Source organism: Medicago truncatula, chromosome 2 (genome assembly GCF_003473485.1).
Source record: "Medicago truncatula cultivar Jemalong A17 chromosome 2, MtrunA17r5.0-ANR, whole genome shotgun sequence".
NCBI classification, from domain to species: domain Eukaryota; kingdom Viridiplantae; phylum Streptophyta; class Magnoliopsida; order Fabales; family Fabaceae; genus Medicago; species Medicago truncatula.
Genome location: NC_053043.1, coordinates 51,724,289 through 51,796,377, shown reverse-complemented (window position 1 = coordinate 51,796,377; position 72,089 = coordinate 51,724,289). Strand labels below are relative to the sequence as shown.

Sequence of the window (72,089 nt, the reverse complement as noted above, 5' to 3'; positions counted from 1 at the left end):
GTTTCTTTTCCAATTTTCATTTCAGTCCAGTTTCTTTTCCAATTTTCATTTCAGTCCTTTTTGTCAACTGCAGTTTAGTCCTCAAGTTCTTATTTTTGCAGAAAGGTCCAAAGTTCATTTTTTAAGTCCAAAGCCGTGCCTCTTTCATACAAATTCAGATGCCACATGTCAGTTTTCTATTGGTTCCAATGCACACATGTCAGCTATAAAAGCATTAAGTCAGATTTCAGAAGCAATAATCACACGCCAACTCATAAACACAAACTCAATTTTCTCTTTCTCAGCTATTGAATCAAAACAGAAAATCTCTCAAAATTTCTCAAGAACACCAAGAACATTCAAACCCTAACCGTTTCTGAACCAACCCCAAATCAACTCAAATCAACCAGAACCATTACAAATCAACAAAAAGAACCACAAATCAGTGCAGAATCATCAAAATTCCTCACAATTCTCAGAGATTCTGTATCAAATCTTCATCACCGAATTGATTTCCTTCGCAATTCAAAGTGAGAATTCGCCATTGGCGAACTCCAGCACTGATCACGAAGGATTTGAGAGTTTGAAAAGAAGAAGGAAAGAAGCAGAATCTGCAGAATCTGGACCGGTGAAGCAAGCAGAAGAATCAAGAATCATCAAGAACAGAATCAAAGTTTTCCAAAGATTTCCTCCATTAAAGGTTTCAACCAAAACCTTAGGTAAAACTCATAATCTCTTTTCAAAAGTGTTAATCATAGTTTAAACCTGTAAACAATCACGCAAGCAAAGCATATCAAGAAATTTCCAGAATTCAAAGAAAACCGTAACCGTAAACATCAAAACCTAGATCCGTAAGGATCAAAGCTTTGAAAGCAAGAACGAGTACCAGAAGAGCAGCGAACAACGAAACGATGTAGATCTTCAAGGATCTAAACGTTTTATTTCAAAAAGATCAAAATCAATTTCAAAGTCGTACGACAAATTTCCAGATCTACATCGTTTCAAACTGTATTTGAAAAAATAACTGCTGGATTCGTGTTTAGGGTTAAAGGACGAATCAAAATATGCAAGAATCTTTGAAATCTGGAAAATTAGGTCACCGGAAACTGCATGAACTCGCCGGAGAAGATGAAGTTTCCGGCGGACCTTCAAGGTCTCCGCCGTAGCTTCATCCTCGCCGGCGGCGAGGTTAGAGAGAGGTGAGAGATGAGAGAAGAGAGAAGGACTTAGAGAGAGAAAGGAAAGTGGAAAATGGAAAAAAACCGGAGCTCCTTCCCTTATGTAGCCAGTGAACCGGACCGGTCCAATCCGGTCCATTCCCCTTTGATTCCTGGCCGTTTGATCTAGGGTTTCAGGACCCTGGATCAATCGTGTGGCTCATGTGCATCCAGACCTTGTAGGATTGGGCTTTGGTTTGGGCTTATTTTTTCCTTTACGTTTTTTTGTTTTTTTTGCTATTTGCACTGCCTTTCTTGCTATCTGAACCTGCTACTTGCCTACTCTTTTTTATAAAAATTCCTAAAAATCCTAGTTGTTTCTTGGTATATTTTTGGCATTTTTATGGTGTTTTCTTGCATGTAAAAAAATGTTAAAATGGCATGAACTAATTTCCATGTGTCTTTACACTTTTGGTATACTTTTTGCTATGTTTTTGCTCTTGATACTTTGATATGTGTTATGAATAAACGATACCATATCTTGTGATGAATATGCCTCTGGACATGTGCTTCTTTTGCTGATTTGAATATGATTTTTTATGGATTTCTTGTTTTACAAGCAACAAGTGTTTGTTTTAAAGAATAAAGTGTCAAATTTCTCTATGAATTTGGTGTGATACTTTGCTTGCATGTGTCTCCATTAATTTCATGTCATGGCTTGAAACAAAATCTCTTTCAAAATTGCTATGATGTGATGATTATGGGTTACAAGTACTTTTAAGTATCATATCAAATTCTTAGGTTTATTACCACTTTATAACTTTCTTTTGTTTTTTCCTATGCAATTTCTTTCTTGTTTATTTCCTACTATTTTGTGCTTTGTGATTACTAACCATTTCATCTCATGTGACATACATTTCATAGCATTTCACTATCTCCTCCACTTTCTTTAGCTTAGCGTTTATTCTTTGCAAGTTTTAATTCATTTAGTGGTGTAATTTGTTATCATTGGTTTGTAGCTTGGCAAAGGGGCCATAGAATGTATTTAGGCAATTTTTGTAATATGGACTATGGACACTATGACGCACCGGCACGCACACACTCACCCTAGATGTATGCTTAGGATTGTATGCATAGATGTATGGCTAGGATTGCATGATTAGATGAACGCTTAGTTTCGGACACTTAGAGAAAATCCAATTTTTTCCAAAAATATGCAAATAAATTCACTTCAAATATTTTTATAAAAAATGGAGTCAAAACTCCAATAACTTTTCCCTTTTATTTTCTTAAGTAAAACCTTTAATGAACCTTGACCATATTTAGACTTCATTTAGCAAAATGACTAATTCCACCTCACATTTTCCAAATCTTATGCCCTTGAGGCCTCTCATCTCTATTCTTCCAAAATCTCTTTTCAAACTTAAAATCAACCAACAAAAACAAAAATCTTTTTGAGAATGAACTACGAACGGTTTTGATCCCTTAAAAGGGTACGTAGGCAATGAGTCAAAACTCATCCAAGCCGAAATAAAAATCAAATTCTACTTCTTCTCACCCCCATTCTTTACTAATCATACCTTCTTTTTACAAATAAGCAATAAAACTAAAGCGTAGAAATAAACTTAGGAGAGCGGTTCTTATGGAATACCATAATCGCTCCGGGTGCCTAACACCTTCCCGTAGCGAAAACGACCCCCGAATCTAGAACTTTTTAAGGGTTTTTCTCCTTTTACCCTTCCCAAGAAAAAAGAGAGATATCAACGGTCAAAAGGTTCAAGTCCAATTAATGGCTTGGCACCCAAAAACCATGATAACAGAAATGGCGACTTCACTGGGGAGTTCTTTTTAGCGGGTCGCGCCTAGTTTTCCTTAGTTTATATTTACGTTTTGTTTTATTGCTTACATATGTGAATACTTGTTTATTTTCATTTGACGTGTGGGGTGAGAATATCAAAAGTCCTATACCCGGGCTGAGTGAACTTATGTTTAGGTAGAGATATAATCGACAATTCGATCCGGGGGTTGCCTCGTGTATTGGATTATGCGATCAATCTCACATAGCTGAGGCATTTTGAAGGTGATATTGTCGGCGTGTGTTGTCATGCTTAGGCACTTCACTTTCAATTGTTCGACGAAGCTATGAACCGTAGTTACCAAACCCATCCTAGCCTTTTTAGGACGTAGTGCGGTGGCTAAATTGAGTGTTGTCTCAAACTTTAGTCGTCACGCGATACTACACTCAAACTAGACCTTCTCACAAATAATCATGGAACGGGTGTCGTCCTGTACTACCATGATATATGTGAGAGAGGTTGCAGTTTGGGAACTGTGTTAGAACCTTGGTTACTACTATCCAAAGCCTTAGTTCACCGGACGCCGTGTCCATCCATGGCCCCGTTACTTCGAAACTCAACCCACTTTGTTATTTAAACAAACACAGTCATGCATACATACATTCATGCATAAACATTTTTCATGCATTCATCGAAGGGTTTAAACAAATGGAAATTTTTTGTAAATAATCACAGGTATGAAGAGGACTAAGTGCTACAAGTTCAAGGAAGTGGATTTGGTTAGTTTGAGAGAGTTGGCACTCAAGGTCAAGAGTCAAACGGGATTCCGACTCAGGTATGGGGGATTGCTTACTTTGCTCCGAACCGATGTGGACGAGAAGCTAGTGCACACTCTAGTGCAATTTTATGATCCGAGCTTCCGTTGCTTCACTTTCCCAGACTTCCAGTTGGTTCCTACCCTCGAGGCTTACTCCGATCTAGTGGGTTTACCTATAGTCGAGAAGACGCCTTTCACCGGTCCCGGGACTTCTCTTACTCCTCTGGTTATTGCTAAGGATCTCTACCTCAAGACTTCCGACGTCTCTAACCATCTTATTACCAAGTCCCACATCCGGGGGTTCACTTCAAAGTATCTTCTTGAGCAGGCTAGTCTCAGTACTACTCGTCAGGATACACTCGAGGCTATTCTTGCTTTGCTTATCTACGGGCTCATTCTCTTTCCGAACCTCGACAACTTCGTGGACATGAATGCTATCGAGGTCTTCCATTCCAAGAACCCGGTTCCTACTTTGCTAGCGGATACCTACCACGCCATCCATGACAGGACTCTCAAGGGCCGTGGGTATATTCTTTGCTGCATATCTCTTTTGTATAGGTGGTTTATTTCGCACCTTCCGAGTTCCTTCCATGATAACTCGGAAAATTGGTCCTACTCTCAGCGGATTATGGCTCTCACTCCTAACGAGGTCGTCTGGCTCACTCCGGCCGCTCAAGCCAAGGAAATTATCATGGGTTGTGGAGACTTTCTCAACGTACCTCTTCTTGGTACTCGTGGAGGAATTAACTACAACCCCGAGCTTGCTATGAGACAGTTTGGTTTTCCTATGAAGTCGAAGCCCATCAATCTTGCTACATCTCCAGAGTTCTTCTTCTACACGAATGCTCCTACTGGACAAAGGAAAGCTTTCATGGATGCTTGGTCCAAGGTTCGAAGGAAGAGTGTGAGGCATCTAGGTGTGAGATCTGGTGTTGCTCATGAGGCTTATACTCAGTGGGTGATAGACCGAGCTGAGGAGATTGGTATGCCTTATCCAGCTATGAGATACGTGTCTTCATCCACTCCATCTATGCCTCTACCTCTACTCCCCACAACTCAGGATATGTATCAGGAGCATCTAGCTATGGAGAGTCGTGAGAAGCAAGTGTGGAAAGCTCGGTACAATCAAGCCGAGAATCTAATCATGACTTTGGATGGTAGAGATGAGCAGAAGACTCATGAGAACCTGATGTTGAAGAAAGAACTAGCTAAGGCCCGGAGGGAATTGGAAGAGAAAGACGAGCTGCTTATGAGGGATTCCAAGAGAGCCAGAGGACGGCGAGACTTCTTTGCCAGATACTGTGATTCAGATTCCGAGTCCGATGATGCTCCGACTACTCCCTATGCTTGAGGGTTTCATTTGTTTATCTTGTTGAAATTTCAAAGTCTTCCTTTTGAAAATGCTATGTAGTTTTGATTATTTGCAAGATTTCTAATTTGTTTAAAAATCCTTCGATGAAAAAAATAAGTCTTTCGCATTTGCATTTGCATATCATGCATCATATGCATCATGCATTGGTCACAAAGGCTTCCAAGTGCTCACTATCTCCTGGTTTCTCTGCCTCAGTGTGAAAAGTGGCTCGTGCTCAGAGGATTTACGAACCTGATAGAACCGATCGAACCAGAGAATACAGAAGGAAGAAAAGGGCTATGGAAGAAGAGAACACACAACTCCGTACCGAATTGGCATCTTTAAAGGAGGAATTGGCCAAAGCTCATGATGCTATGACTGCTCTGTTGGCTGCTCAGGAACAACCAGTTCCCGTAGTTTCTACAGCTGCAAATGTGACTCCTACAGTAACAACTGATCCCCGCTTTATCATGCCATCCGGGTATCCTTACGGACTTCCGCTGTACTATACTGCTAATACGGGGGCAGGGACCTCTGGTACTACCAACAGTGGCCCAATCTCAGGGGCAAACTTAACTCCTGTTAGTACCGCCTTGACTCAAGCTGCAACAACTGTTACCGAGCCCATTGTGAATGCAGTGCCTCTATTTGTCCATGCTAATGCGCACCACGGGAGTATTGCCACAACCGGAACTATGGAAGAGAGAATGGCAGAACTTGCCGAAGAGCTCCGACGGGAAATTAAGGCCAACAGGGGAAATGGAGACTCCATTAAAACCCAGGATCTCTGCTTAGTATCGAAAGTGGATGTTCCTAAAAAGTTCAAAGTCCCGGAGTTCGACAAGTATAACGGGCTGACTTGTCCTCAAAATCATATTGTCAAATATGTCCGGAAGATGGGCAACTACAAGGACAATGATTCCCTTATGATCCATTACTTCCAAGACAGTCTGATGGAAGACGCTGCGGAGTGGTATACTAGTCTGAGCAAAGATGATGTCCATACTTTTGATGAGCTAGCCACTGCTTTCAAGAGCCACTACGGGTTTAACACTCGATTGAAGCCGAATAGGGAGTTTCTCAGGTCCCTATCTCAGAAAAAGGAGGAAAGTTTCCGGGAATATGCGCAAAGGTGGAGAGGGGCAGCTGCCCGTATCACTCCTGCCTTAGATGAAGAAGAAATGACCCAGACATTCTTAAAGACCTTGAAGAAAGATTATGTTGAGAGGATGATCATCGCTGCCCCGAACAACTTTTCGGAGATGGTCACTATGGGAACCCGTCTTGAGGAAGCCGTCAGGGATGGAATCATTGTGTTTGAAAAAGCTGAATCCTCTGGGAATGCGTCGAAGAGATATGGTAATGGACACCACAAGAAGAAAGAAACGGAAGTGGGAATGGTGTCAGCTGGAGCCGGTCAATCAATGGCTACCGTTGCTCCTATCAATGCAGCTCAAATGCCTCCGTCATACCCATATATGCCGTACTCTCAGCATCCGTTCTTCCCACCGTTTTATCATCAGTACCCTCTGCCACCGGGTCAACCTCAAGTGCCCGTCAATGCAATTGCCCAACAGATGAAACAACAGTTGCCGGTTCAACAACAACAACAACAACAACAACAACAGCAGCAATATACCAGACCAACTTTTCCCCCTATACCAATGTTATATGCTGAGTTGCTTCCAACTTTACTCCAAAGAGGGCATTGTACAACTAGACAGGGTAAGCCCCCACCTGATCCGTTGCCTCCAAGGTTCAGGTCTGATCTCAAATGTGATTTTCATCAAGGTGCCCTAGGTCACGATGTCGAGGGGTGTTATGCTTTGAAGTATATCGTGAAGAAGCTCATTGATCAAGGGAAGCTGACTTTTGAGAATAATGTTCCACATGTCCTCGACAATCCGCTACCAAATCATGCCGCCGTGAATATGATCGAAGTGTGTGAGGAAGCTCCTAGACTTGATGTCCGCAACGTCGCAACTCCTCTGGTGCCTCTGCACATCAAGCTGTGCAAAGCTTCTCTGTTCAGCCATGATCATGCCAAGTGTCTAGGATGCCTTCGTAATCCTTTGGGTTGCCATGCCGTTCAAGACGACATCCAAGGCTTGATGAATGATAATCTTCTGACTGTCAGTGATGTTTGCGTGATTGTGCCAGTTTTTCACGATCCGCCTGTCAAGAGTGTACCTTTGAAGAAGAATGCTGAGCCTTTGGTGATAAGGTTGCCAGGACCAATTCCTTATGTTTCGGACAAGGCAGTTCCATACAAATACAATGCTACTATGATAGAAAATGGAGTAGAGGTGCCTCTAGCCCCCTTTGCCACAGTAAGCAATATTGCCGAAGGGACTTCTGCAGCGCTAAGAAGCGGGAAGGTTCGTCCGCCATTATTTCAGAAGAAGGTAGCTACACCGACCATCCCACCAATTGAAGAAGCAACTCCAACCGTTGTTTCACCCATTGCTACAGATGTGAGCCAGCCAGGCAAATCTATAGAGGATTCGAATTTAGATGAGATTCTGAGGATAATAAAGAGGAGCGACTACAAGATCGTTGATCAATTGCTGCAGACTCCTTCGAAGATATCTGTCTTGTCATTACTCTTAAGCTCTGAGGCTCACAGGAATACCTTGTTGAAAGTGCTGGAGCAGGCTTATGTTGACCACGAAGTTACGGTAGATCGTTTCGGTGGCATAGTGGGAAATATTACTGCTTGCAACAACCTCTGGTTCAGTGAAGAAGAGTTGCCGGAAGCGGAAAAGAGTCACAATCTGGCTTTGCACATCTCGGTGAATTGTAAATCAGACTTGATATCAAATGTGTTGGTGGATACCGGTTCCTCTCTCAATGTAATGCCCAAGACAACTCTAGATCAGTTGAGCTACCGTGGGACCCCTTTGAGGAGAAGTACTTTCTTAGTCAAAGCTTTTGATGGATCTCGGAAGAATGTGTTGGGGGAGATAGACTTGCCGATAACCATTGGCCCTGAGAATTTCTTGGTTACTTTCCAAGTGATGGACATTAATGCATCCTACAGTTGTCTGCTGGGAAGACCGTGGATACACGATGCGGGTGCGGTTACTTCCACCTTACATCAGAAGTTGAAGTTTGTGAAGAATGGAAAACTCGTCACAATCCATGGTGAAGAAGCATACTTAGTCAGCCAGCTGTCTTCCTTTTCTTGTATTGAAGCAGGGTCTGCTGAAGGGACTGCTTTCCAAGGTTTGACCATTGAAGATGCAGAGCCTAAGAAAGCTGGGGCTGCTATGGCTTCATTGAAAGATGCACAGAAAGCCGTCCAAGAGGGTCAAGCTGCCGGTTGGGGCAGGGTGATACAGCTCTGTGAGAACAAGCGTAAAGAAGGTCTCGGGTTCTCCCCGTCATCAAGGGTTTCCTCGGGAGTCTTCCACAGTGCTGGGTTTGTTAATGCTATCACTGAAGAAGCCACTGGATCAGGCCCTAGGCCCGTGTTTGTTATGCCAGGAGGCATTGCGAGAAGTTGGGATGCCATTGACATTCCTACAATCATGCATGTTTCCGAGTAATGTGTCTTGTTGCTCATAAATTTGTGTTTTCAAAAATAACAATCCTTTCGCTCTGCCCAAGGCGAAAGTGACATTTTCTGTAAGGGCATGTTTGTTTCGGCATTGCCGTTGATTAATAAAATTTTGTCGTTTCTTCCACGACTACTTTTTTTTAGTGCTTTTTCCCTTGGAAACAATGGTAATGCCAGAAAAAACCAAAACGTCTGTATTTTCTTATTAATTTCAAAAATCTGCATGAAAAAAAAAAAAAAAAACTCTTTCTAAAATCATCCAATCATTATATGCAGGTTGAACCATAATAAACCCGTTGAACACAGTAATCCTACGGTTCCTCCAAATTTTGAATTCCCTGTGTATGAAGCCGAAGATGAGGAAGTTGATGACATACCATATGAGATCACTCGGTTACTTGAGCAAGAAAAGAAAGCCATTCAGCCCCACCAGGAAGAGATTGAGCTTATCAACATAGGTACCGAGGAAAACAAGCGAGAAATCAAGATCGGTGCTGCTCTAGAGGAAGGGGTTAAAAAGAGGATCATCCAACTCCTCCGGGAATATCCGGATATTTTTGCATGGTCGTATGAAGATATGCCAGGTCTAGACCCTATGATTGTGGAGCATCGGATCCCTACCAAGCCTGAATGTCCTCCCGTCAGGCAGAAATTGAGAAGGACTCATCCAGATATGGCTCTCAAGATTAAGAGCGAGGTTCAAAAACAGATTGATGCGGGTTTCCTCGTGACAGTTGAGTACCCTGAATGGGTTGCCAATATTGTACCTGTGCCAAAGAAGGATGGTAAAGTCCGGATGTGTGTTGACTTCAGAGACCTGAACAAAGCCAGTCCAAAAGACAACTTTCCATTACCTCATATTGATGTGCTTGTTGATAATACTGCTCAGTCTAAGGTGTTCTCCTTCATGGACGGTTTCTCCGGTTACAATCAGATCAAAATGTCTCCTGAAGATAGAGAAAAGACATCTTTTATCACTCCATGGGGTACTTTCTGCTACAAAGTGATGCCAATCGGTCTAATTAATGCTGGTGCTACCTACCAAAGGGGAATGACTACTCTGTTTCATGACATGATTCACAAAGAAGTCGAGGTATATGTGGATGATATGATTGTGAAGTCAACAGACGAGGAGCAACATGTTGAATATTTGACGAAGATGTTTGAAAGATTGAGAAAATACAAGCTTCGATTGAATCCCAACAAGTGTACATTCGGCGTCAGATCCGGGAAGTTATTAGGCTTCGTTGTCAGCCAAAAGGGCATTGAAGTCGATCCTGATAAAGTCCGGGCCATCCGAGAAATGCCAGCTCCACAGACAGAGAAACAAGTCAGAGGTTTCCTCGGGCGTTTGAATTACATCTCCCGATTCATATCTCACATGACCGCAACCTGCGGGCCGATCTTCAAGCTACTCAGAAAGAATCAGCCTATTGTATGGAACGATGAATGCCAAGAAGCTTTTGATAGCATCAAGAATTACCTGCTGGAACCACCTATCCTTGTCCCACCCGTGGAAGGAAGGCCTTTGATCATGTATTTGGCAGTATTTGATGAATCCATGGGATGCGTACTTGGTCAACAAGATGAAACTGGAAAGAAAGAGCATGCTATCTACTATCTAAGCAAGAAGTTCACCGACTGTGAAACTCGGTATACAATGCTTGAGAAGACTTGTTGTGCTCTAGCTTGGGCTGCTAAACGCCTGCGCCATTATTTGGTGAATCATACAACTTGGTTGATATCCAGAATGGATCCGATAAAGTATATCTTTGAGAAAGCTGCTGTTACTGGAAAGATTGCACGCTGGCAGATGCTTTTGTCTGAATATGATATTGTGTTCAAAACTCAAAAGGCAATCAAAGGTAGCATTCTTGCCGATCATCTTGCTTACCAACCTCTTGATGATTATCAACCAATTGAGTTCGATTTCCCCGATGAAGAGATCATGTATTTGAAATCAAAAGACTGCGAAGAACCGTTGATTGATGAAGGTCCAGATCCCAATAGCAAGTGGGGTTTGGTCTTTGACGGTGCTGTCAATGCTTATGGTAAAGGAATCGGGGCAGTCATTGTATCCCCGCAGGGGCATCACATTCCTTTTACCGCCAGAATTCTGTTCGAATGTACCAACAATATGGCTGAGTATGAAGCATGTATCTTTGGGATCGAGGAAGCAATTGACATGAGAATCAAACACCTCGACATCTATGGAGATTCTGCGCTCGTCATCAATCAGATAAAGGGTGAATGGGAGACCCACCATGCTAAGTTGATTCCTTATCGTGATTATGCGAGACGTTTGCTGACATATTTTACAAAGGTTGAGCTGCACCATATTCCTCGTGATGAGAACCAAATGGCTGATGCTCTTGCTACGCTATCCTCCATGTTTCGAGTAAACCATTGGAATGATGTGCCAGTAATCAAAGTGCAACGCCTTGAAAGACCTTCACATGTGTTTGCTATTGGGGATGTAATCGATCAGGCTGGTGAAAATGTGGTTGACTATAGACCCTGGTACTATGACATCAAGCAGTTCTTGCTGAGCCGTGAGTATCCGCCGGGTGCTTCCAAACAAGATAAGAAGACCCTGAGAAGATTGGCCGGTAGATTCCTGTTAGATGGAGATATTCTGTACAAGAGAAACTATGACATAGTATTGTTAAGATGTGTTGATGAACATGAAGCGGAGCAGTTAATGCATGATGTACATGACGGTACCTTCGGGACCCATGCTACAGGGCATACTATGTCAAGGAAGTTGTTACGAGCAGGTTACTACTGGATGGCCATGGAGCATGATTGCTACCAGTACGCCAGAAAATGCCACAAATGTCAAATCTATGCTGATAAGATTCATGTGCCTCCGCACGCTCTCAATGTTATGTCATCCCCATGGCCGTTCTCAATGTGGGGCATCGATATGATTGGAAGAATTGAACCGAAGGCTTCAAATGGTCATCGTTTCATCTTAGTGGCAATTGACTACTTCACCAAGTGGGTTGAAGCAGCATCTTATACCAATGTGACCAAGCAAGTGGTAGCTAAGTTCATCAAGAATAACATCATCTGTCGATATGGTGTTCCCAGCAAGATTATTACTGACAATGGTACCAACCTGAACAACAATGTGGTGCAAGCTCTTTGTGAAGAATTCAAAATTGAGCATCATAACTCTTCTCCTTATAGACCTCAGATGAATGGTGCAGTTGAGGCCGCCAACAAGAATATCAAGAGAATTGTCCAGAAGATGGTAACCACTTACAAGGACTGGCATGAGATGTTACCCTATGCTCTGCATGGCTACCGTACTACCGTGCGCAGTTCAACCGGGGCAACCCCTTTCTCTCTTGTATATGGTATGGAAGCAGTTCTTCCTTTGGAAGTGGAGATCCCGTCTCTCCGTGTGATCATGGAAGCAAAGTTATCCGAGGCTGAATGGTGCCAAAGCCGGTATGATCAGTTGAATTTGATTGAGGAAAAACGTATGGATGCCATGGCTCGTGGACAGTCATATCAAGCAAGAATGAAGACTGCCTTTGACAAGAAAGTCCATCCTCGAGAATTCAAGGTAGGGGAACTTGTATTGAAAAGGAGGATAAGCCAGCAACCCGACCCAAGGGGCAAGTGGACGCCTAACTATGAAGGTCCTTACGTTGTCAAGAAGGCCTTCTCCGGTGGTGCTTTAATCCTTACACACATGGATGGTGTGGAACTTCCAAATCCAGTGAATGCCGATATAGTCAAGAAATACTTTGCCTAGAAATATGAAAAGAACAGCGCGGTAGGTCGAAAACCCGAAAGGGCGGCCTAGGCAAAAATGCGCTTCCCGGTGGATCGAAAACCCGAAAGGGCGGTCCAGGCAAAAATAAGGGACAAAAAAACAAATATGAAAAGCTCGCTGAGATTGCAAACAACTCAGGCAAGAATGAGCGTCTCGATGAGCCGAAAACCCGGAAGGGCGGTTCATGCAAAAATGAGATTGAAACAAAAGGCAAGTAACTATATCTAGCTAACCACCGTCCCCCTTGGGGCATCTGCAGCTGTTAATGACCATCTTCATCAAAAGCTCTTATGCTTGCGAATTCAAAGTTTTCCGAAAATGTAATGATTGCTGTGTTCAATGTACCACCAACCAATAAAATTACCATTTTCCAAGCTTTGTGAATCCGTGGAGTCACGCCTTCGGCTGGCCACCACTCTCATACATCAATTTGAGCCTTTGCTTTTGTTTGAAAACTCTATTTTCTTCTACTTTCAAAGTTATATACAAAAATATTTTCTTTCTATTTTGATAATGACAATGCTTGAAACAAACATTTTGAAAATTGAAAACTTTTTGTCTATTTTGAAAAGCAAACCTGAGCAACAGGGTACATTCAAACGAAACATGCATGAGTGAGAGTATGTTGATGTCTATTTCAATATGTGTTACAAGCAGGTTCTCCTCCAGGATAGTCTGTGGTCAATGGCAAGAATGAAAAAACAGAATGAAAATGCGTGAAATTGAATAGGCTCGCTAAGTTGAAAACCCGAAAGGGCGGCTTAGGCAAAAATGAGCACCCCGCTGGATTGACAACCCGAAAGGGCAGTTCAGGCAAAAATGGGGCATTGAAAAGAATTTATTTCCCCGGTGGATCGAAAACCCGAAAGGGCGATCCAGGCAAAAATGGGATGCAAAAATGAATGAAAAATGAGAATATAACATGCAAAAAAGCATTGACCACAGATGCAATGTCTACAACATACCCAGCATTGAAATGCCCAGCACAACGGCGTTTTCCCCGGTGGAGTCTCTCAAGACTCTATCCCCAGCAAGTTACGTACCTACCGGCCCTCGGCCATGATTCCGATACGTCTCCCAACGACGTCATCTCCATAGAGGATCTCCGAGAATGTGTAATATAGCACGAGCCACTATGTGCCCAATACTCTGATGTCTTGTCTTCCCCGTGAAGTCGTGCCTACAAAATGCCAACAGTCATGCATTACAAGCATTCATACATGCATAATCATGCATATTACGTACCCATGCATTTAATGAAACTGTTATATCATCCGTGCATATTGCATTTCCAATGTCAACATCAGTCTCAATTCGATACTCATATCGGGTTCTCTGTCAAAACCTTGTGAGCCAATAATATCGGTCAATTTCTGCCTTTCAATTCAAATCGACGTTAAGTCAATCTCAATCTATATTTTGTCAAACAAACCAATCCCCAGTGAATATGTTTCTGTTTGGTCAAGTGGCTAGTTCAAGGCCAAGAACAGCTTGTACCTATCATTTTGCTTATGTTATCGGTCGAGTGCCCAGCTCAATCCAAGAGCAGCTTGTACCTGTCAATATGTTTCCGTTTGGTCAAGTGGCTAGCTCAATCCAAGAGCAGCTTGTACCTGTCTATCTGTTTCTGTCCGGTGGAGTAACCAGTTCGCATCCAAGAACAAGCTCGCACCTGTCTATTTGCCTTGCTTTCAGTCGAGTAACCAGTTCGAATCCTTAAGAACAACTCGTACCTGCCAATTTTACATGATTTCAGTCGAGTCACCAGTTCGAATCCATAAGAACAACTCGTACTTGCCAATTTTCTCTTTTTCCCAGTCGGGTCACCAGTTCGAATCCATAAGAACAACTCGCACTTTCCAATATCCTCAAGTGAGTTACCAGTTCGAATCCATAAGAACAACTCATGTTTGTCCAAGTAACCTCTATCCCCTGTGAAGTGACCAGTTCGAATCCATAAGAACAACTCGCAGTTGTCTGTTTGTTTCATTCCCGGTCAAGTGGCTAGTTCGAATCCAAGAGCAGCTTGTACCTGTCCAACTTGTTTCCAGTTTCCCGTTACTCTGCTATTCACTATCTTTGTCAATGTCTACCAATCCCGCAATGAATACGACATATTTTGTTAATTCCAATCCCCATGAGGTCTTGCATTCATAATCCAAATGATGCATGGAATGCATATTATTTGAAAATGGGTAGGCGTATTTTTACGTCCAAACACAGTGCAAATGCTAAATATTTAAGTATCTTCGTCCTGTCAAGCCAAAGACTCCGTCTCTTGACTCTCCAGACAAAGAAACTTAAATAGGGGCAGCTGTTATACCCCGTTTTTGGACCTAAAAATACTGGGCCCAATTTCATTTCAAACTTTGACAATTATCAAATTTCAACTGCACAGTTCAAATTGTCTCTGCCTCGCAGTATTTCCAATCACAATTTTACTTATGTTTTCCTTGCATAAAACTTTTCAAAATGTCTTTACTTGTCTTGTAAGTCATTCAAAAGTGTCTCTGAATCATTACATTGCTTTTTCTACAGTTTATTTCAAAATTTGCAAAAAGTCGTACAGAGGGGTATTTTGGTCATTTCCTGCAGTGGGACCCATTTTCATCCTTGAGACTGTTTCTGAGTCTTTTTCAGATTGTTTTTTAGCATTTCATCAGTAAGCCTTGTTAAATTCATTTCAAACCTGCATCTGAGTCAGTGTCAAGTCAATTTGAGTCTGTTTAGGTCAATTTTAGCCCTAGGGGCATTTTGGTCATTTCACATAAAATTTTGGCATAGAGAGGTTACTTTGAAGTACCTCATTTAGGCCATTGGTTCGTTTTAGTCCGTTTTGTCAATTTTATTTGTGTTTCGCTTTACGTTTGGTCAAATTACCAATTTTATTTTTATTTTTATTGTTTTTATTATTTTTGCATTTTTTGGTCCTCGAAGAGGTCCAAAATTGCATTTCAGTCCAGTTTCTTTTCCAATTTTCATTTCAGTCCAGTTTCTTTTCCAATTTTCATTTCAGTCCAGTTTCTTTTCCAATTTTCATTTCAGTCCTTTTTGTCAACTGCAGTTTAGTCCTCAAGTTCTTATTTTTGCAGAAAGGTCCAAAGTTCATTTTTTAAGTCCAAAGCCGTGCCTCTTTCATACAAATTCAGATGCCACATGTCAGTTTTCTATTGGTTCCAATGCACACATGTCAGCTATAAAAGCATTAAGTCAGATTTCAGAAGCAATAATCACACGCCAACTCATAAACACAAACTCAATTTTCTCTTTCTCAGCTATTGAATCAAAACAGAAAATCTCTCAAAATTTCTCAAGAACACCAAGAACATTCAAACCCTAACCGTTTCTGAACCAACCCCAAATCAACTCAAATCAACCAGAACCATTACAAATCAACAAAAAGAACCACAAATCAGTGCAGAATCATCAAAATTCCTCACAATTCTCAGAGATTCTGTATCAAATCTTCATCACCGAATTGATTTCCTTCGCAATTCAAAGTGAGAATTCGCCATTGGCGAACTCCAGCACTGATCACAAAGGATTTGAGAGTTTGAAAAGAAGAAGGAAAGAAGCAGAATCTGTAGAATCTGGACCGGTGAAGCAAGCAGAAGAATCAAGAATCATCAAGAACATAATCAAAGTTTTCCAAAGATTTCCTCCATTAAAGGTTTCAACCAAAACCTTAGGTAAAACTCATAATCTCTTTTCAAAAGTGTTAATCATAGTTTAAACCTGTAAACAATCACGCAAGCAAAGCATATCAAGAAATTTCCAGAATTCAAAGAAAACCGTAACCGTAAACATCAAAACCTAGATCCGTAAGGATCAAAGCTTTGAAAGCAAGAACGAGTACCAGAAGAGCAGCGAACAACGAAACGATGTAGATCTTCAAGGATCTAAACGTTTTATTTCAAAAAGATCAAAATCAATTTCAAAGTCGTACGACAAATTTCCAGATCTACATCGTTTCAAACTGTATTTGAAAAAATAACTGCTGGATTCGTGTTTAGGGTTAAAGGACGAATCAAAATATGCAAGAATCTTTGAAATCTGGAAAATTAGGTCACCGGAAACTGCATGAACTCGCCGGAGAAGATGAAGTTTCCGGCGGACCTTCAAGGTCTCCGCCGTAGCTTCATCCTCGCCGGCGGCGAGGTTAGAGAGAGGTGAGAGATGAGAGAAGAGAGAAGGACTTAGAGAGAGAAAGGAAAGTGGAAAATGGAAAAAAAACCGGAGCTCCTTCCCTTATGTAGCCAGTGAACCGGACCGGTCCAATCCGGTCCATTCCCCTTTGATTCCTGGCCGTTTGATCTAGGGTTTCAGGACCCTGGATCAATCGTGTGGCTCATGTGCATCCAGACCTTGTAGGATTGGGCTTTGGTTTGGGCTTATTTTTTCCTTTACGTTTTTTTGTTTTTTTTTGCTATTTGCACTGCCTTTCTTGCTATCTGAACCTGCTACTTGCCTACTCTTTTTTATAAAAATTCCTAAAAATCCTAGTTGTTTCTTGGTATATTTTTGGCATTTTTATGGTGTTTTCTTGCATGTAAAAAAATGTTAAAATGGCATGAACTAATTTCCATGTGTCTTTACACTTTTGGTATACTTTTTGCTATGTTTTTGCTCTTGATACTTTGATATGTGTTATGAATAAACGATACCATATCTTGTGATGAATATGCCTCTGGACATGTGCTTCTTTTGCTGATTTGAATATGATTTTTTATGGATTTCTTGTTTTACAAGCAACAAGTGTTTGTTTTAAAGAATAAAGTGTCAAATTTCTCTATGAATTTGGTGTGATACTTTGCTTGCATGTGTCTCCATTAATTTCATGTCATGGCTTGAAACAAAATCTCTTTCAAAATTGCTATGATGTGATGATTATGGGTTACAAGTACTTTTAAGTATCATATCAAATTCTTAGGTTTATTACCACTTTATAACTTTCTTTTGTTTTTTCCTATGCAATTTCTTTCTTGTTTATTTCCTACTATTTTGTGCTTTGTGATTACTAACCATTTCATCTCATGTGACATACATTTCATAGCATTTCACTATCTCCTCCACTTTCTTTAGCTTAGCGTTTATTCTTTGCAAGTTTTAATTCATTTAGTGGTGTAATTTGTTATCATTGGTTTGTAGCTTGGCAAAGGGGCCATAGAATGTATTTAGGCAATTTTTGTAATATGGACTATGGACACTATGACGCACCGGCACGCACACACTCACCCTAGATGTATGCTTAGGATTGTATGCATAGATGTATGGCTAGGATTGCATGATTAGATGAACGCTTAGTTTCGGACACTTAGAGAAAATCCAATTTTTTCCAAAAATATGCAAATAAATTCACTTCAAATATTTTTATAAAAAATGGAGTCAAAACTCCAATAACTTTTCCCTTTTATTTTCTTAAGTAAAACCTTTAATGAACCTTGACCATATTTAGACTTCATTTAGCAAAATGACTAATTCCACCTCACATTTTCCAAATCTTATGCCCTTGAGGCCTCTCATCTCTATTCTTCCAAAATCTCTTTTCAAACTTAAAATCAACCAACAAAAACAAAAATCTTTTTGAGAATGAACTACGAACGGTTTTGATCCCTTAAAAGGGTACGTAGGCAATGAGTCAAAACTCATCCAAGCCGAAATAAAAATCAAATTCTACTTCTTCTCACCCCCATTCTTTACTAATCATACCTTCTTTTTACAAATAAGCAATAAAACTAAAGCGTAGAAATAAACTTAGGAGAGCGGTTCTTATGGAATACCATAATCGCTCCGGGTGCCTAACACCTTCCCGTAGCGAAAACGACCCCCAAATCTAGAACTTTTTAAGGGTTTTTCTCCTTTTACCCTTCCCAAGAAAAAAGAGAGATATCAACGGTCAAAAGGTTCAAGTCCAATTAATGGCTTGGCACCCAAAAACCATGATAACACTACCAAAATCCGATGAACCATTTGTTGTATAGTAAGATATGTCTAAGTTGGGTTTAGGTGGTGTGCTTATGCAGAATAATATGGTGGTAGCTTATGCATCGAGGCAGTTGAGGATTCATGAACGTAATTATCCTACTCATGATCTTGAGTTAGCTGCAGTGGTTTTTGTACTTAAAATTTGGAGACATTATTTGTATGGTTCTAGATTTGAAGTGTTCAGCGATCATAAAAGTTTGAAGTATTTATTTGACAAGAAAGAATTAAATATGAGGCAGCGAAGGTGGTTTGAATTGCTAAAGGATTATGATTTCGGGTTGAATTACCATCCGGGTAAGGCTAATGTTGTTGCAGATGCTTTAAGTAGGAAAACATTAAATATGTCTGCTATGATGGTTAGAGAGTTGGAGTTGCTTGAATAGTTCAGAGACTTGAGTTTGGTTTGTGAAGTGTCGCCACAGAGTGTGAAATTGGGGATGTTGAAGATCAACAACGAATTTTTTGGATAGTATCAAAGAGGCTCAAAAGGTGGATGTGAAGTTGGTAGATTTAATGGTTGGGAATAATCAGACTGAAGATAGTAATTTTAAAGTTGATGACCAAGGAGTGTTGCGGTCACTAGTGCAGAAAACACTTTTTAAATCAGGTGAATTTGACTTTTTAAATCGGGTGACCATCCGACTTATAGGTGGCCGATGTAAAAAACTGTCTTTGTTTTTAAGTCTGCCCCCTTTACCTGATTTAAAATCGTTTAATTTAAATCGGTTGAACCGATCTAAAACCTTTTAAACAAGGGCATAAAAAATCTAGATTTTAAATCTGTTCAACCCATTTAAAATCTCTCTATTTTTTTTTTTAAACATGATTATGGTGCAGAATTTAATATAATAACCAAAAATTTCATAAACTTAGCAACTAATATGAAATAACATATGAGCAAATTTCATATCAGACCTGTCATTGAATCTAAAATATCCCAAATCTCATACACCCATTTAGTACAACATATCATTTGAATAATATAACTCAATTGAAGTTACATCAATAAATATACATGAGTTTACAAGTAATCACAATCTAAATGTAATTCTTTTCCATATATCAGGGCTCTAAAATTAAAATATAGCCAAAAAACTTGAATGAAATAGAAATGCTAATAGATTACACAACCATTTGGCCAGCAAGAAAACCTCTAAATATTGTTTGGAAGAATATTAATTACAGACCTTTGCAACATGCTCGTTGAAAAAGGAATTCACCTACAAGAATTAAAATAAAATAACACAACTCAAGATCAACTTAAATGGAATTTGAAACTAACAAGGAATCACCAAGGAGGGGGAGAGAAAGCAACGACGATGACAATTGAATTCCAAAATGGAAGAACTCGGCCTACCTTTGACGACGAGTCGTGTTACCGCGACCATGAAGAAATCTCGGAAAGGACGTTAATATGAGAATTCATCAATGGAGCTTTAAAAACATGTGTGGCTCACTTATTGGCTGTAATTAAAAAGGTAAGAAAATATGAGACTATGGTAAATAAAAAAGAAAACAGATAAATAAACGCGCACAAGAATACACACCATTGCTCACAGATAAATATGAGGCTGTGGTGCTTTCTTCCTTCACTTTTCTGTTCAAATTGCATAAGGAACGAATGGCTTACCATGCCTTTTGTCTTTATAGTTATAAATTTAAGTTATTGCTACTCATCTTTCAAACACAAAAGTTGTCTAAGAAATAGTCTTTCCTTACAACCTAGAAAGGGAGAAAAAGGGGATTTCAAACAATCACAGTGAATACTTGTGAATTCTATAAGCATGACATGAGGTACAATTATAAGATATATGTCTAACATGCATGTCACACATACATACTTGAAAACTGCCTTAAAAATGGCCGTAAACTTACAAAACAAGATCGAGGTTATATGAAAACAGCAGATTCCATAGAAAGAACTTAATCTTAGGATAGATATTACCTTCAAAAAAAGTTATCTCCTTACTAGAACAAAGCCATGCCTTTTTTATCTCCTTGGGAGAACGAAGTCAATGCCAATTGCCAACAATTCCATTGAAACATAACAAGAAATGCCTACAAGATATGAAAGAATCACAAATAAAAATGGAACCATTACTAAAAATTTCCAGAGCATATTAGAAAGGAGAACCCATATATTGAACATTATAGCAGCCACTTACATCAAAATATCAATATGCAAGGAAAGTTTCTCAAATTTACCAAACATGGCTAAAACATTGTAACTTTACGGCAAATGCAAGAGGTAAGGATGCCATCTTGAAGTCATTCCCTTACCCGCTTCATGTAAAAGGCAAGTAATCAATATATGTAATTTGCAATATAAAACAGATTGGAATTAACTATAAAGTTAAATTATAACAATGCATAATAATTAAAAAAGAATAATGATTAAACTAAATCTTAAGAGGTGGTCTGAATGCCTAGTTCAGCCATGTATCCACTCTTCTCTTGTTCACCAATTTAAGTCAGAAGACGCATTTACTCTTTTACAACAAGCAAGTATAGAAAAACTTTGAATTAACAATCATTGTCCAACTTCCGAAATCAAGTAAGAATCATTCGCACTGCATAAATGTTGGTTTGTTCAAACTATGAATTATCATTCTAATCTTGCAATAACATATATTCATCCTAAAGGAGTATATTTATCAATCAATCTGTGTTCAACAAACAACAAATCAAATAATCACTTAGAGAACATTTATCAAACAGTTTGTGTTCAACAAACAACAAATCAAATAAATGTAAACAAGATTCTGTAATGTGAATGTAATGATATTCTTTTATGACGCCATGAATAACATGTTCCCAAAAACCCTAAATCCACAACAGAAATACAAAATCTAAATTCCTAGAAGAAAACCCTAATCAAAATCACGAAATCAAATAAGAAGCTAAAGAAGAAATTTACTCATTAATGGTGACAGATTCATGTAGATCAACTTCATGTAGATCTTCAAGACGAAGATTCGTCATCTACTTCGAATCACAAACCCTTGATTTGACAATCCACAATTGCATAGAGATGAGAATAAAAACACCCAAAGCATCAAGCATGATGAGGATCTAGGAGTTGGAAGGTGGAATCGCAGTAAGGTAAGGTGCGGTGCGGCGCGGCTTGGTGGTGATGGAGGAATCTAGGAGGTGGTGGTGAAGAAAATTTCAGTGTGAAGAGAGAGAGAGAGGGTCGGGTTGTGAAGTCTGAAGTGTGTGGGTTTGGCGTTTTTTGTTTTATTTTTACTTTTATTTTAGTTTAATTTATTAAAAACCTTTTTTTAAGTCAGGTGAGCCTATCTAAAAACTATCTTTTCTAAAACCTTACCGCTGGATGAAGTTTTTAAGTCTGGTGGATGGCATCCTATTTAATATCCTTGACTTAAAAAGTGTTTTTTGCACTAGTGGGTTTCGGGATAGAATTTGTATTCCTGATGATACAGAAATGAAAAAGATGATTCTAGAAGAAAGTCACAGAAGTAATTTGAGTATTCATCCGGGAGCTACAAAAATGTATCATGATTTGAAGAAGTTGTTTTGGTGGTCCGGGTTGAAGCGAGATGTGGCACAATTTGTGTATGCGTGTTTAATTTGTCAGAAGTCGAAAGTTGAACATCAGAAACCTGCTGGGTTGTTGACACCTTTAGATGTTCTAGAGTGGAAGTGGGATAGTATGTCCATGGATTTTGTGACGAGTTTGCCGAATACTCCAAAAGGACATGATGCGATTTGGGTAATTGTGGATAGACTGACGAAGTCGGCTCATTTTATTCTAATTAACATCAGTTTTCCTGTGTCTCAGTTGATAGAGATTTATATCCGAGAGATTGTGAAGCTACATGGTGTTGCATCGAGTATTGTATCAGATAGGGATCCAAGATTTACTTCTAGATTTTGGAAGAGTTTGCAGGAGGCGTTGGGTTCTAAGTTGAGTTTGAGTTCGGCGTATCATCCGCAGACAGATGGACAGACGTAGAGGACAATTCAGTCGTTGGAGGACTTGTTCAGAGTTTGTGTACTTGAGCAAGGAGGAACTTGGGATAATCATCTTCCATTGATCGAGTTCATTTATAATAACAGTTACCATTTTAGCATTGGAATGGCACCGTTCGAAGCGTTGTATGGTCGGAGATGCAAAACTCCATTGTGTTGGTATGAGTCCGGTGAGAGTGTGGTATTGGGACCGGACATTGTTCAACAGACTACTAAGAAGGTTAAGTTGATTAGAGAAAAGATGAAAGCATCGCAGAGTAGACAAAAGAGTTATCATGATAAGCCTAGGAAGGATCTTGAGTTTGAAGACCATGTGTTTATGAGAGTCACTCTTGTGACTGGTGTTGGACGTGCGCTAAAATCAAAGAAACTGACTCCGAGGTTTATTGACCCATATCAGATTTCGGAAAGAGTTGGGACGGTTGCGTATAGAGTGGGTTTACCACTGCATCTTTTGAACTTACGTGATGTGTTTCATGTGTCACAACTTCGGAAGCATGTTTCAGATCCCTCTCATCTCTCATGTGATTCCAAGAGATGATGTGCAAGTGAGAGACAACCTTACGATCGAGACCTTACCAATGAGGATTGAAGGTCGTGAAGTGAAGAAGCTGGGAGGCAAGGAGATACCTCTTGTGAAAGTCGTTTGGGAAGGAGCGGCTGGTGAAAGTTTGATGTGGGAGTTGGAGAGTAAGATGCTGGAGTCGTATCCAGAGTTATTTGAATGAGGTACATTTTCGAGGACGAAAATATTCTAAGTGGGGGAGAGTTTGATGTGTTATATGTTGGTAATTATTAGTAGCTAAATATGAGCATTATTCGTGAGAGAATATAATTAAATTAGATTAATGAGGCATAAGGGCAGAATTGGAATAAGGGAGAATATGTCAGTGAAGAATAGGAGAGGTTAGGAATAGAGAGTCAGAACACGTAAAAACAGTTTTTGGGAGAAAAAGAGAAAGTGAGAAGTCAGAGAAGAGAAGAGCTTTGTGAGAAGAAGGGAAAGCTTGTAGAATTCAGAATTTAACCAATCTAAGGTAAGGGTGGGACTAACCTATGAGTCTATAATTCTGAAAAAATGTTTAATCTTGTTGTTGTTGATAATTCTGTTGTTATAGAAGTTAGGTTTAAATTGCAATTTGATTGTTGAAAGTGTATGTAATCAAATGAATTAACATTAAAATTGATGTTCAGGTTATAGAATAACAATAGGTAATGTTTCCTGTCAAATTTGAAATTTGGGTAGTTGTAATTGGGGTTTTTGGGTGGAAATTGGTTTCTGCCCGTAGAGCTATCTGTCATCACTCGCCACGGCGAGGGAATCTTGCTCGCCTCGCGAGTGGCTTAGATGTCAACTCGCAACAGCTAGTGTTCTACTCGCCTCGCGAACTGATCAGTGGTAAAAATAGTGATTTTGTGGAAATGATGTTTTGGTTCAAGTTTTATATGAATTCGAGTGCCTTTTCATGTTTAGACAAGTTTTGGAATCAAATTTGGGCATTGGGAAGTTAAAATTGGGATTTTTGGGTAAAAAATGTTGAGTTCCCGAGAGCTACCTGTTCTAGCTTGCCACGGCGAGTGACTTGGTCGCCATGGCGAGTAGTTCAGATGTGAGCTCGCCATGAAGAGTGTTAGCGCTCGCCTCGCGAATTGTTCAGTGGCAGCCTGCCCTGTTTCACGTTCTTGCATTTGTTTCACACGTTTCTGTTTGGAGTTGGTCTTTGGTATAAACATGAAAGTTGTTGATAATTGTGTTATCTTTCCAGTAGTCTTGGTTTGACGTGAAAATCATTTGTGGATAATTTAACATGTTTTTACGAAGATGTATGATTAATGAACTATTGTTGTTAAATATGATGTCTATATGATGTTATTCATGTTATTGAATTGTGAGATTACGATGCGAAGTTGATGTTGTTGTTGTTGCATTCAGTTGTGTCATTGCATAATCATTGTCAAACGAAGGGGGTTGTAGCCTGTCAAGCCGAATCACGACATCAGCGAAGGGAGCTGTAGCTCTGTTGTTTATAAGCGAAGAGGGTTGTAGCCTGTCAAAGCCGAATTACGGCATTAACTAAGGGAGCTGTAGCTCTGTTGGTACCACATTCATAATCGCATGACATTGCATTTGTTGAGTCGTTGTTGTGCATTGTTGAGTCGTTGTTGTTGCATTGTTGAGCGAAGTTAGTTGATGATTTGTAGTTGGACTTATGTGAAGCATTGTTAATGATGAATTGCTGCTGTTTTGTGTTGTTAAATTCTTTTACAGAATTATTGCTTATTATTATTGAATGTGAAATCTCACCCCTTATATTTGAATGTTGTCTCTACGTTGGTAACGTGCAGATATCCAGGAGTAACCGCTGATGTGAGTTGATTCCTCGTGTCGTCATAGGAGTCATGCTCTGATACGTAACGGGATGGAGATGTTTATGTGTTTTGTTTTTCCTTTGTTACGTGTCTTTCTCTAAGTTGATCTCGGACCACTTTTAGGTGGAATTTTATTATGTTGTTGAGGTTTAGGCCTTAGTGCCAAGTAATGCTTAAAGATTGAATATTTTCCGCTGCGACATTGTTTTAATTATTGAAAGCAGTTGTTTAAATAAAGAGTGGATTTAACTCTATTTACATTTAATGATATTTTGAAGAACGAAATTTGACATCCTGTTGTGATGAACTCTGATTTATTTAATATTATTTTTATGTTGGGAAAACGAGGTGTTACAGTCGCAAATAGATAGTTCTCTATTTGATGCCGTGATGAAGATCTTCAGCATGCTGTCAAAAATACAAACAAACACACCAAAGAGACCATGCAAATTTTTGTCATTGTGCTGATGATCTTTGTCATGCTGCCGCAAAATAGATTGCTCTCTAACTACCAGCATGGTGAAGATCCTCAGCATGCTTTCAAAAATATAAAGATTGTTTTGTTATTATCGTTTTTTTTAACTGTTTATTTTTCTTATGTTGCTTATATTTATGTTATGTACCTTTGTTATATTTTTTCCAAGCCATTCGCCACATAAAATAAAGAGCCTGATGCAATTCGGATTTTACAATCCGGACCACCTTCATGTTGTCCGGAGTATGAAATCCGGAAACCCTCAGTAATATTTTGAGCAGTGACGTTTCACCAAAAGTTAGGCCGATTAGTGGAGTTTGAATGCATTTTTTGACAATTTTAAATGTGGAACACATTTTATTTGACTATAATTAAGACCTATAACTTATTTAAGGCTATAAAAAGCCTTGGATCTTTAACATTTTCTTTCATTCTTCTTCACCTCCTTTCTTAAATTTTCTTCAAAAATTTTTAGTTTTATAGGTAGCTTTTAGGAGTGTTTGTGGTGTCATGGTCATTGTTGACCGCTCATACGACCCCTGCAATTGCATTGTAGCTTATGCGGAGGTCGTATAACGGTCAACAGAGACCCTTGACTTCAAAGAAAGACACAAACTTTCATAGCGTATGCGTCCAGATTTTATTTTTCGGAAACACTAACAATCTGGTTCAGAAAACGAAATCCGAACCAAAGATATTATTGGAATTTTTGCAAAGTGCGCGAGAAGACAAACGGGTGGAAAAAGTAAATCTCATACTTAGATACTATTGAAATACTTCATTGATTGATAATATGATGATTCAATTGATAATGAATTCAAGAGACTTTATTTATGCATTGAGACCTTCACAACCTTACCAAATATGTTACTACTAAGAATGCTCGAAATACACTTGTTAATATTTTTTAAATTATATATACTAGAATTTAGATGTGAATGATGTATGTTTAGATATTTAATTAAAAGTCACGAGGGAAGGGATTTTTAAATTGGTCAAATTCGCTAGCCTAAAAGATTTGAGAGAAGAAAAAAAAATCAAGGAATTTTTTATTTTTGACATCATAGAAATTGAAGTGTTGTGTAAGTGCAACTTAATTAGTTGATACCGATAATATTATATATGTTGGGGCTGAGGTTTGAATCCCAATTTTCTATTTCTCAACGTATAATATGATTGAATCTTATTACAAAATAGTTCTTTCTGAATAAAATAAGAAGAACACACTTGTAACTTATACATGATATGGTTGACTTATGAATATACGTAAAGTGATCAATCCCCACGAGAATCTCCCATTTTCAATGTGGAACACCTGCTGCTAGCTTTGCTCTCAAATCCTTGCGCAAGATTTTGCCTGATGGTGACTTGGGAATTGCATCAATGAAGAATACTTGATTTATTCTTTTGTAAAACACCACCTGTAATATCAAACCCAAACACCTCCTCAATTATTACATTAATTTACTAAACTTGTAGTGTAAGAAAGTTGCTATACGTCACACACACACGTTTAGGTGAGAAGTACATACATAAATTAGGTGACAAGTAGGTAATTAGTGCACCCGCTAGCTCTAAGATCTTAACTCACAAGCTCATGTCCTTATATTTAATCAATTTTTTCTACTAACTTTTTGTTTCAACTTCGTTTTCTTAGTTAATTCATTATGCAATTTAAGTTTATTGAACGAGACCTTACCTCACAAAAATTATGTATTATCATGTAAAAGTTAAAGGTTGTGAATACAGATTTAGAAAATTAATGTATTGAAATAAATATTGAAAAGGGAAGGAAGAAAAAGAACCTGTTTGGAGATAAAGTGCTTAATTTCATCTTGAGTTAAGTCAGTGTAACCATTTGATCTCACCACAAATGCAACAGGTACCTCTCCAGCCGCTTCATCCTTCATTCTAAAATTGAAATTTATGGATGAATGAATGGTAAATAAATAAATAAACATTGAATTGAATTAATAATATGAATGGAAATTTCATAGCATATATAAGAAAAGGACTAGACTTACGGGACAACAGCAGCATCAGAAATTTTGGGATGAGACAGAAGAAGAGCTTCAAGTTCAGCTGGAGCAACTTGAAATCCTTTGTATTTGATTAATTCCTTCAATCTATCAACAATGAATAACTCATCATCTTCATCAATATACCCAATATCACCTGTATACAACCAACCTTCTTTGTCTATGGTTCTCTCTGTTGCCTCCAGATCATTTAGATAACCTGCATTTCACTTGTTCATACATAGTTAATACAAATTTTTCATAATTCATTTATTAAATCATGGCTATTTATTTCTTTAATATATTTTTTTCTTAAATTCGGTAACATTAAAAATAAAATAAAAAAATTGGTATATGAAAGTGGAGCTGAATTGTTTTGTTTGGAGTCAAAGACATCCCATGAATGAAGAGATGACACTTCAACCTACCTTTGCAATCAATAAATATCATCATTTCATGTCGCGCTCCAACTACACGCTTTCAATATTCGGCAACCCTTATCTTGTGTCATGTTAACTCGTATAAAAATTTATGATAACAATTTAATTGGTTAACACTTTTAAATGTGTTAACATAATAATCTACTTCATTCTTCCTAAGATAAATGAGTAATTTGAAAAGAAAAAAACTTATCAAAATAATTGATCAATTTCACTTTTCGATGTAATATTTTATTTTTATTTTTTTTCAATTATAACTCTAAAACTCTAATTAATACTGTTTTTTTTTTTCATTTTCAATTTAATATATTCTACTTTACATTTAAGATGATAGAGAATACAACAATACTTAAGAAGGCGTTCAAAACCATTTTTCTTCCTCTTTCATTTATAAGCATCATTTGTAATTATCACATATAATAAGAAAAATAGATAGCTTATTTAATATATATAATTTATTTATCGATGCACCAAAAATATTTTTGTATATGTATATAGCTAACCTTGATTTCTCAAGCTTTTTTTTTTTTTGTCAGGTAGTTTAGTGGTTAGAATTCACCTTATAAGGTGAATAGGTGAGGTGTTTGGGGTTCGAACCCCGACCCCTGCATATAATTATACATTGTCCTACCAACTGACCGGACATTTCTCAAGCCTCTTTAAAACCATGGTTTTCAATATTTCAAAACACTTGAGGTGCTAGTTTGGTAAGAGTTTTGTCTAATAACATAAATTTGTTGAGTTTGAATCCCACTTGAAGGCAGGTGTAAAACGACAATTAATGTTATTTATGAATAAAAAAGAATCTATATCCGTCTTTGTGAATTTATCTCAGTCAGTAGGGATATTGTATAATTTATGTAGGGATCGGGGTTCGAACCCCAGACACACCACTTCTGCACAATTAATTGTGTGGGTTTCTAGCCACTAGGCTACTAGACAAAAAAAAATCTCTATCCCATGTATAAAAAAACAGTTATGATATTAATTAAGTTTTATTAGACAAAATTATAAAAGTATCTAATTATTTAAAAAATGAACTTATATTTAGAGACTCTTTTTCTTCATAAAGTGTTTACAAAAGGGGTAGTTTTGAGTGCTCTCTTCCTTCCTAATTTAGTCAATTTTTACTCGTTCTGAATGAATGATTTAGCTACTAAATTGTACTTCATGTACCGTGCATCCTGTGATAATATCCCTTTTTGGAAAGTGGATGAATAATAACATGTTAATAAAATGATATGATATATATACATCACCTTTCATAATTTGGTCGCCTCTTATGCAGATTTCACCAGATTGGTTTCGAGGTAAAGATTTACCAGTGTCAGGATCCACAATCTTCATCTCTGCATTTCTTACAACGGTTCCACATGCACCTGCTTTTACATTCAATGGTTCTTTAGCAAATGCTAAACTCATCGTTAACACTGGCCCTGCCTCAGTCATTCCGTATCCCTGTATATATCATTCCATTTAATCATTCATTTATAATTAAACTAAAAGTAAGCACTCTTTAACACTTTTAATAGTAAGATTTTAGAAAAATCTACATAATCAATGTATTGAAATTTATAACATTTAACTTTTTTGTGAAATATTTTTTAAATTTTGATTTCTTAAAGAGTGTTTCGGAAGCACCCTTAAAATAAAAACAATTGTTCTTGTGTTGCAGTAACATATTATTAGTTCAAAGACATATTTAATTAAGCAAACAAATATTCCGTTTAAGAAAATCTAAATTGTATCTCACAAACTAAACTAGTACTAAAAAATAATCATACGGTTATATTAGTTTCATATACTACTAGTATTTTGTTGGTGAGCGAGCTATCAGTCAGTTTCATATTAAAGACACACACACAATACAATTTATTATTTTTGTGGTCAAAACTGATGTGCAACATAAAGATGTAACCATAAAAAACAACCAACAGCTGGTCATATTAATTTGTTGCTTTTATTGAAAGAATGAGAATAATATCCTATCCTATGTAAGAAAACGTAAAATATTATTTATATAGATAACACTTTACTGTCATATATTTAATTAATTCTAAAAAATAAAATAAAATTATATATCACAGTGAAGAATTTATTTAAAATACCAATTTTTACGTGAATGAAGAAAAGCAATCTGTTTGTCTCATTTGTAATTGTAGCTAGCTACAAACATACTATACTACTGATTTTCATTGATTGTGTCATAATCATGAAATCTGATATCTTGGTAGATACAAGTTTGGAGTATGGAAAAGTAATAAAATAAGAATAAAATGCGTGGCGTGAGGGAATAAGAAAGAAATGTAAGGTACCTACCTGTCCAAGAATTGCGTTTGGAAATTTAGTTCTAACAGTGTCTTCAAGTTCTTTACCAAGTGGAGCACCACCTGATTTTAATATCCTAATTGAAGATAGATCATACTTATTAAGATCTGGTGATTTTGCTATTGCCAATACAATAGGAGGAACAACAGGTGCAACTGTTACTCCATGTTTGTTAACAAGATTCAAGAATGAATTTATATCGAATTTTGGCATCAAGAGAATGGTAGCTTTGGCTCTGAGTCCACAGAGCAAAACAGAGTTTAGTGAATAAATATGAAACAGAGGAAGCACACAAAGTATCACATCTTCACTTCTGTAATATAGATTTGGATTCTCTCCATCTACTTGCTGTGCAATGCTACTCACCAAACCTTTGTGTGTTAACATAACCCCTTTGGTAGACCTGTTGTTCCTGATGAATATGGCAGCGCAACAACATCGTCTGGCTGGATCTTTGCATCAGGAAGATGATCATTCTCATCTGCTTCTTGGATGATCAGCGTTGAGAAATGGACATGATCATTGTTATTATCATCTATGGAAGAGTCTACCAACACAACCTTATGATCATTGTTGTTCAACAAATCTTTGACTTTGTCATAGTAACATTGTTGTGTTATGATAAGCTTGGTGTTGGAGGATTTTGCTTGCTTTCCAATCTCAGAAGCCGTGAAGAAAGGATTGGCTGCAGTGGCTACAGCGCCGAGATAAGAAGCAGCAAGAAAGGAGAAGACGAATTCAGGGGAATTGGGAAGGAGGATCATGATGACTTCACCTTGTTGGAGTCCCAATTTGTGAAGACCAGAGGCAACTTTACGGGAGGTGAGTTGGACGTCGTGGTAGGTGTAGACCTTTCCGGTGGGGGCATTGATGAGACATGGACGTGAACCGAATTGGGAGAGATTTTCAAAACAATATGAATGAAGCGGTAGATGGTTTGGGATGTATATGTCTGGTAGTTTCGACTTGAATATTATTTCCTTTGTTTCTTGTTTAGATGATGCCATTTAATTGAATGATCAATGAAGAAGAAGAAGATGTGAAATTGTATCTAATCTTCTTCTAACTTGTTCAAATATTGGAAACCCCTACACAACACAACACAACTAGTAAACAACCAATGCTTGCTTGCTTGCTTTAGAGTTTTAATTAATAATGTTTATTTATATATATAATAGCAAAGGATTACGGCTCCGCAATTGTTGTTGGTGAGGGGCAAATTTGGGATTTACGGAAATAAAAACAATTATTTATACCCATAAAAGTTGGTGAAGGGGAGATTGTGAGTGCAGTAGTAGGGTCAATGTCAATGAGATCAAATCCTCCAAATTTATTAGGTCGGGTTCCCTCTAAACCCACCCGATCCATGATGCTTTTCTTTTCACTTACCTACCCCAATTTCATATGACCAAGGAACTTGCATCTTCCACTAACTCACTCAATCAATCAAGTTGCACCTAGCTAGCCCCCACCGGACCGGACCTTCTTCTTTACCTACCACAACTCACCATCATCACAATTTTCAATCTTTCTTCAGAGGGTTTCTTCCTTTCCCGTTATGGGCCTTTGCTCGTAATCTACAAAGAATATTACTCTTCTCACTTCTCAAATTGCTAAAAACCATACCCCCAACAACAGTTAAGTATTATTATTTCAATTACTTTTTATATCAGTTAAACTGTTCTTAAAATTGAAATAAATGACAAGATTAATTTTCATCTGCTACAAAATCCAAATCCAAATCACACAAGGGATCTCCATCATAATAGTAAATGGATTGGACCAAACGCCTCCCAGACAAACGGTTGTAGGTAATTAATTAATTGTTTTGAGAGGGCAAATAATTAATTAATAATGATATAATATTTAAAATCTAAGAAAAATGAAGAAGAAGATCATATATAGCTAGCAAAGGACGGAAGCCAAGTAATGTTCATTTGAAAACGAATGATGGAGGGGGTGCAGTTTAAATCTAATACTATATAGAAGATCGATGATAACGACACCAAATGTCATCAATACTACTTGTTAACGTCTTCACGATTCAAGAGGAGTTCATTTAAATTATACCATACTAATTTAATAACGTTAATTCATTAATACCATTAAACTATTCAGTTCCTCAATTTTTATTAAGCTCATTGTTTTCATAGTTTTCAGCCACCACCATTCATCAACTCTTTGCTACATTTTTGGATACAAATTCATTGGATTCTAGCACCCCAAAATATATTCATTGAACTCTTCCCTAATTATATATAGGTTCAATAAATAAATAAAATCTCCGTTTTAGGGATAAATTACTAATCCTTGCAGAATTTATGTGATTAAAGTATAAATCTTGGTACGTCTAAATGGTGAGTGTAATTCGGTTAGAGTCGCTAACCTTTGCTCTTTGGGCTCACTATGAAGGTGAGAGAGGTTGAGCTAACTGTTTTCCCTTTATATATAGTACTATATGCAATTGGAGAGCCAACATAAGTTAATTGATTAATTAGTAGATGGCTGTATGTGCACTGCACCTCCCATATAATCAATTAAACTTGAACATTTGATATATATATGCATGGATGCAGCAGCAGTGTTAGTGTTGGGGATCTTGTTCTTTAAAGCATTCTGTTCCAATGGTACAATTAATATTATCGTATCCAAGGATGCAGGGAGTGGAGATTATACAAGTGTGGGTGAAGCTATCAGAAATGCCCCTGATTGGAGTCACCAACCTTACATCGTTCACGTTTTAGCAGGCATTTATGAAGAATACATCTTCATTCCACCGAGTAAGATTAATATTAAGCTCCTAGGTCATGGTTCAAACCACACAATACTTGTTGCTCACCAAAATGGTTCCACCATAGGTACGCTAAATATATATATATATATTATTCTTTACTGATGTTCAATTTCCAATCCATCATGTATGTATTCATTTCTTATAATCATGAACATGCATGCATTACCTTAATTTGAAGGAGCATAACTATCCCATAGGCCGAGAGCTTGTTGATTAAAAATGAGTATACCGAATTGCCCTTCTAATTTGGTTAATTAACACACCTTCTTTGTTGGATATACAAGCCCATCGGTCATCATTTTAGGCAAGATATAAGTGGTTATCAAATTAACTTAATTTGTATAACAAAACATGTCCCTTTGATCTGTTTTTTGGTTAACACAAGGCATGTAATTGAGTTCACACCAAAAGTGACAAAAAGTATTGTATTATATTGGTATGCTAGAGATATCAAAGGTAAACCTTTGATTTGCTATATGTGAGTTATTCAAGAAAGATATTATATAAAACAGCTTATTTCAAAGTCTTGATGATGATCACATGCATTTAAAGATTTCCATGTTTTAATTATATTTAACAATTATGTAAAAAAATACTTTGATATATAATTTTATTGCATACATTTAATAGTCAAATGAAAGTAATTTAAATATCTAGAACATCTACAAAAATATAGACCATTTTTAGGGTCAAGGATAATGGTCATCCGCAATCTAAATAGTATTAAGATCATCATATATAGTTTTCAAAAGAAATAGATGGTTTTATTTGGAGAGATGTAGACACGCAAAAATGATATTGATGAACTAACATCAAATATGAATTCCACTAAACATGAGACCAACAAATCTTAATGTGTATTTCTCTCTCATAAATGGAGACCTCCATTTCTTTTGAGAAATTGATAGGATCTCAACCTACCTAAACCATGTAGAGAGAGGGACGCAAGCTTCATATACTATATTCGTCAACTTTCTATTTGACATGATCTTATACCTAGGCAATAAGTAGAGCTGTAAAAAATAGACCGGGCTACCCCTGATCCATTAGCCTATATTTTGGGCCGGGCCTAAAAAAACTATCCTAGATGTGCTTGGGCTTTTTTGGCCTAAGCCCATTTGGCCCATATAAAAAAGGAGTTAGGCCGGACTAGCTCATCGGGATTTTGGTCAGTCCATTATCAATATTTCCATTTGATTTTTTTGTTAAGAAACACTATTTTTGAAAAAAAATTATCAACTAATTTAAAACTTATTAATATAAAAATATTTAAATAAGTAAACTTAATAAAAATAAATGAATTTAGCTCAAAGTTTTAAGATTATAAAGTTTATAAATTATTAATTTGATTCAATAGAATGAATAGTCTAGAGTAGAGCTGTCAAAACGGGCGGGCCGGCCCTAGTGGGCTTCGGGCTTTAGCGGGCCGGGCCAAAAAGCCCGGTTGACAAAACGGGCTTGAAATATACTACCCGAGCCCGACCCTACACGGGCCGCGGGCTAAACGGGCCGGCCCATATTAAAAATTATATATTTTTTATTTTAAAAAAGTACTATAAAACATTGCTATAATTTTTTTATAAATAATATTTTTAATATGTTTAAATAATGTCTAGCACAAAAGTAAATTGTAAACATTTTCGTACAAACGTCGTAAACTAAAACGACGAGGAAAATGATTTTAAATAAATTAGATATGTTATGGTTATAGATATTTATATATTCGATCTTTAAAACTATAAATAACGAAATGAATAAATATAATTTTATATTACATTTATATTTGTGTTAATTCATTGAATTTTCACTTTTGTTTTTTACTTTGATAATCAACTAAGTAAATAATTATTTGAAAAATATATATAATTTATAGAATTTTTTTTTGTTATGCGGGCTAACGGGCTACCCGCGGCCCATTCGGGCTAGCCCTATCGGGTACCGGGCTTTTATGGGTCGGGCTAAAAAGCTCTATTAAAATTCGGGCTCAATATTTTAGACCCAAGCCCTATATTTATTCGGGCTAAACGGGCCGGCCCGTTTTGACAGCTCTAGTCTAGAGTTTAATTAATATTCAATGTTAATATAAAAATTATTTACACTTCTATGACCATCCAATCATATTTTAACAAAAAGATAGTTGTGAGTAACTAATATATAAAAATGCATAATTTGTCAAAAAAAATATAAAAATACATAAAACAAGTAAATGAATTAAAAAAAAAAAACTAAAACGGGTCGTGCCGGACTGGCCCACACAGGTCGGGCCGAGCTCAAGAATCTGCGGCGCAATTATAACAGGGTCAGCCCATTTGACACCTATAGCAATAAGTCACTAACTAGTGTTGCAAACCTTTTAAGGGGCCAAAGGTGCCACGACTTCCCTCAAATAAATAGATATTCTTTGGTACCAGCGCCACAGTAATTTTTACGAGGGAGTCAAATATAAAAAAAATTAACTTTAAAAAAAAAAGAAAAAATAATTTTAAAATTAAATATCAAACTTAATCAATAAGAAAAATAAATTCACAGTAAATTTTTACTTATATCAAATGAAACGAAAACAAAGAAAATAAAAACTAACAATAGTTATTTATAACAGTTATGCAGGTTCGCTAGGATACACTTGTAATTAGCGAATTTTTGTTAAGATAAATTAGAGTTAATCCACTTGAACTTTTTTATCACGATATATTTTTGTTTGGCTTTTTCCTGGGTCAAGTTTGATGTCCCTCGATCTTTATATCTCTTTCTTTTTATTTAATATATTTCTAAAAGTTGAGTTCAATGAAGTTAAATTTATCAATAGTTTGACTATATATATCAAGTAGATCATCAATATTTTTTAATATCTTATCTCTTTGAACAATTTTTTTTGGAGTAACTAAATATATATTAATAGGGTAGCTATATATATATATATATATATATATATAACATTTGTAATTTTGGTATCACGGTATCACCATATCACACATTTAGCAAAAAATCAACTAATCAAGCTTGATTTAGAAAAGTAAACAGTGTGACTGTTACAAAAGTCCAAAGCTTTGGATGAGAAATAGAGCCAAGTGCATGTGAGTCCAATATATTGGAGAATGAAAAATCATAGCTTACGTGTAGCTTTTTTTTTAAGGAAGCTTACTTGTAGCTTGATTGATGATTACGATTTTTCGTTATATTGAAACTGGTTGTCATTGATTTTCACTCATATTTTGTTGATTAATTTTTCAATCAAGAATTTAATCAAATTTCAATGAGGGTTGGAGGGGAGTTATACCTGTATGCAGCAACTTAAAAGGAGTGGCAGGTTCGTCCACATATAGAAGAAAAGACATTTGGTGAATATGTGTTAATTAGATTACTGACCCCGCACCCTAAAATGTAGAAAACAAGTGCAAACGCTCAACAACTACCTTAGATGTGATACTTAACCTAAAACAATAATTTTAATTGGATATTTGGCAACCTACTCCAAGGAAAACTATAACCGAATTGGGTCTTACATCTGGAAAAATCTTGCCTAGTAGGCACACTTGCAAAACAAATAAAAATTAGAGAATTGTATTTGGACAACCACTTTGTGACAATTTTTTAATAATTTTCTTTTTTTTTTCTCTCTCCATTGTTTTTAACCAATGAAAAGAGAGAAAAAGAAGTTGTCACCAAAAGTTGTATGAAATGGTTGTTCAAATATCAATCCTCTAAAAAATTATACACGAGAATAAAGAATTAAATGATGTGTATTTTTTTTCCGAAATATTTTTTATTTAAGATTGTGACCATTAAAGTGATCACCTTATAATTGTCCAATCAGATGCATGTTGTTGGAAATTGATTCGTTGCAGTCGATGTGATCACACACATTCACGCAATCGAAACATATCTTGACCAAACAGTTAAAAGAAAAACATATATTGAATGTGTGATTGTGTGGAAGGTTGACTGTAGTGAAAACATGATCCTTGTGGTTACTTGATTATTGTTGAGAATCGAATCCTAGCCGAAGTGAATTAATTAGTTTTGCTAATAAAATAAAAAATAAGCAGCCATTGCCTCTTAGTAGTTTTTACATATTGAATCGAATCCATATTGTTGTTACATAACTACGTTACTTTTGGAATTTCCCTCCACGCTAGAGTTATACCACGCACAACAAAATAAATAAAGTAGGGAATCGTAGGAGAAAATAGAAATAGAGTATGTGCGTTCAGGTTCAGGAATCAAAGCTTTGGAATTATACATTTACATTTCTAAAAGTTATTTTATAATACTCCTACATTTTTATATCAAAATATCAGCCTTAAAAAAAGTAATTTACCAAAAGAAGCATTGTGGCTATAGGTGTCGTCCATGAAATATTTTCCCCATGACAAAAAGAAGGACGTGGATAAATTAGTGATGATCCATATACTTATAAGCAATACCTATATATATGCATCATCAAACTCTGATTGGAGACTGTCCGTTGCCTTGACACACAGTGATTAATTTGAAATAATTTGTAATGTTTCTTATGCAAATATTTGAAACTCAACTAAACTCATAAATATTGATGAGAATGTGTGTGAATGCAGACATTCGTGGAGAAGGGTTCATGGCTCAAAACATTGGATTTGTGAACACAGCGGAGCTAGATGCAAGCGCTGCAGTGGCCGTTCGGAACGAAGCAAACAACAGCATATTCTTCCAATGCTCCATCCAAGGATTCCAAGACACCTTGTGGGCTGTTTCCGGTAGACAATTCTACAAAAACTGTGAAATATACGGCACTGTCGACTTCATCTACGGCAACGCTGCCGCTGTATTTCAAGACTGCATGGTTTATGCACGCTATAGACAGTTTGTGACATTCACCGCACAGTCACGTGAAAGTCCATATGAAAAAACAGGTTTCACATTCCAACGTTGTAAATTCACAATGTCACCTGAAGATGAGAAGAGAAAGTCAGAGGTGCATGCAACATTAGGTCGTCCTTGGAGGGCATATTCAACAGTTGCTATATTGCATTGTTTCATAGATTCAATGGTTGATCCAAGAGGTTGGGAAGGGATGTCAGGTCTGGCCACTGATAAAGTTACTTATGTTGAGTTTGAGAATGTTGGACCTGGATCAAACACTGATGGTAGAGTGGATTGGCCAGGTGTTACAGTTCTTCGCAACCCAAACAAAGCACTCCCTTTCACTGCTTCCTATCTCTTGGATGCTGACTCTTGGATTCCCTCTACAGGTGTTCCCTATCATAGTGGACTGTAATATTCTTGTAGTTTCAAGTTTTATTTCACCTTTATTTTTTACCTTCTTTTGTTATTAGACCGTTATTTACCCTACTCCAACATATATGCTTTAGGAAGAAAAAAATAATTAAATTTTTGCAATTATTACATTTTCTTTTGAATAATTTGTTCAGTCCAATTATATAGATCAATATACTATCATTATGAGCATCCTTTTGAGCTATAGTAAATCACTTGTGTCATTGCTATCACTCACTATGTTGTAAATTAATCATCCAATCTCTCTAAGCCAGAGATGTTTCTCATATTTATGATGCATATTCAAAAATTCTTACAAACTTGTATATTTTAATAGTGAAGAAGAGAAAGGATAGCTCTTACTGTTATAATATTGTTTCACTAAAACTTTAAATTTTATAACTTTTTTTATCACAGCACTAAAATATAAAAGACTGGAGATGCCTGAATCAATGCAACATATTCAGAAAATGGATAACATGCAAAAAGAAAATGAAAGCATCCAAAGAAAGAAAAAAACACAAACAGTGCTTGCAATGCATCGTGTTGTTTGGCCCACGATCCCTAGGAGACAAATTTTATCTAAATACTCATTGTAAATATCGTTTTACACACACCAATCAATCAAACTATCTTTTACTCACGGTTATTCTTATGTTTCTAGTTTATAATTTACTTATATGCTTTAGTTAGTTTAATAGTTGTCAAAAAACTGAACATTTAGTACGATTTGGAAGAGTTAAAGAATCTATAGCCGTGAGATACAGTTTTTTTAGGGTAAAATTATATTCACCTCTCTTATAAAGTTTATTAAAACGACATCGACACCCCCTCTAGTTTCGAAACTAACATTAACCTCCCGTAAGTTTTAATCAAATAGACAATCACCCCGTCTCTATTAACAGTTAATTTTTCCGTTAACTCTTCTTAAAGAATCTTCTGTTAACATATTGTGGGGACAAACCTTCATTGTTGAATCTAAGTCAATCCATTAATATCATCAACCAAACATTTAAGAAACCTTACAGATTATAATAGTAATGGGTTTGTAACATTTTGGCATTCCCTCTCAAAACTGAAACATAGGTGTATTCCTAATTTTTAAATCCTTGTCTTCTAATCACTGGTCTCGTCACCTTCCTAATTCATTTTTGCCCTCGGTTTAAGCTTTTATCCGTCACATGTCGTTGCTCTCTTCATTCCCATGGATCTTGTTTGTATGCTTTCACCAATTATGTTGCTATATTGATTTCTACCAACATTCAAATTTTGATTTAATTAACCCAATGAAAGATGATTTAAATTAAGAAAATAATATCAAAGTAATGGAATTGATGATTAGATAGGATCTAGCATAGTCACACAATGTTCCTTGATCTTAAAAATTAGGTAGGGTTTGGTATTGTATCCGTTCCACCATAGAATGGGATCTTCGATCATGATAAGATTGGTAAGTCTCATTGCGAATTAAGAAATTGGACATACTTATTTCTTCATCAAACAATTGCAGGAAAAATGGAAGTGCTGTTCATATAAAAACAAATATTGAGAATGGAAGGTTTTTTTGTTGTTCTTCAAACGGTGATTATTAAACGGAGTTAGTGTGAGGGGAGGTCAAAGTCTTTTGAAAAAATAGAGGGGAGGTGAGTGACACTTGGTTAGAACTTAGGGTGGTTAGTGTCATTTTTCCGTTGTTTTGGTATAATCAATTGAAAACAAAGAGATTACCTATTGAGAGGAGAAAGTCTTTCATATTATTTGAACACACTGTGAGAAGAGCAGAATAATTGAGGAATAAAAGAGAGAACTTTTAGCAGAAAAAGACTATAGCTATACTAACATCTAACTTGATTAATCATTTGCTTGCATTTTATTGAATAAAAGAGGCATTATATAGCCTAGTGATACAACAGCATTCCTTGTTTTCAACACATGATCAAACGGTTACACACAGCTGTCATACACAGTCCTAGTACTACCACTACTAGCATTATTCCTTTTACTATGCAAGTACTTTGTCGTTATCTATTGCAGCTTTTCTGGGACTTGGTAGTTGTTCAGCCATTTGGGCCTGGACTTGTTTCTCTTAGCCCTCATGTGAGGTATTGGGCCCAACTCTTCATTCACTAAGTCCATTGGCTCATCTTCAGCTGCCTCAGGTTCTGTTACATCCCCTTCCCCTTGGAAAAAGACCTTGTCCTCAAGGTCCACACCGGGAAATTGATTGCGAATGTCAGCCAGCTTTTCCCAAGTAGCGTCCTCCGGATATAGGCCACTCCACTGCACCAATACCAGTTCCTCACTGTTGATGGTCTGTTGTCCCACAATTGCAATTGGACTTGGTATTGGTTGATTGTTAATTGAGGCTGGTGGCAAGTCCAACGCTGGCAGTGTGTCACCAATGCAAGGTTTCAGCTGTGAAGCATGAAACACAGGGTGAATTCTGCTAGCAGTTGGCAGCTCCAACTGAAATGCTACTTCACCAATGATACGGATGATCTTGTAAGGTCCGTAATAGCGCTTTGCTAGCTTGTTTGTGCGATGACCAGCCACAGATACTTGACGGTGAGGTCACAATTTCACAAACACCAAGTCACCAACTTTGAAGGGGTGGGGAATTCTGCGTTTGTCAGCGAATTCCTTCATAGTTTGTTGCGCTTTGTGAAGCTTCTGTTTCAGCTTCTGCAATACAGCATCACGGTTCATCAATTCTGTTTGGACAGCCTCAGTTGAACTGGTACCTTGGATGTATTGCTGCAAAGTCGGAGGTGGTCTTCCAAATACTACCTGATATGGGGAGAACCCAGTTGCATCATGAACTGTGGTGTTGTAGTGCCATTCAGCCCAAGGAAGGAATTTCCCCCACAGCTTTGGTTGGTGATGTACAAAGCATCGAAGGTACTGCTGTAATGCTTTGTTCACAATTTCTGTTTGCCCGTCGCTTTGTGGATGATAAGCGGAAGACATTCGCAGTTTTGTGCCACTAAGACGGAAGAGTTCCTGCCAGAATTTGCTCATGAATATGGGATCTCTGTCGGAGACCATACTCTTGGGCATGCCATGGACACAACAAATCATCTTGATGAACAATTCAGCAACCTTAACGGCTGTGAAATGTGTTGGCAGCATGCCGAAATGGGCTGCTTTTGAGAGACGATCCACCACTACTAAAATAACTGTGTTGTTTTGGAAGGAAGGCAGCCCTACAATGAAATCCAAAGAGATATCTTCCCAAATATTCTCTGGAGGGACAAGGGGTTGAAGTAGTCCATAAGGTAAGTGAGCTGGAATCTTGGTTTGCTGACAAGTGAGACATGATTTTACAAACAAGGTGACATCCTGTCTCATGGATTCCCAATACACATTTTCCTTCAATCTACTCAAAGTTTTTGCTATTCCACTATGTCCTCCAATGGGAGAAGAGTGAAATTCCTCCAATAGCACACGTTTCCATGGAGAGTTAGGAGGTATATAGAGTTTACCTTCGAAGAATAACAAGTTACGGATGATCTTGAAGTGAGGATGTAGAGCTGGATTCTGCTGCACTTGATGGAGGAGAGTTAAATAGTGCTGGTCCTCTTGAAAACTTGTTTGAAGTTTGTCAAGAAATTCGCAGTGGGCCACCGTGAATCCCAGGCAATGAGATTGTTCCTCATGGATGCGTGAGAGAGCATCAGCAACTCGATTCTGTATGCCTGGTTTGTACACAATCTCATAGCAATATCCCAAAAGCTTTGCCAGATAGAATTGTTGTTCCGGCGTTTGAATCACTTGGGTCATGAGTTCCTTGAGACTTCTTTGATCGGTGTGGATAATGAATTTGCGGCCAAGCAAATAAGTTCGCCATTTTTTAACAGCTGATGTTATAGCACACAATTCGCGAACATAAGTGGAGGCGCTCAACAGTTTGGGACAGAACTGTTTACTGAAGTAGCATATGGGATGCCCCTGCTGAGATAGAACAGCACCCATGCCGCTACCAGATGCATCGGTTTCTAATAAAAAATCCTCTTCAAAATTTGGTAACCTTAAAACCGGTGCTGCTGTCATAGCCGTTTTCAATTTATCAAAGGCGAGTTGTGCCTCCTCAGACCACTTAAAGGAATCCTTCTTGAGTAGAGCCGTAAGTGGAGATGCGATAGAGGCATATCCACAAACAAACTTGCGATAAAACCCCGTAAGGCCTAAGAATCCCCTGAGTTGCTTCAAATTCTTTGGGGAAGGCCATTGAAGCATAGCTGCTATTTTTTCAGGATCAGGGCCCACTCCTTCACCTGATACAATATGCCCCAAATAGTGGATGGTGGTTTGCGCAAAGGAACACTTTGATTTTTTTAGGAAGAACTGGTTATCCAGAAGTGTTTGGAAAACAATCTGCAAATGTTGTAAGTGCTCCTGCAGTGAGCGACTGAACACCAATATATCATCAAAGAAGACAATCACAAATTGGCGCAGGTAAGGCTGAAATAGCTTGTTCATGGTGCCCTGAAAGGTGGATGGCGCGTTAGATAAGCCAAAGGGCATGACGAGAAACTCGTAATGGCCTTGGTGTGTGCGAAAGGCTGTTTTGGGGATATCCTCTGGATGCATCCTAATTTGATGATAGCCGGATCGAAGGTCCAATTTGGTGAAGAATTGGGTTCCAAACAGTTCGTCGAGTAGCTCATCAATGACCGGAATCGGAAATCGGTCCTTCACCGTGAGTGCGTTCAGCGCTCGGTAATCCACACAAAACCTCCATGTCCCATCTTTCTTGCGCACAAGAAGGACCGGTGATGAGAAAGAACTGGAGCTGTGTTGGATGATGCCTTGTGTCAACATGTCGCGAATCTGCTCTTCAATTTCACGTTTCTGAAAATGAGGATAACGGTATGGCCTCACATTAACAGGATCAGAATTGCGCAAAAGTGGTATGCGGTGGTCTGTGCTTCGAATGGGTGGAAGGTGTGTGGGTGATGAGAATATTGTGGTAAAATCTGAGATGAGGTTTTCAACTGCTGGGTGGTTGGTCAATTCGGTGGGATTATCAGGGGGGTATTCTAGGATATGGAGCTGAAAAATTAAGTCAATAGCTTGAGTGTGAACCATACGGCGTAGTTGATGAAGGGAGGACTCAGAAGAGGGTGCTTTGGGAACTCCTTGTAGGTGGACTGCTTGACCCTTATGCATGAACTTCATGGTGAGGTTGTTGTAGTCAGTTAGAATCGGGCCTAAAGTTCTCAGCCATTGGATCCCTAGGACAAGTTCTGCGCCACTCAAGGGAAGGGCAAAAAGATCCACCGTGACTTGATGGTCGCCCAGACTGAGTTGAACTTGTTCGCAAATAGATTCACACTTGAGTTCTTCACCATTACCAACCAGAACTTGAAAAGATTGGGCCGGATTGTGTGGAAGGTCCAATAGCTTTGCAACCCTATCTTGGATAAAATTATGTGTACTCCCACTGTCAATGAGTACAGACACAGGATGCTTTCCAATATGACCCATGACCCGAAGGGTTTGAGGAATGGAATGACCCATTAAGGCATGTAAACTAATCTGCGCCGGATCCGAGTCAGGAAGTGGCGGAGTATCCGACAGCATAAGTTGTTCCAGAAGCAACTGAGAGCCATTATCTTCCTCTGCTGCTGGGTCGTCTGGTTCGACGATGAGTAAGTGGAACAGACAACGACAACGGTGACCGTTGTAGTAAAGCTCGTCACAGTTATAACATAACCCACGGTCACGACGAGCTTGTAGCTCAGCCGGTGAGAGACGACGGATAGTAGGGTTTGGGCGAGGGTTGTTTGTAGGTGCGGTTGTGTTGGGCGCGGTGGTCAAGGCGGGACGAGTGGTGGTGTTAGGGCGAGGTGTGTTGGTGGTGGTTGGTGTGGTTAAGGGTGGGTTTTCAGGTCGTCGGTTGGGAATAAACGATGAACGGTCATTTAGTTTGTCCTCTTGAAGGCGAGCTAGGCTTATAGCGTGAGAAAGGGAAGTTGGTTGGAAAGCTTGGACTTCGCGACGGATAGCCGGTTTGAGTCCAGATATGAAGCAACTCAAGAAAAATTGGTTAGGAAGGTCTGAGATGCGGTTTGCGAGAGTTTCAAATGCGGTTTGATAGTCTTTGACAGTAGTTGTTTGGCATAGTTTGAAAAGGCTACCTCTAGGGTCATCAAAATGGGAAGGAGCAAACCGAAGTTCAAGGGCGTTGAGGAACATAGGCCAAGAAAGGAGTTGGTTGTTTGAATGCATCCATTGATACCAAGTGAGAGCTTCTCCTTCCATGTAAAAAGAAGCAATTTTGAGCCTTTGTTCATCAGCAGTGTTGTGAAAATCAAAAAATTGGTTAATTTTGAAAATCCAACTGAGAACTTCAGATCCAGTGAAACGGGGGATATCAAGTTTAATGGAGGTGGTGGAAAAAGGGTGATTCTGTTGTTGTTCTTGAGGTATGGGTGTGAATCCGGGAGGAGGGATTCGGGTACGAATCTGGTTCATCTCTGTGGTGAGGTTTGTTAGGTCTTGTTGAAAGGAGTGTTGGCTTTGGATGAAGGATTGTTGGTTTTGAAGGATTTGGTTGAGTGTGGCTTGTAAGGCATCGTTGTGAGTAGGGGAGTTCATAATGAAAGCACCAATGTGAGAAGAGCAGAATAATTGAGGAATAAAAGAGAGAACTTTTAGCAGAAAAAGACTATAGCTATACTAACATCTAACTTGATTAATCATTTGCTTGCATTTTATTGAATAAAAGAGGCATTATATAGCCTAGTGATACAACAGCATTCCTTGTTTTCAACACATGATCAAACGGTTACACACAGCTGTCATACACAGTCCTAGTACTACCACTACTAGCATTATTCCTTTTACTATGCAAGTACTTTGTCGTTATCTATTGCAGCTTTTCTGGGACTTGGTAGTTGTTCAGCCATTTGGGCCTGGACTTGTTTCTCTTAGCCCTCATGTGAGGTATTGGGCCCAACTCTTCATTCACTAAGTTCATTGGCTCATCTTCAGCTGCCTCAGGTTCTGTTACACACACTCACATAAAACTAATAAAATAAAATAAAAAGTATTCAATCACATCAATTGATATATTGTAATTTTATTTTTCAATTTTCTTGCTTTTGTGTGTGTTCAAATATTTTTATTTGGATTTGTGCCCAACCAAGTATAGCTCCTATGAGATCTATACAGTCAATTCATGAGGTAAGTTTCAAGTACAACAACAATACTCAATTCATTTTGATTCATGGTTAATTAAGCTCGGTCTTTTAAACTTTTTGAACATGCCTATTACTTGTAAAGAATTTAAATTATGAATATTTTTTTAGAGCATTTTCTTTTTCTTCACATAATCACTTGTTTTCTTCATTTTGTTACACACTTTTGAGCGTTCACCTCTATTTTGAGTTGGGAGAAGATCTAATATGCAAGGAACCACAACTGAATACTTCAATTCTGATATCTTTTACGCCCTTAAGGCTTCTCGCCCACCTTAATTCCACGGCAAGATGTGAGACAAATGGAGAGGAATTTATCCGATCGGTTATAAATACTATCGACCAGACATAATGGCAAATACACATTTTTTTATCCCTAAAACCTACATTCCTACTAAATCAAACACCGGTGTGAGCTTTAGAGTATTTGTAAGGACCACCCCGCTTCTAAAGAGACAAAGTGATGTCCTACTTGTTCATAAACCCACCCATTTCTCTTTGTCCACTCCGAATCACCCTCAAATCAAGTTTTCTTTTTGTATTCGACTTTTAAACTTAAAGAGATTTTTAATTAGTTTTTCAATTTCTCGATCAATACTCAAATTTATCTAATCAGACAAAATAATGTAAATTATATGTTTTTTCTAATCGACTGTGAGATTAATTATCGAATCGACGGTGTAATAGATTTTTTTTTACATACAAGCTTAAGTTAACTCTCAAGTTGGTGCGATTAAACCATTAAAGAATTGAAATGAGGTTCTCTTTTAGGGAAGAATTGTAAAAGTTCAAAAGACTTTCCTTTCTTATTATATATATATTCTCTCAAACACCGTATTAAAAAAATTCACACCATTTAAAAAAGAGTTTTTCTACTTGCACCCTAGTTAATCATGGTTGCACCCCAAAATGACAAGATTACCCTTTCATAAAATTTAATTTTCAAAAAGCCTATTCCTTCTTTTTTGGTTACACCCCAAAACCCTTCTTCCAAAACCATAATTCTCCAATCGATCGATTGTGTTCTGCGAAGATTTTTAAAACCATACTTTCTCACGTCCATTCATGATTTCAAAGAAAATTCGAAGCAAATCAGGTTAGCAAGTGTTGTTCTTCAATCGATTGTGTTTTTCTTGTTATGGGTTCTCAGTTCTGATTTTGTGTTTTCCTTGTTCTGCGATTCACAGTTCTGCGATTTTGTAAAATCAGTTTAAGTAGGTTCATGTAAACTCAGTTTAAGTAGGTTCATGTAAACTCAATTTAAGTAGGTTCATGTAAACTCAGTTTAAGTAGGTTCATGTAAAGTTAAAAATTTGGATTATGTGCCGTGAGTAAAGTTAAAAATTCCAAATTGTTATCATATGAAGTTTGTGATTTATTATGATGTACTATATGATTTAGGAGTGTATTGAATTGAGATTTTGAAGGATTGTTTTGGCAAACTTAAGGATTTTAAAAGATTTTGTGTGATTGTATTGATTTTTTGAGATTTTAAAAGACTTTATTTAAAAGACTTTTTACAATTAGGAATTGCAAATTAAAATTTGAATGGATTTGTAACATAAACTTTAAGATTTTATGAGATTTTAAGATTTGAAAAGTTTGTATGATTCTTAAGAAAAATTCAATATCAGCAGAGTGAATGATTTTTTTTTAACGAAATTGTAATATGAAATTGACTGATGATAAAATAATACTAATAATTGTTGGTTAACAACAAAATAACATAACGTTGTCAACAAAAATTATCTGCTAAAAATCAAATAGTTATTATAAATTAGAAAAACAAATTGACTTAAAAAAATTACACTTATGAATCTCCAATAGTGAAATACAAGTTTTTTCTTGACTGGGATGTACATTGGATCTCCACACAACATCAATGGTTCTGTGGATACAAATTCACTACATGTTTATATACTCACTCATGTGTTGTAAATAAATTAGATAATTCATTCAATAAAATTACACAAGTCTTTTACTCATATTTATGTTCTCTCTCAAAACCATAGAAACCCAGAATCTCAACTCCATCTTCTTCAATTGAACTCAGTTTTAAGTGTTGTTTTCATTCTAATTTCATACATTGTTCCATCAAATTGGTATAGTAGAGCCTGGTTTGTTCATTGTTGTTAGAGAATTTGTGAAGAATGGCAACTCATAACAACAATATTCCTGCGCATCTACCAATATTTGAAGGCAAGAACTTTGATCAATGCATAGTGAATATGAAGGTGATCTTCAGGTTCCAAGATGTACTTGAAGTTGTGATTGAAAGGATACCAGCACTGGCAGCGAATGTAACTGATTTACAATAAGCAGCACATAAAGAATTGAAGAAGAAAGATGGAAAAGCTCTGTTCTTGATGCATCAGAGTGTAAGCAATGAGATCTTTGAGAAGATCATGCATTATGAAAGCGCGAAGAAGACATGGGATGCATTAGAGAAACTGTATTCTGGTGATGGTAAGTTGAAGAAGGTGAGACTTCAAGCTTTGAGAAGACAGTATGAAGTGTTGACAATGGAAGAAGAAGAATATGTTAGTCAATACTTTGATAAGGTGATCAATCTAACAAATCAGATGATAAGGAATGGTGAAACTGTCACTGATGTGATGAAGGTGGAAAAGGTTCTCAGAACCTTAACATCAAGATTTGATCACATTGTAGTGGCCCTAGAGGAATCTAAAGACTTAGATTCTATGAAGATAGAGGAGCTGCAGGCAAGTCTTGAAGCACATGAGTTAAGGTTGATTGATAGGAATAGAGAAAGAGGAAAAAGTGTATCATCTGATCAAGCTTTGCAAGCTCGAGAAGAGAGGAAAATTCAAGAAAGGGAAGAAATCCTGGAATAATCACTTTCATAAGGATGGTGAAGGTTCTAGCAAGAATCAAGAAAAGAATGATGCAAAGTATGATCAGAAGAAGAAGAAGAAAGATAAGAAAGACATTCAATGCTATAATTGTCAGAAGATGGCACATTATGCATCTAAATGTAAATCAAAGAAAGTGCCAAGGAACAAAAATGAGGCACAATTTTCTCAGGATGAAGATTCTGATTCTGAAGAAGTACTCTTGATGGCAACAGTCAAAGAGGAAGAAGAAAGAAGTGATGAATGGTATTTGGACACTAGGTGTTCAAATCACATGACAGGCAAGAAATTTTGGTTCTCTGAATTAGATGATTCAGTTAATAGAAAAATAAGATTTGTAGACAATAGTATAGTTTGTGCAGCTGGTATTGGGAAAGTACTGATTCATAGGAAGGATGGCAAGAAAGCTTGCATCATTGATGTGTTGTATGTACCAAACATGAGAAGCAATCTCATTAGTATTGGTCAATTACTGCAAAAACGATACACTATGAAGGGTGAGGCACAAGCTATGAAGGTATTTGATAGCAAGAGTAGGTTGATTCTGAAAGCTCCTATGTTAAAGCAAAGAACTTTCAAATTCAACATCAGTGTTATTGAAGATAAATGTCTGCTATCAGAAGTTAAGAGTGAAAACTGGTTATGGCATCAAAGATACGGGCATATCAATTTCAGAGACTTTAATATGCTTAGTGAGAAGAAAATGGAGCAAGGTTTACCAAAGATAAAGCTGCTTAATGAAGTATGTGATATGTGTTGTACTGAAAAGCAAGCCATAAGTTCATACAATGCAATAGTACCATTCAATGCAACTAGAAAACTTGAGGTAATTCATTCTGATGTATGTGGACCCCTTAAAGTGAAATCAGTAGAAGGAAATATATACTTTGTGACATTCATAGATGAATTTACTAGAAAATTATGGATCTACTTGTTGGCTAAGAAAGATGAAGTATTTGGTGTGTTTAAGAAGTTTAGACTACTAGTTCAAAATGAAAGTGGTGAAATGATTATCAGGCTAAGAACTGATGGATGAGGTGAGTATACTTCCAATGAGTTCAATGATTTTTGCTCATCAAATAGCATAAATCATGAAGTCACTGCACCATACACACCTCAACACAAAGGAATCTCAGAGAGGAAGAATAGAACATTGGTAAATATGATAAGAATCATGCTAAAGCAAAAACAGATGCCTCATTATTTATGGGGAGAAGCAGTTGCTACTACAAGATATCTCATCAATAGAAGCCCTACAAAGAAGCTGCAAGACAAAACACCAGAAGAAGCATGGTGTGGAGTAAAACCAAGTGTTCAGCATCTGAAGATTTTTGGCTCATTGTGTTTCAGACATGTACCTGATCAACTGAGAAGAAAACTAGATGATAAATCTCAGGTAATGATTATGGTTGGATATCACTCAACTGGTGCCTACAAACTATATGATCCAAATAGTAAGAAAATAGTATTCAATAAGGATGTGAAGTTTGATGAAACAAAGTGCTGGAAATGGAAAGACAAGGCATCAAATAACTTTGACAGTCACTTCTATCTATCTGATTCAGAAACAGAAGATGCTGGGACTGAAGAACAAGAAGAATTAGTTGGTGATACAGATGAAGGAGGTGCATGTGTTGTTAGGCCAACAAGGAATACTCAACCACCAGTCAGGTTGAGAGATTATGAGAGATTTCCTGATCAAGCAGTCACAGATGAAGGTGAAATTGTGCAATCAGCAATGCTTGCTGAAGTTGAACCAGTATATTTTGAGGAAGCTCTTAAACAAAATCACTGGAAGAAAGCAATGATTGAAGAACTAGACTATATAGAGAAGAATGAAACTTAGAGATTAGTTAAACTACTACTTATAAGAAGTGTATTGATGTTAAGTGGGTTTTCAAGACAAAACTGAAGCGAGATGGTCAGGTTGCAAAATACAAGGCCAGGCTAGTTGCAAGAGGATTCTTACAGAAGTATGGTCAAGATTATTATGAAGTATATGCTCTAGTGGCAAGGATGGAAACAATTAGATTGATTGTTGCTATAGCAGTTGATGACAGTCAATCATTCACTATTTTTAGAGTTTTTTTAAATAAATTTTCAGTCTATTTTTATTAGTTTAGTATTTAATTTAGAGTCAATTTGAATAAAGTATTGTTTTTGGTCTATTGAGTCAAGCAAGCAAATGATTGGAATTAATGGGTTATTATCAGCATTATATTAATATAATCAAAGAAGAGCAAAAGAAGAGGTGACAAAAAGCAACATATTAATTGATGGGCTTATAGGAGAAAACGTACAGAAACAAGGAAAGGTGATCACGCTTTTGGAAGATATAAATACAGGAATCACGTTTTGGTAGAAGAACTGGTTCACGCTTTGGAAGGTTTTGGAGGCACGGTTCCCGAGAGCAAAGAAGAAGGAAGGCTTCTACACATGCACAAAGGAAAAAAGGCAAATCAGTTCAAGAAATTCTCAATATCAAAACATTGTAATTTCTTTTATTTATATTCTTAATTCTTTTTATCATGTCCAGCTAAATTCCTTTGATTAGGTCTGAGATGAATTTGTGTAATCCTAATTGACTCATGTTGCTGTAAAACTCTATTTATTGTGAATGATAATTTAGTTTTTATTCAGTTCAATTGTTCTTAATGCTTTTTATATCCTGATCAAATATAAACATGATTTAGTGAGAACGAATGACTACTGACCCTAACTTTCGACTTATACCTAATTGAATTGTTCTAATAAACATGGTTAGTCTAGGAATGGATAATCCTTTATTAGTGATACTAGGTTAACGTTCTTAAACCTTCAAAGATTATTAGACCACCTAAGGAATTAGGGGCTGTAGTTTGAGAAGAGGGTTCTAACTCAAGGGATTGATTAGGACTATTTTGTTAACTATCGTAGAACTAGAGAATCATTCATAAGAATAGGTGCAGTATACCAATTAGGGAAACATAGATGACTCGAAAAACCTGATCTCATCTCTCTCTCTTTATCTTTTCCAAAATTATCTTTAGGCTTAAATATGTAAAAGGTCCCTGTAAATTCGCGTGTTTTTGGTTTTCGTCCCTGTATCTTTTTTTGTTCTAAAACAAACCCTGTAAGTTGATAACTTTTTGAATTTCGTCCCTACCGTCAACTTCTGTTAAAAAAATGTCAAAGTGTCTAACGGCACATGACGTGGCAATCGTTGACATGGCATTAGTTGCGTACGTGGCCTTCCAGGTGATCCCTACTATATTACAGGGACCAAATTCAAAATTGAAAAAGAATAGAGGGATGAAAATAAAAAACGTGAACTTACAAAATTTAAAATTTAAAATCCATTTCTCCATCTTCTTCCTCTCTCTGTCTCTTATCCTCTCCAATTTTTCAATTCTTCCCAAATTACACCAATTACACCATATTACACCAGCTTTGTCCTTCATACTCTTCCCATATTACACCAAATCAACTTTGTCCTTACAAAATTACACCAATTTTCCAATTCTTCCCAAATTACAACAATTATTAGTGTTCTTCAAACTCTAATAATTTATTTTTACTGGTTTGTTGTTCTGTGTGTGCTTTTGTTTGTAAAGAAAATGATAGCTCAGGGGAAAAGTAGTAGCAATGGTACTTCAAACAAACTATGAGTCAAATTTGTCAAAATTTCAATCGAAGATAAAATTGGCAACAAGTAAAACAAAAACCATATGAAACAGTGGAGAGAATCAAAGTCAAGGAAGATGTGAAACTAGGTGTGGCAAGTAACACAAGAATGAATTGTCAGTTAGAAAGTGAAACTCAGTTGCTGACTAATGTAATAGGTTGATGTATACAAAATTTCTACTTCAATTTTTGAGAAGAATTGGAAAATTGGAATTGAAGTAATTTGAGGGTTATGGAGTTACAAGTTGTGTTTCACTCTAGTGGAATTTATTAATGTGGTGTGGATGTGTTGTTTAGGATTGAAAAGAATAGAGAGGGATTAAAGTAAATGTGGGTTTGATGATTTTTTGATGAATGATGAATTTAGTTTTGAAGATGAAGATTCGAGAAAGAAGAATTTTTATGAGTTAGGATTGAAGAATGATGGTTTTTCTGGGTTAAGATGGAAGAAGATGAGAAGAGGATGAATAAAATATGTGAAAATTATAAGTCGTTTTTTTCCCCGTTTAATCCCTCTTGTAATTTTCGTTTTTGAAATTGGTCCCTAAAACACAGAGAGAGATGAAGAATATGGAAACAACAAGGGTTTTAAATTTCAAATTTTGTTATTTAGGTGTTTTTAATTTCGTCCCTATGTACCTTTTCCTTTTTGGTTTTGGTCCCTGTAATATAGTCAGGGATCATCTGTCACGACACATAAGCGTTTTTTGCCACATCATCCTTTGCCATGTCAGTCGCCGTTAGACAGTGAGGCGTTTTTGTAACGGAAGTTGACGGGAGGGACGAAAATCAAAAAGTTATTAACTTACAGGGGTTGTTTTAGAACAAAAAAAGATACGGGGACGAAAACCAAAAACACGCGAACTTACAGGGACCTTTTACATATTTAAGCCTTATCTTTATTTTCGTTTATTTAATTTTATGCAAACCAAAACTACTGCCTCAGGCATTAAAATAATTTACACATCCTAAATATTAACCTTATTGCTAAATTGAGATTAACACAGTCCTCGTGGGAACGATATTTTTACTACTTCGATAGTATTTAGTACACTTGCTAAAAAAATCTATCAGCAGTCAAGAACAACTGGTCAATGTACCAGTTAGATGTGAAATCAGCATTTCTCAATGGTGAGCTTGAAGAAGAAGTATATGTGTGTCATACTCCAATTTTTGACCTAAGACCCCACTGACACACGTCGTTTAACCCTGATCAGTCTCTAACGTTTCAGTGAAAATTCGGCAGGAAGATATTTTAAAATACCTCATTTTGTTTACGAGTCGGGCCCTCTTTCTCTCCGTCTTTAATCAATTATTTCCATCTTTTATTTTTAAATTAATCCTAATTTTATTTTTTACTTTAAAATCAAATTTTCTTTTAATTCCATTTTAGATAAGTCCAAAAGTCAAGTCTGCATTTATTTTATTTTTATTTTCTCATTTATCACTTTATTCATTTGTTAATATCCATAAAAAGTCCAAAAGGGTCCAGGTTCAAAAAATAACAGAGTGTCACGCGAATGCCATTCCAACCCAGCTTTCACCAAGCCTCATCCGCAAAAACTCAGGAACACAAACGCGTTCTCCTTCTTTCATCCTAATCCAAAAACCGAAATTGCTCTTTCTCCTCCCCAAGCTACTGATTTCTGGCCTAAAAAAAAAACAAAAAAAGGACAGCAGAACACAACAGAAGAGCAGGACACAGGAAACAGGCACAAGAAGCAGAATCGCACAACACAAGAACGGGACAACAGGGAAACACACGGAGAAGAGGACAGAGACACAGAAAATTCCAAATCGCACAACCACAAAGCAGCCGGAATCAGAACCAAATCGGCCCAAGCCTTCAAATCCGTACACAAGAGCAGCAAACAACATCATCATCACAGAGTCCAAATCAGATCAAAGGAAAAGCGGTAGTATTTTCTTTATCTCATAGATCTAGGTCGTTACAATTTAATTTTGAGTTTGTCGAGTTTGAAAACGAAAAAGAAGGAAGTAGAATAAGAATAGGAGAAGAAAGAAGCAAAAAATAATAAATTAGGGTTCCGGCAGGAGGTGCCGCCGTACCGGCCGGCCAGCCGCCGCCGGAACCCCCCAACTTGCCGTCGGAGAAGAAGAATAGGAAGAGAGAGGAGAGAGAAATTTTTGAGAGAAAATAGGGAAGAGAGAGAATGAAGGTGTTAAAATAAAGAAAAAACCGGCACACCACATATATATAGTACCCTGAACCGGTTCGGTTCTCCTGAATCGAACCAGGCTTGAACCGAACCGGTTTAAGCCCAATTCCCCCAACCCGTGAGGCCCAACGCGCGCCTCTGAGCCCAGTTTCCTTTTCTTACTATTCTGCACAACCCATGATACTGCTGCACCCCACCTTGTGATTGAACCCATTTTATTTTAAGTTCTGCATGCATTTTAGAATTAAATTCATTATTCTGTTCTTTCTTTTTATGTCATTTAATTTTACAACAAGGATATTAGAATGTAAATATAGGCTTAATGTAAATTATTTATTTTTCCGTCATTTACTTTTCGCAGACCATAGCATGTATCCTAGGCTTTAATGTAAATCATGCATGTGTGCGAGTGTGGGTGTATGCTTTATTTTTATGTTTCATAGTTTAGGTCAATGGTCCTTGTGGTGGTCCAACGCCACCATAAGGTATCTACATTTTATTTTTATGCTCCGTTAGTTTAATTTTTGTCCAATATTCAAAAAAACACAAAAACATGCAAATAACAAAAATCACAAAAACATTTTTCATAATAAACCTTGATCCTCTAAATCAAGTGATCGTCTTTTTTTCATTTTATTTTCTTAATCAAATATCAATCAATTTAATCATACTTCGAGTCATCTTTCTTTTAATAAAAAACACAAATCAATTCTTATTTTGCCATTTGGCATTTCCTTTTTAAAACCTTTTTCAAAACAATTAAAAAAACACACAACAAATCAAACGTCAATTTTTACCCTGAACTACGAGGTTTTGATCCCTCATGTACGTAGGCAGAGGATACTCGTCCTTCCAAACAATAAAAAATGTAGATAAGTTAGGTCTTTATTTTTCCACTTTAATTCCTTCTTTTCAAAAAATAATAAGCAAGTTTATAGCACATTAAATTAAATAAAATCAAGAGGTTCCCGTAGAGTACTACGGACATAAAGGGTGCTAATACCTTCCCTTTATGTAACTAACCCCCGAACCCAAAATCTTTTTTAATATGGGGTGGTTTGAACTTTTTTCCCCTTTTCTTTAAAAATTAAATGTTCAGTCGTGAAATAATTAGTGAGTCAAAAGCTAATCAAATAGCCTTGATCTCCAAAAAATGACGCAACAATGTGAAACAACCACCATGATTTGAGATAAAGGGAAAGGAGGAGTATGTATATAAGCTTGACAAAGCTCTGTATGATTTAAAGCAAGCTCCAAGAGCTTGGAATAAGAAAATATATAGTTTTCTTGTTCAACAAGGTTTCCTGAAATGTGTAACTGAACATGGAATTTACTGTAGAAACACCACTAATAAGCTTATTGTATGCTTATATGTGGATGACATGATTGTTACTGGAAACAATGAAGAAGAAATGAAGGTTTTTAAGAAAAACATGATGAAGAGGTTTGAGATGTCTGATCTGGGCAATCTTACATACTTTCTAGGAATTGAGTTTGAAATGAATTCACAAGGAATTCTGATACATCAAAGGAAGTATGCACAAGATGTTTTGAAAAGGTTTAATATGATGAACTGCAAACTAATTTCAACTCCAATTGACACAAGAGTGAAATTGTCTTTGGTAAATGTTGAGAAAGAAGTGGATCCAACTCTATTCAAGCAAATTGTGGATTCATTGAGGTATTTGTGCCATACAAGACCTGATATTGCATATGGTGTAGATTTGATCAGCAGGTGCATGGTGAAACCTACCACCTCACATCTAGTTGCAGCAAAGAGGATTATGAGATATGTGAAGGGTACTAGCAATTATGGTATCCAATACTCTAAGAATCAGAGTGGTGAACTAGTAGGGTACTCAGACTCTGATTGAAGTGGAGATAAAGATGACAGGAAAAGCATTGCTGCTTATGTGTTCATGATTGGAAATGCAGCCTTTTCATGGAGTTCTAAGAAGGAATCAGTAGTTGCATTATCTTCCTGTGAAGCAGAGTACATTGCAGCTTCCATGACAGCATGTCAAGCTCAATGGATCAACATATTACTGATGGAATTGCAATTGGTGAAGGATGAGAAGATGGAACTCAGAATTGATAACAAATCTGCTATAGACTTGGCAAAACATCCATAGCACATGAGAGGAGCAAGCATATTGAAACCAAATTCCATTTTCTAAGAAATCATGTGAACAATGGAAAGTTGGAAGTAAAGCACTGCAAAACAGATGAGCAGATAGCAGACCTGCTCACAAAGCCATTGAAGCTAAGTAGCTTTGATTACTTGAAGAAGAAGTTAGGAATGGTTGAAGCATCTAACTAAATGAATTAAGGAGGTGTATTTGTTTAGTAATTCAGTTTAGTTAGTTTTAGCTTTATCTTTGATTAGTAGTTTGTTTGGAAACTTACAGCTTCTGAAGTGCAGCTTCTGATGTCTTCAGAAACAGAGTCTAGCAACAAACCTTGGTTAGCGTGTTAACCAAGGTAGTTAGTTTGTTAGAGGAGTTTGTTACAACGTCCAGTTGTATATATACTCACTCATGTGTTGTAAATAAATTAGACAATTCATTCAATAAAATTACAAAAGTCTTACTCATATCTCTGTTCTCTCTCAAAATCATAGAAATCCAGAATCTCAACTCCATCTTCTTCAATTGAACTCAGTTTTAAGTGCTGGTTTCATTCTAATTTCATACATTGTTCCATCAGTAGGTACATTTTACGCTAAACAATCTCACAAAATCCATTACTCACAACAATCCATTAAAATCCATAGAATTTTGAATATTAGTAGACTTATGCAAAATCTCAATTGAATACCACTGAATTTTATTGGATTCATTGAAAAATCTTGAAAATCCTAATTGAATACCACAAGAATGTTTTACATTCCTTAAAAATCTTGATTGAATACACAAGATTTTTATAAAATAAAAAAGTATTTTAAAATATCTTGAAATCTGAATCCAATACACTATTCACTTTAGACTCTGACGTGAGTTTGTCCTCGTGAGCTTAGCTTAGGAACAATGCATAATATATAAAAGGTCCAGGGTTTGAACCTCGGCCAACACAAAAAAAAAAAAAAAAACTATGAATTTTGATAAGTAATTTAAATAAGATGGAAAAATACTTGACCAAAAAATAGAGAAGATAAGGAACGGAAAATGATTAGGATTTGGTTGTTAAGTTGTTATGTGGCGGAGAATGGAAAGGGATTCCTGAACTGATGGCGAAGCTGCTATTACTTGTACGACCGCCGTACTTATCAGTTATTCCAACTTCTTCTAATTCATTCTCATTCAAAAAACCATCGCATTCGCTGCGATTCTCATGTGTTCGCTGCTGTAACAGTGATGATGAAAAGAAGAAAAAGTTATCAGAGCAGTCTTCTTGGGAAACTAAGGATTCTGAAGGAAGAGATTATCTCTACAGACTTGGCGCTGAAGCTGATAACATGAACATCGCCGTTGGTCAACGTGCCGGTATCATTGACGATGTCTTCGCCGGCAATTTTCTCGGCAGAGACTCCGACATTGTCTTTGATTATCGTCAGAAAGTCACTAGATCATTTCAATACCTTCAAGGAGATTATTACATCGCTCCTCTTTTCATGGACAAAGTTGTTACTCACATTACCAAAAACTACCTTTCTCATCTTCTCAATGCTAAAGTTCCTTTAATTCTTGGTATTTGGGGTGGTAAAGGTCAAGGTAAAACTTTTCAAACTGAACTTATCTTTCGTGCCATGGGAGTTGAACCTGTTATCATGTCTGCTGGGGAACTTGAATCTGAAAATGCTGGTGAGCCTGGAAGATTGATTCGTGAGCGCTATAGAACTGCTTCTAAAGTCGTCCAGAATCAAGTTACGACTTTTTTTTTACCTTTTCAGTATGTCGAAATTTTTCATGTGGATCAATATTTATTAGTCCAACAATGATTCCGCATTTCCTTAATTTGCTGAACTATAGTCTACATTTGCTTTCTTGATACAGGGTAAGATGAGCTGTTTAATGATCAATGACATTGATGCTGGTCTTGGTCGATTTGGTAAGCTAACATCTGATCAGATAGAGAAAAATAAAATAAAATGATTATTTGTAAATTTTATTCCATATCGCCCTTTTCGTTCATTAGACTATAGTTTGTGTGTGCGTGCCTTGCATTGCGTCTCCTAGTGTTTCAGTTATTTGCTCAGCGGTCAACCCTTACTGGACATACTTTTCCTGTTTTAATATAGGGAATACTCAAATGACAGTCAACAATCAAATTGTTGTTGGGACTCTTATGAATCTATGTGACAATCCTACACGAGTTAGTATTGGTCAAGATTGGCGAGAAGCAGATGTCACAAACAGAATTCCAATCATTGTAACAGGGAATGATCTTTCAACTATTTATGCTCCATTGATACGCGATGGAAGGATGGATAAATTTTACTGGTAAATTATCATTTCTCTTATTCTAGGATTATTGCTTGCCATTCATGTATTTTAATTATGGTAGTTTTTGCCAGGTGCATTGCTGGTTTAAATGTTTTGGTTGAATTTTTGCTTAGTACTGTGGAATGAAATTTCATGATCGATGTGATTGATAAAGCTATGTTTAGCATGATTACCTCATCTATCACATTGCTAATGCAATGACTCTGAAGTATCTGATTTCATGAAATGAAACTAGGTAAGCTATGTCATTCTTCCCTGAAATGTTGTTGTAAATGTGACACAGGCAGCCTAACCAGGAAGATATACTGAATATTGTTCAAAGAATGTATGAGAAAGATGGCATATCCAGGGATGAAGTTGAAAAAGTTGTGAAAACTTTTCCTAATCAAGGTACTTATTCGTATGCCATGTTGGTTCAGAAAAGTTCTATTTATCTGTTATGTTGTTAAAACAGGAGTAGTAAGAAGGTATATGTTATTATTAGATATAAATTAAGTAGTACGATAGAAAATCTTGCAGTTGTTTATTTATATGTCATGCTGCCTATTTTATTCTATGCTTATTACTGTGACTGATATTTCCTTTAGAGTGCCCTTCTTTTATCACTCTCATTCTTTATCTTAACTAACTTATTTTCCTCGTTTACCAAATTTGTACCGAGATATTAGGTCTGTTCTCATTTAGGATCCATAGTTGGGATTTTATTTTAATGTTGTTTAAACAAGTAATTTATTTTTAAATAATTTTTTTGTAAACCAGAAACAATGTGTTTCTTGTTTGTACAGAAAAAACACTTTTCTTTTGAAATAGTTTCAATTATTTGTTTTTTCTCATAGGCGACTCAAAGTAAGCAGAATTTGATCTATGTAGCCGACCCCACTTAGTGGGATAAGGCTTGGTTGTTGACTGACTTGACTCAATAAGCAGAAATCTGTTTTCTTCTTCATATTTTTTTTTTTTTTTTTTAAGTTTAAACAAACAATCTTAAAAGTTTGTAATATGAATTTCAAAACTTAAACGCACTCTTATTTTGATACCGGCAGCATTGGACTTTTATGGAGCTCTAAGATCGCGTACATATGACAGATCTATTTTAAAGGTATGCAGATACCTGAGTTTACATTAATATATCTTACTGATCTAGCTGACTTTCCATTTCCATATGTAAAAATACTAATTTTCAATTACAGTTGCTGTTTATGTTTGGTGAAATATTAATGGTAGTTTTTGATGAACCAAGACAATACCAAAACGAAAAAAAAGGAAAAAAATATATTATGACAATCTCTTTATTATGTGATTCTTGGATGTCGTATATTTTGCGCTATAGAAATTATTCATCATCAATCGCTTGAGATACTTTGTAGGGTGTAGAGCTGGAAGAAAAGCCTCTTTCAAAAGAATCTCCTGTCAGTTACTTATTATGTACTTCAAATGCTGTTGGAATTACTCACACCGACAGATTAATACCACAACATTTGCCCACTCCTGCCCTTTTGTAATGCTTTTGAGTTAACCATTTTATTTTTGCCCAGAAGGCATTGTGAAGTGATTCTTGAGAAAAAGGATCTAGGGTATGAACCCTCAACCTGTACGAATGCAAGCACCTCATTCTAGTATTAGTTACAGAAAAAATTGTGATCTCTGTGCATATGTAGTACTAAAGTACCTATCAACCATCCAGTATGCACAAAGAAGTTGGCAGGTTTAGTGCCAATGAACTAGTTCAAGTTGCTTAAATTACCCCGATACTGCCCAGTGTTTGATGGTGGCTTTCTCTCTTCAAGTAGACATTTGACATTTTGATCCATGGTAACAACCGAAAAGATTCCTTGTGCTAGAACAGTTTATATTATTCAATACAACCTTCTCATTCTAGAAAAGGCTTGAAGCATGATAATGCATATGCCAACTGTAACTTGTAATGAAATTTAATTGTGAAAATTTGAATCATAATAAATTGTAGTTCTCGACGATTGACCATAAAAGGCTCTAATATCACATAAATATAAATGATCTAAAAAGAGAACCCTGAATGTGTAAATTTCCATCACCTTGCATTTTAATATTTATTTATTTATAATAACCAGGGGAATGTGTTTCCCCAGGAGTAATGTATGCAACATAAATAGCAATACATATTTCGACAATGAAAGTTGACAACTGCCATTATATTTGCGAGTTATCCATATTTACTTTTTCCGCACAAAGATTGCTGCTAATGACATACAAACTTGTGGTGGATCTTAGTGGGTTGATGATATTGGAGGTGCTGAAAGTTTTGCATCCAAATTTCTCAAAAGAAGAAAGGACCAGAATCTTCCTGTATTTATTCCTCCAGAGGTAAATAGTCAGCCTTTTTCTCACGTTCTGTTCTCTCCTGTTGTGGTAGGCTAACTGATGGTAATTGGCTGTTTCCTGTCAACCAAATTAATATTGATTCAGCTCATTTCTAAGTTGAAACATTGTTTATAGACGAACATGAAATTATAAGATCTAAATATAGCCAAAAACATTAGGGTCATGGACTTTACATTGTAGTTATATGTAATAATAGTACGTCTGCTTTTCATCTTTCTTTCTTTCCTTCTTTTCCTTGTCTTCAAAGTGTAACATTTCTATTCTTGTTGATTTGCTTTACTGAAAACAATACAAATGAAATTGACTGCTTTTCTATTTGGTTGGATAGCAAACGATCGATGCTTTACTTGAGTCAGGTTATTCTCTGCTCAAAGAACAACAGTTGATAATGGAAACTAAACTTTCGAAGGAATACATGAAGAACATAGAAGACTAATAGAAAGAATGTTGGTTCTCTGGTGCAAGTCCACAGGAATTATGATTGTGAAGTCGCTACCTTCAATAAGGTCCACTTTTGAACAGGGTTCTTCTTTTTATTGCTTTCTTATTTTTGTATGCATAATTTATATGGTTATAACTCAGTTTAGTTAAAAGAATGCGTGAAATATTATCCAATAACAGTGTAAATGTGTAATGATATCTTGTTCATTAGAACTGTATGGTGGAGCAAAGAGTATATATATAAATATATAAAGCTAATTACCTTCAACTAATCTTAATTTCTTATGAAAATCATTTTCCCCATTCTAGATATATAATAAGTCCTTGCCAGAAGGAAATCTGGCACCGTTTTGAAAACTGAAGGGAGCAATAGCTTAAACTTCCGGATTCTCTGCAATGTTCTCTAAGTCATTCTAACAAATTTGCATATACAAAAATCACTTTTATTGTTATAAAACAAAAATTATCTTATTAGCGACCGAAATTTCAGAAAGTTCATGAATTAATAATGGATTACTGTAAATGATACAATGATATTGATAGATGCCTCAAACTCATATTTGTAGACGTGTACCTTCGAGTATTTATGTCACACAAGCCTATTATGACTTCCTCACAGGTAAGAGATTTCAAGGTTAATAATCATTTTGCATATGAATCAACTCATTAACATTTCAGGAATGCACTGTTTCTTTGTTGAATCTCCATCCCACATTAAATTTTACCTTGGGGATGTCTTTCAGACATTGTTAAATTATTTTTGTTATAATATACTTGTAATTACCACTTTTGATTTGTTAATTGGTGATCGATAATACTTATTTTACACTTCAAAGTAAGTTGTTCACTTTAAAAAAATCGGATTTAAAAAAGAGGGTGCATTTCCTCACTTTATGGTGATTATAAAGAGTCTTCAACTTGAACAAACCACTAAGAAAAAACAACCCATGTATGTTAACCAACAACCAGGGGATCATTCGAACGTGTCTTGGATTCCTTCAGGGTCGCCACTTATCTATAATCTCATCCTTCTATGTTAAGTTTTGTGTGCTAATGACCAGTGAAAGTTGATATATTCCAGAACCATCCAAAGAGTCCACTCTTTATTTTATTTGGGAATCCAATGCTCGGTTAACTTGGAAACATGGTAACTTTTTAGGAAAATTGTTGTTGACACATTTCATAAGGCTCAGAAACATGAGTAAAATACGATTTTGCTCTCTCGGCAGTTAACTGCCGAGAAATTAAAAAATCGACTGTAGTTAATTGCCGAGAAAATTGATTATGCAGACAGTGGGTTCTGCATAATTCTAAAGCATTTTCAAGCTATTTTTCGGCCAGTTTTTACTTGTAATTTAACCAGAGCATTTCCAAAGGCAATATAACTAATACAACATTTAAACTCAGTCATAAACAAGTAAAATACAATATCTTTTACAATTGTTCATAATTAAATCAAACCGACATTTGGTTCAAAATACAGAAAAGTTTGAAATTCATCAAAACGTTACATAGTGTCCATAATTAAACAACACATTACACATCATTAAATTAAATCCCTACTTACATTCAACGCAATTGCATATGGAACGAACATACATATATAATATATTATCTTCCACCATATTCTGAAACATAAATCCGACGCCGATATCGTCGCGAATAAGCCAAGGCATATAGCTTGCCGTTTTCCATGTGTATTCATCTCTATCTTCTCCTAGGTCTATGCAGGCATTTGACCAAACAAGTGACGTGTATATTAATGTATATTGATTTTCACCAAGATGCTCAAAATAAGTGTTAATTTGTGCCTTCAAATCATCAAGAGAGTCCGTCGGCGTTATCATAACCTTAACTGTCTTTTTAAAAGCGGAGTACCTAACACGGCCTTCAATTTTTGCAACCTCGGACATGTTTCACTTGACAAAATCTTTAAGAAAAGAATCATAGATTAGAACAAAATTAAATGAAATGTAATAACAAATAAATCAAGTGCGTAAACATTAATAACGAATAAATAAGTATTGCACTAGTTTCACCACATAAAAGTCATATTAATTATCATATATATCAATATAAATTACATAATGTTAATTCTTGTTTCAAAAAAAATTACATAATGTTAATTACATATTGGCCAAAAAAAATTGGCATTACAATTTCGACCCCAAAATATACGTCGCTGTAATTTCTACAAAAGAAAAGGACTAAAACTGACAAAAAAATCACTCATTAAAGACCTAGTGATTGGGGAAGATCAAGTGCATTAGAATCTTCCTCATCTTCCGCAATAACTTCAAATTGTTGCTTTTGTTTTTCGGGAGTGTCCAACAAAATAGGCGCCGCTTTGTTTGACTACTTTTGTGGTTTCGGCGGTTTGTTTCCACTTTCAATAGCCATGAGCTTTCAGAACAACTCATGTTAATCCAAATACTCATCTTCCCAAGTCACCGCATCTTCTTTCTTGTGATTGTGCCACGCCGTAGATAATGGAGATAGTGGACAACCATTTTTCAAATAAATAAGCACGAAATGATTCAAAATTGCCCCAAAGCACATGATGAGAGTTTTTTGCTTACCCGGCGGTGGTGGCCCTCTTAGTGGAAAAAAAGATTCTGAGTTTCCAACTTCAAAATTTGTCAACACGACCACACACCTTTTGTAATAATTAGCAACAATGTGTCTCATGTTCGTAAAAGTCAACTACTTATCAACAAGATGTGCACAACTTTTAGTATTTGCGGAAGGATGTAAGCCATTTAAAATGTAGTTATAACGATCTTCACCCGCAAATACTTCAACATAATCATGTTTATGATCTTTCAACTATTGAATAAGAAGTGTACGAATCATGATATGATTTTGTTCGGTCAAGTCCATGAACTCGGCTATAGCCCGGAATCTACAATGTCCATCGCCAATAACATCCATCACTTTTTCAATAAATGGAAGCATGAAGCGTGGCATATAATCAATAGGCCTCATAACTGGGATAACCTTAGGCTTTGGATACCGAGAAGGTGGTGGAAGTGGGGAAAGTGATGTTTTACAAAGACGAGCACCTTTTTTTTTCTTTTATATCATGGTGATGGTGACGGATGACTATCCGGATTTTGGGAATCAACAACCTCCCACAAAGAAGGGATCCGACTAGTCGATGTAATTTTTCCTTTAGACATCGCAATGTCCATTTTTTTCTTGGCTCCCTTGGTTGGTACTTTTCGTGGTGGTGGAGACATCATGGTGGTTTCAGGAAATGCCAACTGCCGCAAACCCTCTTTGACTTCAAGCTTCATTTGAAAAGGGAGTTTCCTGAGACGTTCTACAATAGCCTTTAACTCAACCTTGACACAAAAACCAACTTCATTACTTTCTTCGCCCATACGTAACCTATGCTAATGGTGGTGTATCTCATCCAATAAAATTGGCTTCTCTTCAAGGAGTTTAGTAGCAATTTCGCATGCACATGGTAGCCCATAAGATGTCCTTTGAATACAACCACAAATTTCATTGTCCATGCACAATGTTTTCCTACAACGTGTCTCTTCCAAAACAATGTTGTCCAAAGCATATCTAGACGTGGTGGTGGAGACATCATGGTGGTTTCAGGAAATGCCAACTGCCGCAAACCCTCTTTGACTTCAAGCTTCATTTGAAAAGGGAGTTTCCTGAGACGTTCTACAATAGCCTTTAACTCAACCTCGACACAAAAACCAACTTCATTACTTTCTTCGCCCATACGTAACCTATGCTAATGGTGGTGTATCTCATCCAATAAAATTGGCTTCTCTTCAAGGAGTTTAGTAGCAATTTCGCATGCACATGGTAGCCCATAAGATGTCCTTTGAATACAACCACAAATTTCATTGTCCATGCACAATGTTTTCCTACAACGTGTCTCTTCCAAAACAATGTTGTCCAAAGCATATCTAGACACATGACCACCTAAGCTGGAGTACAAAATGATATCTTTGAATCTATGTTCCAACAAGGTAACGCTCTGACCAAAGGTTGTTTGTATCGCAGTGAACTGAAGCACCAACATGTCATGTATTTTCTCCAAACAAGTACCCAAATCACCCACACTATTTTCCAAATATTTATTCACTAAAGCATGAGCCGATTCGACCCTGTTGGTGGTCCTGCAACCAAGATGCAACACATGGTCTATCCATGCCCTCGCTATTTTCTCCTTCACTTCATTCAAGGTGGTCATGGCATAATTTTGGAAAAGTGAGAAATCACTACATGAATCTTGGAACTCCACTAATGCATTTGCATATAACTCTTGAGTGGGCGATTCAACCATAGTTTTCCATGCCCTTATTATCTTCTTCACAACATCACGAGGTTTCACCTCTTTCCCATCCTTTTTTTCCCAAAGGATATTTACAATCTAAGACGCACATTTGTTTAACATTTGCTTGCACATGAAAGTAACAATTCATTGCATAACTTTCGGGGAAAACATTTGCAACCGCTTTTATCAAAGACATATCACTGTCAGTCACAATCACCTTAGGCATATTCATCTTTGATGTAAGAAGTTTACGCAACATTTTTAAAACCCAAACAAAGTTTTCCTCTTTCTCATGTGTCACAAATCCAAACCAAACCGAATATGTCAGATCGTTTGAAGTGACCCCAACTACCTCAAACATTGGCATCTTGTACATGTTGGTTTTGTAGGTGGAGTCCATAACCAAAACCGTTGGAAAATTGTTAAACAACTTAACAGATGTTGGATGAGCCCAAAAGATATCTTCGATTGTAGTACTTTCACTTTGTGTTCTTGAGTAATAAGTATAGTTGTGCTCCTCCAACTTCGAGATTAGATATTGCAACGGCTTCTTGTCACCTCTATTTGCCTTCCATATTGTTGACGTTCATTGTACACTTGCTTCACATTTGTCATGCAATGTGGTATTTTGTTCTTCAAACGTATCAAAATATTTCTTGTAAGCATCTTGCTCTTGGTCAAGTCACGTACAATCTTCTTGTCGTCCTCCTTTAATCTACCGGCAAGAATGTGTCCTTCTAAAGCCGGATCCATCGCATGGTTATGAACTCAGATGTTCAATCACCATTCCTTTGTTTGCTTACTTTGATATCCACTAATCATGAACAAGAACCCACATTTTCTTAAGCCCGTTCTCGCATGCTTCGTTTTTTTTTTTCGGCACTTTGTGAGCTCCACTCCTTTCACACACAAGGCAGAACATTGGATTGATCAAGCTTGATCTTTGTGCAACAATTGTAAATCCCGCCTTATTTGCTTGACGACGTGCCCACTCAAGCAATTCTTCTCTATCTTTCGACTTAACGTCGTCTGAAAAAAAACTAGCCGTGTCAACTTCGTGGGCTTGAAGTGGGAGGACACTGGAGTCAACATATTTTGAAGCACCATTAATGTTTGATTTCGCTTCAACCTTAGGTGGTTTGACATCTCCGGGAAATTCGACAAAATTTGGTTTTGTCTCTCCCGGAACATCTTCCGCGTTCTCTACCATTATTATAATTAAACAACACAAAAATATGAATTAACAACTAACTAATGCATAAGCATCAATGCCATAATGAATTAAAAATAAAAAAAAAACAAAAGAATTTTTTTTTTTTTTTGGAAAAAATAGCAGTAGTTGCCATTTTTTCGTTGTGAAAATTTTTCACAAGTATTCCTCAGTACCTTACTACCGAGGTTTCCCATGACAGAATTCTACGTAAACTGACGTAAAAACCCATAACGAAGGAAAAAAATGAACGGATTAAAATGCTCAATACCTGTTTTCTTTCGTCAAAAGTGTGTTGGTACCTCCTATGCTTGATGCTTGAATGATTTTTGGATTTGGGGTTTGGATGGAAGTGGTATGAAAGTTGATGATGAAATAGTATGTAGGGGGAGCAGGTGGCTGTTTCATCTGATGAAACATAATTCTCGGAAGTTAACTACCGAGGTTTTCCTCGGCAGTTAACTGTAGCCGGTTTTTGAATTTCTCGGCAGTTAACTGCCGAGGGGGCAAAATCGTATTTTACTTGTGTGTCTCAGCCTTATGAAATGTGTCAACATCAATTTTCACTTTTTAGGGGTACTAAATGTAAAGTTGGATAAAAGCTTCTAAAAGAATCGGTAATCTACACACTTTAATTTAAAGGAAATGTTAACTAGTGCTCTGGGGCACTAGTTAAGGAGATTAATTTAGAAGTTTTGCATTGAGAAATGATGAAATATGGAATGTTCTACTTTATTAAAGTCAAAAAGTTATTGTTCTTTTATGGAAAATTTATATTCTTATCTTTCTTAACTAGTGTCATGAGAGCACTGGTTAACATGACATTTAATTTAATAGTTCCAAACTATAATAGTATGTTTGGGTCTAATAAAAATTAATTTTAAATAATTGGTTTTGAAAATTTTATTTTAGTTAAAAATAAGTCTAATGAAAAATGGTTTATGTTATGATGCATTTACGTAAAAAAAAAAAAAAAAAAGTTGAACAATAAATTTAAGTTAAAAAAAGTTACATTTAAAGTTAAAAACTAGGGTACCGTTTGGCCAGACTTTTTTTTCGGTCTAAAATTACTTTAAAATAAAGTTAAAATAAAGCTCTTTAAGGAAAAAAGTTAAAGCTGTTTGGTTTATTTATTTTTTTTAGTTCTAAATTTATTTTTAAGTTAAAAGTTGTTTGGCAAAATATTGTACAAAACTTTGAATTTTTTTTTTTTTTTGTGGTGTCCGGGGTTCGAACCCGCGACCTTGCATATATTTATACATTGTCTATATCAACTGAGCTAAGCTAGAGAATAGCTTGTTTTTTCTTTTCCAATTATACTGTATACTCCCTCCGTCCCTATATATAAGACCCTTTTGCCAAAATCACGTGAATTAAGATAGTGGATATTTGTATTAAAGTTGTTTGTAATCACTATTGTTTTTACAATTTTATCCTTTAAGAAAGAAGGTTAGTTTATGTTTTCAACATGTTATTTATTGTTGATTGAAGAAAAAGATGTATAATAAATAGGGGCATGTATGTAAAGAAATAATTAATGTAGTTGGAAATAACAAAAGGGTCTTATAATTAGGGACGGAGGGAGTAACAAATTTTGTTTTAAGAATATCATATTTTTTGTGTCATTTAAAAAGATAATAATTTATATTATATGATATTATATTTGTTACATTGTTGGTATCATTGAAAAAGATATGTTTAGTTTTTTTAATAAGAAAAAAATATGCATAGTTTGTTACGATATAAATGTGTAAAATATATATAAGTATAATTTTTTTAGGCATCTATACTAGTACTTTTAATTAAAATCAAAATTTTATAAAAATAATAGTTGTACGCATTACGCAACACTGAAAAAATTATACGCATTAGCGTAACAAAAAAAACAGACTTACAGACATAAAATATTAATCTAAACGCTAATGTGTGTGTATATATTTGTGAGCTTGAAGAAAGGGAATAAAAATATTTGGTGTCATTCAATGACAGCATGAATAAAAATATTTTTGAGGTTGTGATAATTAAACGATATTAAAATTAAATATATAAGTGATAAAAAGATAATAAAATTCCTTCAAAAATAGATAATAAAATTAAATTAATCCTCTTTTATAAAAAATTATATGGACCGGTTCAAAAAAAAAAATAAATGGAAGAAAAAACAAATTGAAATATAATATTAAAAAATAAAAGATAAGGTTGCATGCGTGAGTTGAAGAAAAGTGCTTGTGAAATAAATTGCAGAGTAGTTTTTGGAAGTAGCATCCAACAATTTTTAGTTAAAGCTCATTTCATTCAATTTTATGCATTCTAAAAAAGTATTTTTTTCGAATGTACTTTATTGATATTGTGTTTGGCCTAACTTCTCCTTAAAAATGTAGAAAAGCTGGAAAAAAGCCAGTTCAAACGGTACGTAGGTATCATACGTTTGATAGTTAAAATCAATTTTAAAGATAATTAATACTACTAAACATGTTAAAATTAATTCAACATTTAAAATCAATATTTGCACCTACAAAATAGTACATCCTTTTATCACCATTATAAGCAAAAATCTATATTTTAGGTTCATTCAATTAACGATATATATAGTCTTTAGAGCATTGCTATATAGTAAGAAAAGATTTTAACGAAATTATACGACAGTAGAAAAACACTTGCCATACAAGGGCGATATGGTAATATAGAAAATAGCTGATGGATAGATTGGTAATTACAACTTTAAATTAGTGTAATTCTTGCTTTTCGTTGAATTTGTTTTCGTAACAAGCAGCATTAGCCTAGTCTTTATTATAGACAACATACATCATTTAATGAATGAATCTAAAATTTTAATTTTTAATTATAATAATGACCGGAGGATGTAACAATCATGCAATTACTATTTTTGCAGCTGTTGAGTGAAATATAAAACATCACATATAATTCGAAAACAATAAGGGGAACCACTAATGTTAGCTCTTATCGTTTATGACTGGCTTTGGCTAAAAGAAAATAGGCCTTTGTTGTGATAAAGAAGAATAAACCAATGTCTGGTTTACTCAGGAGGCTTTGATATTAAAGAAACCTAATATATATATATGTTTGACCAAAGCACAATTTGATTGATTGTAGATGCCTAAACATGATGTGGCCCACACTAATCCTGCTTTTTCCATTGATTGCATATACATTCATAGCAACAAAATTGGGTGGGAATGATGGCGGCATGCATCCCCTGCTTCAATATTTGAATTGGCGCTAAATTGGCATTTTGTCGAATGCACTTTAGAAAGTATGTTATCAATCAATATTGTTGAGTTCCTTTTTCTATGGTTTCTCTTTCTCCACTCACCACCATTATTCAGCCCCACAATGATCCCATTACGGAAAAGCTTAGGCATATTCATTCCGGTCACTATTATAAGAAAAAATTGATTTTTTAGAGCTTATTCAATAAATAATGTATGTAGTTCACATATAGACTACATACATCATTTATTGAATGAATTTAAAAAGTAAATTTTTACTTATAATAGTGATCGAATGGAGTATATCAGTATGGTGCCAAATTGAAACTTGTTCCCAATTAATTTTGTAATCATGTCGAAATGTGTCACTATTTAGCTTCTTCAAATACTCCAGGTAAGGGTAAATTCTTTATCTAATTCTTCACATACTTCTATTTCTTCGGTAAATAAAGATTGGGAGAATTGAGTTATGCTTCATGAAAATAAAAATTTGGCGAAGGAGGATATTAGGGAAGTAGGTAAGTCTTTGGGTGTTATTTTCAAGGGGGATAATATTGATAGTTGTAATTTGTTGACAAGAGAAGGAAGAAAAGAGTGGAGGGCAGGGAGAGGGAACGTGTTTATGGAAGGGGAGATGGGGATGGGAGGCCGACTGGTGAGGGTGTGTAAGGGGTGGTAGATAGGGTGTGGTCGGGGAGGAGCGGTGTGGTGATGAAGTTGTTATCTTATAATGTTAGGGGGCTTGGTGGGTTTGATAAAAGAGCAGAGGTTCGTCGGTTTACTCAAGAGAAACATCCGTTTGTGGTATGTTTGCAAGAGTCGAAATTGGGCGTGATTGATGAATTCACTATAAAATCTTTATTGGGGGGGGGGGGGGGGGGGGGTACGCCTTGTGGGTATTCTTATCAAGCCTCAGTGGGGGCGTCTGGAGGGTTAGTAACATTGTGGGACACAGCGGTGGTGGAGGTTTGGTGTACTTTGAGTCTCAGACATGTTTTGATTGTTAAAGGGAGGGTGTTGAATAATGGTAAAGAATTTATTATTGCAAATGTTTATGCTCCTTGTGATACTTCGGCAAAGCAAGAACTTTGGAGTCGATTGACTCATTTTATTTTTTCCTATGGAGACACGAATATTTGTATCTGTGGTGACTTTAATTCTGCCAGATCAGAGGATGAAAGAAAAGGAAGAAGCACAGTGTTCCGTCAGTTAGATGCAGACAATTTTATTGACGGAAGTTATTTGTTAGATTTACCGCTATGTGGTAGATTATTTGCTTGGTACCGCGGTGATGGGGTGACAATGAGCGGGTTGGATAGATTTTTGATGTCTGCTAATTGGTGTGTTTCTTGGCCAAATTGTATTCAGGTGGCTCATCAGCGGGGTCTCTCTGATCATGTCCCGTTGGTATTGCACGTTGATGATGTTAATTGGGGCCCTCGTCCTTTGCGTTTGATGAAGTGTTGGGCAGAGTTTCAAGGCTATTCGGAGTTTGTTCGTGATAAATTGAATTCTTTCTATCTGGATGGTTGGGGTGCTCATGTCTTGAAGATGAAACTAAAAATGATCAAATAGTGTTTAAAGGAATGGCATCAGCAACATACTAAAAACATTGATGGTAAGATTATGGAAGTTAAAAGTCGTATTTGTTCCCTCGACACAAAAGGGGAGGAGGCCGAATTGCATGAAGAAGAAATTCAGGAACTTCATGAGTTGTCAGTGAATTTGCATTCTTTGTCTCGTGTGCATACTAGTATGAATTGGCAGAAGGCGGGGATGAATTGGGTAAAGGAAGGAGATGCTAATTCCAAAATTTTCCATAATATTATGTCAAGCAGACAGCGTAGGAAATCTTTTCACATGATTCACGATAATGAAGTGCTGGTGGAAGGGGTACATAATATTCGTACGGGTGTTTTTAATAACTTTGCGAGACATTACAGTGCTCCAGAGGTCGTTCGGCCAGGTGTGCAAGGGTTGAGTTTTAGAAAACTGTCATATGCTCAAGCTAGTAATTTGGTCCGCCCTTTCTCTTTGGAGGAGGTTAAAAAGGTTGTTTGGGATTGTGAGAGTTTTAAAAGTCTA

The 72,089-nt window shown here is 36.5% G+C and overlaps 4 protein-coding genes and 1 long non-coding RNA gene across 8 annotated transcripts; 3 read left to right on the top strand and 2 right to left on the bottom strand.

Moving 5' to 3' along the window:
* Window positions 1-19,325: 19,325 nt before the first annotated feature.
* On the bottom strand, window positions 19,326-21,677 carry LOC112418980 (uncharacterized). 4 transcript variants are annotated; one of them, XR_003008962.2, is made up of 6 exons: window positions 21,349-21,675; window positions 20,597-20,714; window positions 20,377-20,489; window positions 19,979-20,153; window positions 19,789-19,895; window positions 19,326-19,651 (listed from the first exon to the last, which is right to left on the bottom strand). It is a non-coding gene; the product is annotated as an uncharacterized lncRNA (long non-coding RNA). The 4 variants fall into 4 exon arrangements; XR_003008960.2 differs by having other exon boundaries at window positions 19,979-20,489; window positions 21,349-21,677; XR_003008963.2 differs by lacking the exon at window positions 20,597-20,714 and having other exon boundaries at window positions 21,349-21,674.
* A 4,713-nt stretch (window positions 21,678-26,390) lies between these two features.
* LOC25488009 (4-coumarate--CoA ligase 1) lies at window positions 26,391-31,204 on the bottom strand. The gene is given in 6 exon segments (XM_013610186.3): window positions 26,391-26,690; window positions 27,075-27,180; window positions 27,294-27,507; window positions 28,987-29,185; window positions 30,047-30,444; window positions 30,447-31,204. Coding segments are annotated over 6 exon segments (1,653 nt in total). The 5' UTR covers window positions 31,063-31,204; the 3' UTR covers window positions 26,391-26,570.
* Window positions 31,205-32,454: 1,250 nt separating this feature from the next.
* LOC25488008 (probable pectinesterase/pectinesterase inhibitor 42) lies at window positions 32,455-38,287 on the top strand. The gene is made up of 2 exons (XM_024776116.2): window positions 32,455-32,913; window positions 37,424-38,287. The coding sequence occupies exons 1-2, from the start codon at window positions 32,622-32,624 to the stop codon at window positions 38,101-38,103; spliced, it is 972 nt and encodes a 323-aa protein (XP_024631884.1). The 5' UTR covers window positions 32,455-32,621; the 3' UTR covers window positions 38,104-38,287.
* Window positions 38,288-55,402: 17,115 nt separating this feature from the next.
* Window positions 55,403-56,152, top strand: LOC112419474 (uncharacterized mitochondrial protein AtMg00810-like). The gene is made up of 2 exons (XM_024777202.1): window positions 55,403-55,835; window positions 55,956-56,152. Exons 1-2 carry the CDS (start codon window positions 55,403-55,405, stop codon window positions 56,150-56,152), a joined length of 630 nt encoding a protein of 209 aa, XP_024632970.1.
* A 1,006-nt stretch (window positions 56,153-57,158) lies between these two features.
* Window positions 57,159-61,489, top strand: LOC25488006 (ribulose bisphosphate carboxylase/oxygenase activase, chloroplastic). Its single transcript, XM_013610181.3, has 7 exons — window positions 57,159-57,882; window positions 58,013-58,067; window positions 58,258-58,459; window positions 58,746-58,852; window positions 59,506-59,561; window positions 60,713-60,805; window positions 61,152-61,489. The coding sequence occupies exons 1-7, from the start codon at window positions 57,247-57,249 to the stop codon at window positions 61,257-61,259; spliced, it is 1,257 nt and encodes a 418-aa protein (XP_013465635.1). The 5' UTR covers window positions 57,159-57,246; the 3' UTR covers window positions 61,260-61,489.
* The last annotated feature ends 10,600 nt before the right edge of the window (window positions 61,490-72,089 follow it).

What these genes read in the sequence shown, in the direction of transcription:
- LOC25488006 (XM_013610181.3), top strand. Translation starts at nt 57,247, where the DNA reads ATGGCGAAGCTGCTATTACTTGTACGACCGCCGTACTTATCAGTTATT. An exon ending in TGCTGGTCTTGGTCGATTTG is followed by an intron (nt 58,068 to 58,257) that starts GTAAGCTAACAT and finishes GTTTTAATATAG; the next exon opens with GGAATACTCAAATGACAGTC. An exon ending in ATGACAGATCTATTTTAAAG is followed by an intron (nt 59,562 to 60,712) that starts GTATGCAGATAC and finishes GGTGGATCTTAG; the next exon opens with TGGGTTGATGATATTGGAGG.
- LOC25488008 (XM_024776116.2), top strand. Translation starts at nt 32,622, where the DNA reads ATGGATGCAGCAGCAGTGTTAGTGTTGGGGATCTTGTTCTTTAAAGCA. An exon ending in CCAAAATGGTTCCACCATAG is followed by an intron (nt 32,914 to 37,423) that starts GTACGCTAAATA and finishes GTGTGAATGCAG; the next exon opens with ACATTCGTGGAGAAGGGTTC.
- LOC112419474 (XM_024777202.1), top strand. Translation starts at nt 55,403, where the DNA reads ATGATTGTTACTGGAAACAATGAAGAAGAAATGAAGGTTTTTAAGAAA. An exon ending in GAAGGGTACTAGCAATTATG is followed by an intron (nt 55,836 to 55,955) that starts GTATCCAATACT and finishes TTGGAAATGCAG; the next exon opens with CCTTTTCATGGAGTTCTAAG.